Source organism: Heteronotia binoei, chromosome 5 (genome assembly GCF_032191835.1).
Source record: "Heteronotia binoei isolate CCM8104 ecotype False Entrance Well chromosome 5, APGP_CSIRO_Hbin_v1, whole genome shotgun sequence".
NCBI classification, from domain to species: Eukaryota; Metazoa; Chordata; class Lepidosauria; order Squamata; family Gekkonidae; genus Heteronotia; species Heteronotia binoei.
Genome location: NC_083227.1, coordinates 101429222 through 101501310, shown reverse-complemented (window position 1 = coordinate 101501310; position 72089 = coordinate 101429222).

Here is a 72089-nt window from a genome sequence, read left to right as displayed (position 1 = left end):
ACACAGGAATCCTGCTATGAAATTATGGCAACCTTGCTTGGTCTAGGTAATTAGGGGTTCAATAAATATAAAACGGGGTTGTATGCATAAAGCACAATTCCTGTCTCTAATTTCAAATAAATCATACTTCTAAACTAGACCCTTCTCCCCTTTTGTTTTTAAAAATGCTTCTTTCACAGCAACTGTGATGCTCTCGCAGGAGGGCTGTGCTATAATGCCAGGTAGCGAAGATCTGCATAAAGCTTCTGTCCTCCCTGGGATGCTTCTTCTGCTGGCATATATCCGTTCATTTGCTGAGTTGGTGAGATTTCTCCCCTTCAAGTGGGAAAAAGAGGGGATTGCTTCCATCTCCTTTTCAGTAGAAGCTGTATATACAGATATGTAAGGCTTTTCTTTCAGCTGTTATATCTTGTAATGTAGGAGAAACATGCAGCTGTATAAATCCAGTCTATGAATACTAAAGGACCTTTAAGTCAAATGCTAATGTGCTTAACGACTGTTCTGACAATACGGCTGGAGCATGAGAAACAAAGTGGAAATGGACATATAGTGTATAATAATTCTGTGTATACTGATTGCTAACTTCATTTGTTTATGTAGGTGTTGTTTAACTGGTATTTGAGTACTTAGCCATACCGGTGCTCTTTTTAATTAAAAGAGGAAAATGAAGGTTTTGTTCATGCCATTTAAAATGTATTTAAGAAAAGTGGACTGAAGTTAAGTAATTGGATTTAGTCATCAGCTCTGAAAGGTTGACTGCAAAGGGGAGTACAAAGCAGCAGGGATCCAACAAAGGTCAAATGAAGTCTCTTTCAATAATGCTTCTGGGAGACAGGGATCCAGCAAATAATTGGTGGTGGGAGAACTATCAGGGTTTGAGTCCATAGAAAGAAAATCAGCCGGAGGAAAAAGAATAGGAAACATGAGTTATGGGGGTGTGATTCTTCTGTGCGTGGCACAAACAGGCACATTTGGTCAGTAATCCACTTGAGCCAAAACATGTGGATCTGCCCAGTTCAGTTCTGCTGTCTAAACTAAGAACAAACCTGCCCACTTTTGAATTAACTGGGCTATTAATTGGCCTGATAGTCACTAACAACAACAAATAGAGTGCCAGATTCTGTCCCTTCTGATTATTATATACAGAGTGTAGACCACAGACACCATCAAATAGATGTCTTTCCCATCATGCTCACTAGAGTAACCTTTGACACTAGAAAGTAATAAGTATTATGTGTGGCACTTAGCATAGTGACTGACTGTCTATAGCAGGAACTCTAACACTGGCTCCCAGTTCCCTGCAACCATTACACATGCAAGCAGGGGCAATTGAAGGGGACTCTGGCATTGCACTAATGTGTTACATCACTTCCAGCAGAAAACTGGAAGTGATGTCATCAAACTGGCCAAAAACTTTAAGATTCATCCTAGGGCATTGCCCAACACAATTACACCACTTTCAGTTTTGCATCAGAAACAATGCCATGTATTGGAACAACACCAGCAAGCCTGTGCCCACCCTAAATTTCTCATGGTAGGTTGCCAGTTGTAGCTACCAACCCTACTAAACCCTTCTAAACCCATTGAGTTCTGTGGACCTAGAAGGGTGTAACTCTGTTTAGGATTGAATGTAAAAGACTCATTAAGCCTATAACACATACAGAACAAATGTGGTTACTTGGAGTCAAATACCACTTACATATTAGACTTGGAAACTGGAATTTGTTTCTTTTTATTAATTTCAAGGGACTGTTTTATTATCGGGTTGTCTCCTATATTTTTGTTTATTTTTGTTTCTTTCATTTTTCTTGTTTTATTTCCATAACTCTATTTTGTAATTATTTCCCATTGGTTTCCTATTGGAAGATCTTCACACTCTTCTTAGGTCTGTGCCTTCATGGTTTTTCATCCAAATTGGAGAAAACTATGGGGGATCTCAGTAGTCCCCCAGACGGATAGAATAAATGGGTGCCCCTTTTTGAGGCAATGAAAGGCATCCATGTTTAACATTAAAGTCTATACGTGAACTGATAGGGAAGGTTCCAAATACACGGTAACACAAATAGCAGTGTAATGAGGGAATTTGGCACTGTGGCTGCTAACTTGAAAGACAAGGAAAAGGCAAAAATGGACAAGCCAAGGTGCAACAAGGAGGGCAACGCATCTGGATAGCAGGCAGCAGCAGGAGAACCTTGAGGTAGAAAGGGATAAGGTTTGAAGAACAGTGGGCAAGCAGGGAACTACAAATTGCAAGGGGAAATTTGGCACAGTAAGGCAGTCCTGAGGAGCTGCCATTTGCTCTGCTGAGGACTTCTGTGTATTGAAGAGCTACATGTATTGATGGACTATATATAAGTTTCCCCCAAAGAGCATAAACCAACTCCTTGGGGGCTGTAGAAACATATTGCTTAGCCCTGTGTGTTAATGTTAGTTGTTTGTTGTTGTTTTCATAAGTATTTCATAAGTATTTACAAAACTATTTAAGGAAAACTGTAGAGCGCAGAAACAAATTACCAAAACCCTTGTCCAGTTTGCCCTTTTCAGGCCTAGCCTGTGGTGTCCCTCACAAAACCCTAAAGTAGTCTGTCTCTTTTTGACACTGTGGTGCAAAACTGTTGTCAAGGTGCCATAAAAGTACACTGCTGCCATAAAACATATTGCTGGGAAAAGTGGTAAGACGCAATAACAAATCTACTTGCAGTCTAAAGTGGTACAGGCCAGGCACCTTGGTGAAAATAAGGCCTCTATTATACTGCCTATATTTTGAATCCTCTTTTTTCCAGAAACATAGTAAGAGATGCTGTATAGATGATGAGAGTTTGTAATTGTTGTGGTTTCTCTTGTATTGCAAAATCCTCTGGATCAGCTTTATTCTACAGAACTCTCTGCCTTTCTTTCACTTTGTGTTTTCTGACTTTGTTTCTGTTTATTTATGCCAAATCCATCTTGTTGAGAGAGCTTAAGAGCTATGTACTGGACCACCAAGTTTTCAGTACATGGGGAGGATGGGACTGTCACCACTTCCTTCCTGCAGCAATTAGCTTCCCCCTCATACTTTTCCTGAGGTTTCTTTGTCTCTCAGGAACACCATTTTAGAGGGGATTTGGGATAGCAGCCTAAGGGGGAAGGATGAAGGAAAGGTCAGAGGTTTGGCACACCAGCCTTGGCCTGAATTTATCTATAGGCCTAGAAGACAGTCTTAAGACCCTGTGTACTTTGCTCTTATGCAAGAGTGCTGATGCTCTTAGAATGTTCTGTACCTTTCACCTCCTTCCTTGAATACACATTTGTGGTAGACCTAAGGTAAATATCTGTCTCCTTGTTCTGCATGCTTTTAGTAAATGATTTTGTAAAGAAAAGCATATAAAAATAAACGACTACTGTCAGACAGATAGACCGGTGCGTAGAACCTCAACCCTGTGTCGTGATTCCTTCAACTGGCGCCTGAACAGGGACCCCTCTCATCAACGCCTGGCATAGGCCGCTTGAGTGCATTCTGTCGTTCTCTACGACCCCTTCATTGGTGAGTATGGGAGGACAGCTCTTGCAAAACCAGTCCAAACAGAGACTGTCAGCGAATAAATTCCCCATCGACTGTGATGGACACTCCCAGTGCTACGACAGGTAGTGCTGGTATGGATTTAATCTTGCAGCAAGATGTAAAATTTGAGTTTCCAGGGGAGGTCCAAGTAGCCCCATTGCAAATGACTGGGCCTCTTCCTGATGGTCATGTGGGTTTAATTTTGCCCCGTTCTTCTAGTGGAAAGCGGAGTGTCTTTGTGATTCCAGGCGTAATAGATTCAGATTATATGGGCGTTCTTCAACTACAATTGTGGATAAATCTCCCTCAGGTGTTGCCTAAAGGCATAGCCCCTGCTCAGCTGATTCTCGTTCCCTATCTGTTACCCGCGGGGGGGCAGATTGGGAGCGTGGAACTGGCGGTTTTGGGTCTACTGAGCCTTCCAGTCCGGTGGTGGGCATCACCTCCACTATTACACGAAAGCAGCCAACTCAAAGCGTCATTATTCAGGGTAAGCGCTTTGAAGGGAATATTGAACTGGGGCGGACATTACTGTAATCAGCCACCTTCAATGGCCCCCTGAATGGTCGCTGGAAAACTGCCCTAGCGTATGGGGCGTGGGAGGAAAGCAGAGAGCTCACCAAAGTTCAGGATTTTTGTCCGCTTCATTACCAGATTCTCAATATCAGGTACAATTTCGGCCTTATGTATTAAATATTCATGTAAATCTTTGGGGCCGAGATCTTCTTGGTCAATTCGATACCACCTTGAGTATTGAAGAGCCATGTCTTTAACTGCATTGCCCTTGATTTGGCTAACTGACGAACCTGTGTGGGCCTATCAGTGGCTCTTGCCTTCTGAAAAGATTCAGGCATTGCACTCTTTGGTTCAAGAGCAACTTCATGCTGGTCATATTGAGCCGACAACCAGCCCTTGGAATACCCCTGTCTTTGTGATAAAAAAGAAAAGTGGAAAGTGGAGAATGTTACATGATCTCAGAGCTGTAAATGCTTGCATCCAGCCCATGGGTCCTCTTCAATGTGGTATTCCAAATCCAAATTTGGTGCCCCATGATTTCCAGATGTTTATTGTGGCTCTTAAGGATTGCTTTTTTACAATCCCTCTCAGTGAGGCCGACCATCCATGGTTTGCTTTTACAGTTCCTATAGTTAATCATCAAGCGCCCATACAACATCACCATTGGAAGGTTTTACCCCAAGGTATGCTTAATAGCCCAACTCTTTGCCAACATTTTGTGGATCAGGCTTTAAGTCCCTTTTGGAAACTGCACCCTAATGCCTTAATTTATCACTATATGGATGATATTCTTGTGACTGCTCCCCAAATTCCCCCAGAATGGCTTGGTGAGCTAATCCAGTCGCTCCAGCCTTTCAGTCTCAGGATGGCTCCCAAAAAGGTGCAGATGGCAGAACCTTACCTCTATTTGGGTCATCGAATGCTGCACTCCTTTGCAGCCCCGGTGGTCCCCCATTTGCAGTTTCCTTCTCCATTGACTCTAATCGCTCTACAACAACTGCTGGGAACCTTAAATTGGGTCTGACTTTATTTTTTGTTACCCACTAGCCTGTTGAGCCCATTATTTTCATTGTTAACCACCGTTCATCATCTGAGTGATGTGGTTGTGGTGCCTCCATCAGGGCATCAGGCCTTACAAGACATTAATCATGTCTTAGGGCAGCAGTGTGTGGATTGCTTGCCCTCTAACATCAAAGACTTGTCTCTTTTAATCCTTCCCACACCTCAGACCCCTACTTGTGTTTTGGCCGCCCTTGAAGGGCCTCAAGTGTTTTTGTTTGAATGGCTTTATCTCTCTCATGGGTCTCATCAAAATATCCTCCCATATCCACAATTGCAAACCTGTGTGCCCAAGCCCGAAAAAGATCTTTGGAATGAATTGGCAGTGATTTGCTGTCAATCACTATGCCTTTCCCAAAGGCAGAATTTGACCAGCTAATGCACATGTCCCTGCCCTTCCAAATTGCTTTGGCTGATTTTGTTGGAGAAATTCGGTATCATCTTCCAAAAGATTCTCGACTGTCTTTAATGCAGTCTGTTCCTATGTTTCCCAAGCCAATGCAGTCTTTGATCCCTCTGCGGTCTGCTGTCACAGTGTTTTCTGATGGCGGCCGCACTCGAGGAGCCATTGTTTATCAAAAGGATTCACAATGGGTTACTAAATACTCTGCTGCTCAAGCTTCTCCCCAACGTGCCGAGCTTGCCGCTGTTATTTTGGCCTTTCATACCTTTTCCACTAAACCCCTTAATATCATCTCTGATTCACATTATGTTTGTCGTTTAGTCCATAATTTGCCAGGTGCCTATCTTGCCCCTCATATTGATTCTAATCTGATGGCTTTATTCCTCACCCTGCAAACTTTGTTGGAACAATGTACGCATGAATTCTTTATTGCTCACATCTGCAACCATAACTTTCTGCCCGGAGCTCTGGCTGAGGGTAATCAATGTGCTGATCAGGCCATGCATTCCCTTTTTTTTCTGACCCAGTATCTAGTCATCAGTTTTTCCATCAGAATGCCAAAGGTCTAGCTAAAGCCTTTGACATTCCCCTTTCGCAAGCCCAAGCCATTGTTTCTGCTTGCCCACATTGTGCAGGGTTTTCCCACATCTCTGAAGGTGGGGTGAACCCTAGGGGTTTGGGGCCTAATGAACTGTGGCAAATGGATGTCACACATGTTCCCTCATTGGCCCCTTGGAAGTTTGTTCATGTGTCTGTAGACACCTATTCAGGTGTCTTATGGGCCACTCCTCAAAGAGGGGAGTCTGCTACTCATGTTATTGCTCATTTAATTGCCGCCATCACTGTCCTGGGCAAACCTCAAAAACTCAACACAAACAATGGCCCTGCCTACTGTTCTGCTGGTTTCCAAGAATTTTGTATACAATGGGGCATCAGTCTTAGTCATGGTATTCCTTATAATTCTACAGGTCAAGCAGTTGTGGAGTGAGCCAAATGCTCTTTTAAAACGCTTTTGGAAAAATAATTAAAACGGGATGGAAAAATAATTAAAACAGTGCCCGAGATGGAAAAGGTCAGCCTGGAGAAAGCTCAGCGACCATTCCACCCCCTTCTGAGGGGACCCAGGGCTCTGCTGGTGACATGGAGGGCTGTGAAACGGACCACCAGCAAAGCACAACAGGTGCTACGGGCCAACAAGCAGCCGGAAACGCCCGAGAACCTGTGTGCTGCCATCTTTGCGGTTATCACTGCCCCTAATTTGGCCTCCATAACACAACAAGTCCATAAAGTTTTATTTATTTTTAATCAATTAAATTTTTCTTCAATCCCAGGCTTGGGAACTTCTTCTCTTTCAGGTTTGGCGTCACCCTATGATTGACATTTCTGTGCTCGACCATTACTCCCCCAGCCGTTGGTGTTTTATCAAGCCCTGCCTGATCGCACTTGGCTGGGACCCGTGCCTCTTATCACCTGGGGACGTGGTTTTGCTTCTGTTCTTACCCCTACAGGTCCTTTGTGGGTGCCGGCTAAGTGTGTTCGTCCTGCTCATGGTGTGGTATTAGACAGCTCCCAATCCGGTGCCCGAGATGGAAAAGGTTAGCATGGAGAAAGCTCAGCGACCATTCCACCCCCTTCTGAGGGGACCCAGGGCTCTGCTGGTGACATGGAGGGCTGTGAAATGGACCACCAGCAAAGCACAACAGGTGCTACAGGCCAACAACCAGCTGGAAACGCCCAAGAACCTGTGTGCTGCCATCTTTGTGGTTATCACTGCCAATTCACTTCTCATTCTTTGTGTGCTGTGTTGCTTCTTGATTCAGGGGGAAGCAGCCCTGGTAGGGGTGGCCCCCCTTGAATCTCAGTTGTAGTATAATCTGTGGGAACGTTTGGTTGAGCAAGCAAATGCTTCCTCTTTCTGTTTAAAGGAGTCCACTGATATGCATATGCTATTAGCTATTTGTTTAATTCCTGTCTGCACACCTCCCCTGCTCATAAAAAATAACACATTGTTCAGTAATTTCAATGAAATCATGGTTTACCAACAGTCTCCTAATTGGAGAAGCACCAGTTATCAACTTCCTCTGAATCCAGTTTCCTTTTTTGCCCCTTTTGTTGCTGCGGGGAATAACATGGCATGTGCCAATGTTGTCAATTGTAGTAGTCATCCCTCCAAGCCCTATTGTGTGCCTACTGGCCCAACCAATTTCAATTGTTCGTCTATATACAATATAACCTTTAATTATGGTCATGTCTTCCTACCGCCAGGATGGTTTTTTACCTGTGGCTCTTGTACATTTAATTATATTCCTGCCAACCTGTCAGAAACCACTTGTTGCCTGAGCCATTTAACCATTGTCCTCCCCACAAAGGAGGAGGTGGCTGGAGAGCCTGCCTCTCGGGGGAGACGGGACTCCTCTGCCATGTTGGACTCGTCTTGGGATTCCAGTGTTCAGCTCCTCAGCCAAGCTGAATATGTGTCCCTTGCTGCTTCACTCGTCGGGGTGCCACCTTAGCTGTTATTAATCACAGAACATTAAGTAAAATTGCTTGCAGCTTAGCAAAAACTATTAATTCTACCTCCATCGCCTTGGCCACTTTGAATGAAGAACAGATGGAGTTGCGGCATGCTGTTTTAGACAACCGCACAGCCATAGACTATCTGCTCCTCCTCATCAAGGATGCAAATCATTGAAAAATATGTGCTGTTTCAATATCACCGACAAGTCTCAAAAAATAAACCATCAGCTTGATAACCTATGGCAGTTGGCTGTTTCCATTCATAAGGACATTCTACCATCCTGGTGGGAAGCACTATGGTCCTGGCTACCTACAGGGTGGTTGGGCACTTTGTGTCAGTGGGGCTTGGGAATGGTAGGATTAGCTGTAGCGGTGTATTGCTTTGTACAATGCTTGCCTTTCTATGTGTCTTGTTTACAAGATGTAAACCGTCAAGAGAAGAATATACTTTGCAAGCCAATCATGCATATGTATTAGCGAAGCAATTGGAACAGTATACCCCTTTAATACAATCGATTCCAGAGGGTGATGGTGAGGGGTCAGGATGTTTTAACAAATTTGCTGATGCGCTTTAAAAAACAGAAAAGAGTGGGATGAAGGAAAGGTCAGAGGTTTGGCACACCAGCCTTGGCCTGAATTCATCTATAGACTTAGAAGGCAGTCTTAAGATCTGTGTACTTTGCCCTTATGCAAGAGTGCTGATGCTCTTAGAATGTTCTGTACCTTTCACCTCCTTCCTTGAATACACATTTGTGGTAGAGCTAAGGTAAACATTTGTCTCCTTGTTCTGCATGCTTTTAGTAAATGATTGTGTAAAGAAAAGTGTATAAAAATAAACGACCACTGTTAGACAGAAAGACTGGTGCGTAGAACCTCAACCCTGTGTCGTGATTCCTTCAGAAGGAGATGGACAGAAACCTGTAGTAAATTTCAAAGGCATTCAAGCCACACCACTTTGTTGCTGCCACTATTACCATCAGAGAGGGCTAATTCTCTGAGAATATGGGGAAGTACCAGGGAGGGAGGAGTTTAAGGAGGAAAGGGAACTTATTGGAGATAAGATGCCATATTCCACCTTCCAAACCAGCCATTTTCTCGAGGGTAACTGATCTCTGTATTCTGGAGGTCAATTTTAATGCTGGGAGATCTCCAGGTCCCACTTAAAGACTTGTAATTCTGTCATGTCTGATTTCAGCTTCAACATGTGCCTTTAGTTGAGCCACACTCTCTCAACTCCCCACCCCCGCTTTATAGTAGTGGGATAATAATATTGAGCTATACATTACAATTACAATTTATTTTTTTGTTTAAGAATTATTTATAGTCTGCCTTTCTCACTGAGGCTCTGTCTCTCAAAATCTGCTGAGACAAGATTCCAGAATAGGATATTTGATAACGCATTTTAAGTATGCATTAAATATGCATTGGATAACCATGTAGTAATTAGAAGTTGGGATTCTGATTTCCTACAGCCTCATAATAAATATTCTTGGCACTTTGAAGATATTTGTTGCATGACAGACACAGTAGCATTGCTATCCAAAATAAATAGCCTTGAACTTCTATTGTCTTTCAGTCACATGATAAAGATCAGAGACCCTATTCTAATCCCTCTCCCATGAGGAGAAGGCAGGAAAGTGTACTGGTGGAATTTGAGCAATACATCTGAGTGAGTAAACCCATTCCGGAATTATGTGGTTTTCTTGTATGCTTTATGACCTGAGTTCTTGCATATTGGACGTCATTCTACATCTCTGATATCACTTACAAGAGAACCCGAAGTCACTAAATGAAAAAAAGAATCCTAAATGATGATATAAAATACGCTGGGTTTTCTTTTGATAGGAAGGTACATACCATCAAACAAACTTTAAAAAATATACAGCAGCAGGCATGCTGATGTGTATCAGTTCCTCTCATCACAGAATTTTTTTTAAAAATGACAGTAATCCTATAAGAACCAAATAAATTGTATGTATTAAATTGTATGTAGTATAGGTAATCTTTGGATCTGAAAGAGAGAAGGAATAGTGCTGATACAGAAATTAATAGGTGGATCAAATGCAAATTACGAGGAGAACAGAAGTGAATGAGTGTTATCATTCAAAATACTCACTGTTTTAAGATGAAACATTTAATTCCATTCTCCTAGCTGTGTAATATAAAAGATTTGAAAAATCACTTTCATTCTGTGGAAACCAGAAGAAGAGATAGATAAAAATTTAAAATTGTGGGTGAGATTTGCAAAAGTCACCAAAGGTAAAGAAATAGACAGAAATTTAAGACTGTGGGTAACATTTGCAATAGCCCCCAAAGGTAAGCCAACTAAACAAGTAAAATTGGATGGCTAGAATTACTACCTTCCTGGGCAAGTCTCTTCTTGGTTGTTTCTTGTACAAAATATCTGGAATTTAGTAGTGTGCTGGAATGGTAGACACAGAGTGGATTCAACATGGTGGGGGCATCAAAAATAAACAGGGTCCCACTTCCTTATGTGCCCTGATCTAGACTTGCATATGGTAGAGGAAAATATTTCTGTATGTGTGCATGTACACAAGGATGGGGAGGGTAGCAACCATCTTAAGTATGACTCCAACATATCATTTTCTTGTTGAGCACACCCATACATTAATTGGGGAAAGAGATATAGACTAAGGATGGGGTTGCCAGCTTCCAGGTGGGGCCTGGAGATCTGCTTTTACAACTGATCTCCAGCTGGCAGAGATCAGCTCCCCTGGAGAAAATAGTTGCTTTGAGGGGGGGGGGCTCTATGGCATGGTACCATGCTGAGGCCCCTCCCCTCCCCAAAGCCTGCCCTCTCCTTGATCCACCCCCAATGTCTCCAGGTATTTTTCCAAGACAGACCTGGCAACACTAACTAAGATACTAACATTATCTGGGTTGTCGTGGTAATAGGGTGAAAATGGAGCTTAGCAGTGCTGATTTCAGATCAAAGAGTAATTATTCCTTAATACCCACTGTGACGGAACCAGCCCGATTCTGCCTTCAGACCCGGGCCCGTCAACTCCCTTTTGAGTTGCCAACTCCTGAAGGGAGTTAATCTTCTTCCCACCCATTACGGCATGCTGCCACCACCTGCTCAATTTAGGGGTTCTTGACTGAGAGGAACAGGACTCCCAATCCCCCTTGCCAGTTCTGAGGCCTGGCCTCAAGGTCCTCTGCCAACCCAGCACCTGGTTATGACAGAGACCAAAGTCCTTCTTTGGGAGACCCCTGGAGGATTGGCACCCTTGCCAACTGCATGCCTTCCCTCTTCCAGTAGTGTGGTCTAAGGCAGTTGGGGAAGCTATGTGGTACAGAGGGACTACCTTTTTAAATAGACAAAATATTTATTTAAAACATACAGCTATATACAGGCATTTAAAAATAGTTAACAGAAGAAATAAATCAAAGTAGGGAAAAACACGCCTTCTTTCCCTAATATAATACTTGCCCATACCATCCAGCACAGACAGACTCACCAACCCAACTGACTGAACTCAAAGTCCAACTCAAACTAAAGGCTTCTCGCCAAAAGTCACTAATATAAAACCCAGTTCCCTCCCAGGGAACAGGAAAGTCTGTGCTTTTCTGGAATTAAATCAATTTAACTTTTAATTAATTTTTGAATTTTTCTGGAATTCAAAGATAAGCTGATATATCAGAGGTAAGAGCAAATTCAGCATAAAGTGTGAGCATATATTCTGGGACAGTGTAGAAATGGAAAAGAAAACTATGTGGAAGTTTTTAAAGAAAGGAGGGGAATGCCCACCAGTTATTTTAAGAGAACAAGTGCCCTGTCTATTAGACAAAAACAGATTTTTTAGAAAGTCCTTTTTTCCATAACATCCTATTCATTTTGTTGAATCTCTTTCATGTTTTATTCATGACTTTCCGGGTTCTTTGACAGAATTACAATGCTTAACTAAATTGGCACAGTGCTAACAGACCTCTTTAAAAATCTTCATGAACTCTTTTATAGGGAGGGATAATGCAAAATGATATTGAAAAATAGCTTTTTTTACAAACTTGAGAGAAGCTATTTAATAACTGCAATAACACACTCAACTGTAATAACACACTCCAGTGATTTGATTATCACCAGATAAACACACCGTTTGGCTGGCTGAATGCATCAGGTATAATGCACACAGTTGCAATGAACATAGTTATTTTAGGGCAAAGTATCTGCCTGCTTTGTGACAACATTGCTCTGAGTATCAAAGGCTATAAGAGAACAAGCCTATTTGTTTAGAAATTACCGGTGTGTGCAATGCCTCCCCGCACACCTACAATAAAAGATTTGAAACATGAGAATCTCCTCAGTAAATATTTTCCTCAAAATCTCTTTCCATAAATTGTCCTTAGCTTCATTTTGTTATAGGCAATTATTTAAATTTTAACAAAATCAGTAGCATGTACGACCAGAGCCTCAAAATGGATAGTAAAATCTATACCAACTATTGTATCTTGGCAAAATAGACTGTAGGAACATTTTATAATGTATAAAATTACATCTAATGTAACAACATCCATCTCAAAAACTCAGGAATCTAAGTTAATTGCAATTTGGTATCTAATAGCTGAATATCTCACAGATAAAGAGGTCATACCAGAAAATCAGTTGTATCAAAGAATGATGTATTTTTGAACACCTGAGCATTCTAGTTTTATATCATAATGGAATGATTGTTTAATCTTCAGAACTGTCTTTCTTTTGAATTAACTAAATTCTATTGTATTTTGTTATGATTTGTTTTTGAATTTATCTTTGTGTAATATTTTCTTTAAATGTAATAAAAAATTGAAAAGTAACATTAATCTGCAGTTTCAAGCATTTCCCTAAAACACAACTAAAATTAAGATTTTCTCAACATGGAAATGTAATGATGAGGGAAAGTTTCAGCTACTGAAGTTGGTTGCTCATGTCCTCCCACAATGGTGATAGTACTAGGCCTGCTTTGGTCCCTCGCACCACACACACACAAAAAAAACTAATTTGCCTGTCATGGCTTATATGATTTAATGAATCAGAGCTACAGATAACTGAAAAGGCTAAGAGGAATAATCAAAATTAAAAACAATGTAATTTCCAGAATGTTTTTTAAATGTGTTTAAAATAAATATTCTATTGTGGAAACAAAGTTACAGCTCAATTGAACTGGGTACCCATATGGCCAAAGAAAAGTAAATATCACCAGCTGCTTGTTAGCTTGATCCACATGCCAAACCAACCAAGCTGGTAATGAGGCTTAATTAGAGCCAAGTCTTGATAACCACAAATATTGCTGTTGAGCTGGAAACATTGTTGTGTGTGCTAAATTGCCACCATCAAGGTAAGATTGGAATTTCTGTAGTTACATGACTGTTGGACACACAACTCATATGCTGCAATAGCTGAAAGAGGTACAGTTTACGCAAACCATTTTGTCATTGTTGGAAATCCTCCCTTCTTTTTGGATTACCTTTTGGGGACAGAAGCAAAAGAGGATGGGTTTTCTGGGAACAATTCCCCTCCCTATCACTAAGGTCAGAACTGTCATCCTGAAAACTGATCCAGGAAAACATTTAGTGTTGTATTAACTGCAACAAGTGCTAGGGCCTTGGAGCAGATTAAAAATACATGGCTTTGGTGTACAATAAATGAATTAATCACATCTATGTATTTCAGCCTGAGTTTTTGTATATATTTTAGCTCGGGGTGGCCAAACTGAGGCTTGGGAGCCACAAGTGGCTCTTTCACACATATTGTGCGGCTCTTGAAGCACCCCCACCCCATTGGCCAGCTTGGAAAAGGCATTCTCTCTTTAAATCACTTCTACAAGCCAAGCAAGCCAGCAGCTTGGAGAATGCATTTAACTTAAAGTTGGTTTCTTTCCACCTCTCCCTCTCCCATCGGACATTTATTCTATGTGGCTTTTATGTTAAGCAAGTTTGGCCACCCCTGCTTTAGCTTCTTAACCTAAGCAAAAAATTATCAGTGACTAAGAGCACAATCCAAAGGGGGGGGGGGACGAAAGTGCTCTGGAAGTGAACTAACAACTATGTGGGCGTAAATGTCAGTTGCACCATTCTAAGTCCCTGCACACCTGCGGAAATGGGAGATACGCCCACGTTTGGCTGACACAGCATTTGGCCCACGTTGGCCAGCACCTCAACGAGCATAGACGACCATGTCAGCGTATGAGGAGGCATCCATGGGGGCATGGCCAGAGTTAGTCTGTTTTCTAAGACCTTTCAGCCTGGAAACGCCCCCCACACACAAGAGGCCTAAAGTTACAACAAGGAAATACCTGGCAAATCCCATAGACACCCATGGATCCTGAAAACAGAGTTTGCTGCCGCTCATGGCTAAGCCTCGGAACCCCTCAGGGAGCTGACTAAACATCGCACTAATCCCCTCATGCCCTGGACTGGCTGAGCCCCCTCTCCAGCATCCAATCACAGCCCCCCCCCCCACTACAAAGGCTTCTGCTCCGGCTGCACACAACTCTTTAGGCAGGGCACGTGGCACAGGACTCTGCCTCGGAACTCACTGCCATGTGGAATTAGAGTGAATGCTGGGGCACCTTGGTAGTGGGAGATGCACAGCGAGGGCACTTAGGCAGTACAGAGCAAGCTCTTTGACTTGCAAGGAGGAGAACAAAGTCTGTACTCTGTGGCTAACCTCTCCCGTTTTCAAGTCCCAGTAGGTACCCAACCTCCAGGGGCTCAGCACACAAGGGTGGTTGCACATGGACAGGTAAGTGTGAGTGCACACCCCAAAATTGCCCCCCTCCCTTGCTCGAGGCTGGGCAACCTGACAGCACATGAACCTGGCAGGCATGGGGCAGTTGCCATGGCCCTTATATGCTGCTGGAAGGCCCTCCAGTGTCTCCTTTGCCTCGGTCCCACCCCTGCCGGGGCACTGTGTGGGTGGGGTCTGGCAGCTGCTCCGATGCCTGTGGGAAGCTAAGTCAGAGACTGTCCCTTTAACAGAATTCCTGGCCAAAATACAGCCTCACGCTGCAACTGCTGTGGCTGATGAATCACTCCAGGAACCCCCCCCCCCAAGTGCTCTGGGTCTCTTTCTCTGTTTTGCAGGTGGGGATTCAACAGAGAGGCTTCTGTTTGTGGTGAGTCAACCCCCCCCTGCTTTACTCAGTCAGCTTTTCCCTCCCTCCTCTCTGAGTGGAGCCTCACACCCTGTAAGACTGTCCAAGTTCCCCCTGGGATGCTGTGCGCTTGGTTCCAGCACAATAAAGTCTTAAGATGTGCCCTGCTTTGTCTCTCTTGCTTGATGTTTGCAGCACGTTCCCTGTGCCCCTCCCCACCCCCTCTGCTACTCTGTCAGTGGGCTCCCCAAGGAAATATCTTGGAGGGTGGGCTCACTTGCTTCTCAGGGGGGAGCCGGGGGGAACTATGAGCCACCTTGGTGCATGGCTGGACAGGGGAGCCTGGGGGTCTTTCCCTCACTCATACCATGGGAGGGAGGGTGGCCTTGGGTCAGGTGCCTTACCTCAGCCTGGCTGGCCAATAGCTTGCCCAACCTCATGTGGCTGTTGTGATCATGGCACAACCTTCAGCGTGTGTGTATGTGCTAATGGAGTGGGACTATGGTTGGTGCCTCACACTCTGTGTTCTGCAGCTACTGGGGGAAGTGTTCCGCGCACACAGTAGTGGTGCGTCACAGTGATATGGAAGGTCTCAGAGGCTGTGTGCGGAGAGCCCTGGCAAGGGGCAGCTTGTATTATTTACCAGGAGAATGCCCATGTCCCATGCTGGCATGCAGGGAAAGCAGATGACTTTGACCATATGCCTGTAACTGGCAAAGTTCCCTGTCAGGGGGCGGGTTGGGACAGGCAATCAGCTTTTCTGGGGCTGCTTCTCCCCACCCGACTGTCATGTGCAATGGCACTTGTGCTGGGCCTGGCCAATCCAATGAGCCTCGAATGCCCCCTCCTGCTGCCTCAGCCAAGCGGGAGGAGTCTGCACTCCAGCAGAGTTGCCATGGCGATGGTCACACATGCTACGCTCCCCCCCCCAGGTGCAACTTAGCCCTTAGGGAGTGAGTGAGCGGAGCCTCAATTGCACCTATGTTGGAACAGCCAGCTGCCACATAAGTTTGAATTGGCCTGCCCCTTACTTAATCTGGGCTACAGTTCTAAGCACATTTACTTGCAAATTAATTCAAATGGAATTATTTGGGTCTTGCTTTTGCCATGGATTATGTCATGTACAAAAACAGATTAGTACTATACTACACTAAACTACTTCTCTGAGAAACTAAAATTTGTACCTAGTGTATACAATATGAGCAATGAAAGTTCAAGATTTTCCTCAAATGCAATTTATTCAGAATAATAGGGTGCTGTTTTTTAAACCTGCCAAACTTTTGCAGCATCTATATCTGGAAACTTCTATCAGTAGAGATAATAGCCAATTCTTCATATTCTTTTGCTTCATAACATTTTCCCAATAGTCCTTCACACAATAATGTGATCAGAAAGTGAGACCCATAGCAGAGCTATGCACAAGGATTTTGCATAGTGGGACTAATTCAGTTCTTAGTGATTCCCGTTGAGTAAACATGAGTCAAACTTAAGAGGGATTGGAACCTGTTTTGTATTTTACTAGGGTTGCCACGTGCCTGCTGGACATCCCAGCAGCTGGTGGGAGGAATAATTTTTTAAAATTGCAGTTACAGCATGATTTCATTTCTGGGTTTTCCTGGAAGTGATGTCATGCTGTTACTGTAGGCCGCCCACCTATGTTCCCCACCCCACCAGGTGTTCTATTTGTTGCCCAGCCTGGCAACTCCACTCTAGATTCTGGAATCCCTGGATGAGAAATTCGTGTTACCCCCAGTTCTTCATTAAGCTTTTCTTACCTATTTTCTTGACATTTCTTCATCAGTATGATAGTTTTTCCTTGCTTCTTTAAAAACAGCTGATCATCTAGGCCCAGTTTTCACAGATGACAAGAGATTTTAAGAATTGCTTCAAACTGCAGGAGGGCGATAAAATGATTTAACACACTTCTAACATCTTCTACATCAGGGATCTCCCACCTTTTTACTCCTGTGGGCACCTTTGGAATTCTGACACAGAGTAGTGGGTGCAACCCCAAATTGGCTGCTACAGGAGGCAGAACCAAATACAGAATGTCAGGGAGTGAGGTTACTCTCAAAATAAATCTTAACATTTCAGGCAGAAGTGTTAACAAGATGAGCATATTATTAAATATATATTCTTCCATACAAACACAGTAAGACACTGAAGAACCTTGTGCTGTTCTGGCAGCTGTTGCTGAAGCAACTATTTAAAAATCTGCACAGTGAATCTGATCTGCAGTGGCCAATCAGAAGCCCTATTGGGGGAAAAGCCCCAACTGGCCCTGCCACCTTCTAAAGACACTTGACAAGTAGGGATGGGCACAAACTGCATTTTTGTGGTTTGGTTCATGGCTGAACTACAAACTGAACAAGCGGTCCATTTAAATTCCTGTTTTCTGTTTGCTGCACTGTGGAGCAGAAAACAGGGGTTTAAATGGTTCTCAGCCGTTTCAGCCCTACTTTCTGCTCACACTGGTGAGCAGAAAGTGAACTGGCTCAGAGCCATTTAAACCCCTGCTTTCTGCTCCCTGTGGCTTTTCATAGAAAGCAGACACCAGGGGGTGAAATGGCTTGGAACCATTTAACCCCTCCACCCAATCTCTGCTCCTCACAGCTTTTCATGGGGAGCAGTAAGTAGTGGTTTAAATAGATCCAGTCATTTAACCCCTGCTTTCTGCTCCCTGCAAAAAGCCACAAGGAGCAGAATGCAATAGTTTAAATGGCTCTCAGCCATTTAAACCAAACAGCTGAGCAGTGGGGAGCTCCCTACTGTTCAACTGTTTATCTTGAAGAGCCAGGAACTGCATAAAATCAGTGAAAGTTCATGGCAGTTCTTCAGTTTGTGAACAGTGATTCATAAATCATAAAATGGCCAACATTCATGACAAATTTTAGTTCATCAGCCAATTTGTGTCCATCCCTATTGGCGGGTGCCATGAATGAAATTAGTGAGCATGATGGTACCTGTAGGCACCAAATTGAGAGCCCCTGATCTACACATTCAGTTGATTATTTAGGTATTTGTACCCTGTTTTCTTTCCCCCAATAGGATCTGTAAGTGGCTTAGAACATTTTTCTCCCTTCCTCCATTTTATCCTCACAACAATCACCCTATAACAAGGTTAAATTGTGATAGAATGATTGACCCAAGGTAATCTAGCAGGTTTCCATAAGAGAATGGAGATTCAAACATTACAAAATAGAACAACATTAAGGAAAATATCAAGTTAATTTTTTTTCCATCTTGACACATTAGTTTTCTATGTATGAGCTTTTTTAAAAAATTAAAAAAGCTCATACATAGAAAATCAGCACTTAATAGTCTGAAGCAGAGAAGGCAAGATAGATTTGCCATATCATCTGCTGTTTCTAAGAGCTATATCTGAGAGATGGAACAATTATATGATGCAGTTCAGTTGAATACAATGTGACTACTCTGTTAGGACTTCAGCAGCAGCTTCCTTTTATTCACACTGCCCTCTCTCTTTCAAGATTTTTGCTCAGTTCTTGGTATTTAAAATAGACACCATCTAGTGACTTCAGCCAACATCCATTGTTCACACATGATGGATTGACCTGCAAGTAGCTAGAGAACAGTAGATAAGCAACAGTGACAAAGTCCAGAATCAGCCTCTCAGGCAGAACATACAAGCTGTAATTGTTTGGTGAAGTTGAAGTCAAGGTGACTACCAGCTGGTTGCCACTTTTTATTCTCCAGAGTGCTCATATGCTTATGTGCCTTTCAACTGTACAGCAGGCAGTTATTTAAAAGGTGGCAACCCTGGCTAGAAGCCTACCAGTTTTAACACTGCTTACTTGCATTCTTTCTAGAATACAGAAGCACTTCACATCACTGCCTGTCAATACAGCAAAAGGCTACATTGGGTTAATTTCTATCATACAGCTATTCAAGACAGAGCAGCTCTGCCAGAAAAAAAGAAATGGCCACCCTGGGTAATTTGATGGCCTTGAATGATTGTCTACAACTTCATCCATAAGGCCCTGAAAGATGCAGTCACAAATTCCAGTGAAGTGAATATTAGCTTGTAGCAACAAAACCAAAAAGAGTCTTGTGACTTTAGAGATTAATGGATTTAATGCCTCGTAAATTTATGTTGAATACAAATGGGCTTTAGCCTACAAGCATGCACTGTATAGATTTGTTGATGCCACAAGGCATTTTTGGTTTAAAATGTAGAAAATATATTTCTGACCACATGGGGGCACTTTCACAAGGGAATGATACAGGAAAATGAAAGGAAAATCTCAGTTATATTTCATCGTCAGCTTTAAAGCTTTAACACAAAGCCTATCTTTTTTTTAAAAAGCTGAAAGATACCTTGGATGGATAATGAGTGCTTTTGACTCTAATCTTAGACATGCTTACTCAGAAGTAAGTATGTTCTACAAAAAAGCCCAGCAGGAACTCATTTGCATGTTAGGCTGCACCCCCTGATGCCAAGCCAGCAGAACTGCGTTCCTGTGTGTTCCTGCTCAAAGAAGCCCCGAGTATGTTGATCTCAATGAGGTTTATGTCCTAGCGAACGTGTTGAAATTGGGCTGCAACTGTAAGGTTGACAACTGGATGGTGGGGTAGGGGTGGCAATGTCTTGTCCCTTTAATAAATAGGAATAGGAAGCTGAAGTGCTTCATGGACTCACTTGTTAATTGTTTGCAGATCAAACAGATACTAAAGGGAGAGGTAGAGGGAAAGACCAATTTAAAAGGTGGCAACCCTGGCTATAAGCCTCCCAGTTTTAACACTGCTTACATGCATTCTTTCTAGAATACAGAGGGGAATTGGCTAACTGTTAAAGTTGTGTGAATCAACATATTTCATTTCAGTATACATTATTCATTATTTTGCAGATCTCCTTGAATGGTAGTCATGTTTTTCATAAACACAGAAATGTCAACATCTGTGATGCAAACTATTATTTATTTACAAGATTGGTAATGATTATCAGGGATTCTAACACAATTTTCATACAGTAATTTATTTTGTCATCTCTAGTTTAAGTGGTGGCTGGCCTCAACTACACTCTATCTCAGGGGTGGGGAACATTTGACCCAAGGGCCATTTATGGCCCTTGAGATCACTTGGTCTGGCCCTTGGGAATTGGCCCTTTGGACCAAGCCGAGCCATGTAGTGGCCTCCCTGGAGCCCGGCTGGCCAGCAAAGATGGTGGGACCCAGCTGTACTGTGCAGCAGCTTCCTGGTGGCCCAGCTGGGATTGTGGGGCCCAGCCACACTGCATGGTGGCCTCCCTGGGACCTGGCTGGCTGGCCAAGATTGCTGCAGGGACTGGAAGAGTCACTGTCACAGTTCAGGTAAGTTTCCCCCTCATTTCTTTATTTCCCTTTCTTTCTATTTCTTCCCCCCGTTTCTTTGTTTCCCTTAATTCCCCTTTCTTCCCCCTTTATTTCCCTTTCTTTCTATTTCTTCCCCCATTTCTTTATTTCCCTTTATTCCCTTTTCTTCCCCTTTCTGTTTTCCTTTATTACTCTTTCTTCCCCCATTTCTTTCTTTCTTTCTTTCTTTCTTTCTTTCTTTCTTTCTTTCTTTCTTTCTTTCTTTCTTTCTTTCTTTCTTTCTTTCTTTCTTTCTTTCTTTCTTTCTTTCTTTCTTTCTTTCTTTCTTTCTTTCTTTCTTTCTTTCTTTCCTTCTTTCCCTTTATTCCTCTCATTTTTTCATTTTGCTTTCTTTCCATTTCTTCTCCCCTTTATTTCCCTTTCTGTCTATTTCTTTTCCCCTCATTTCTTTATTTCCATTTATTTTCATTTCTTCTCCCATTTCTTTATTTTCCTTTATTACCCTTTCTTCTCTCCATTTCATTTTCCTTTCTTCCCCATTCCTCCCTCCCTCTCTTTCTCTCTGTGAAGCCTGAGTGCTGGGCATTGTGAAGGACTGCTGCTGGGGTATGTGAGTGCCTTTAAAGGTCTGTTGGGTGCAGCTGCAATTTCCGCATGAAGAGAGGGAGGGGTGCCAGGGGTGGGGAGTGGGAGCCAGCTACTACCAGTTCAATTTACACTTGATTATCCCAGATGGTAATATGATAATGAGTATATGACCTAATATGCTAATATTAAGGGATGTGGTCTAATATGCTAATGAGTCGCCGCTGGGCTTTTTCTAGGCCTAAGGTGGTGGACCAGGTTTGTGTGTGTGTGCATGCCAAATTAGGCTCTTCCCACATGACTTCAAATAGAAAAACAATTATTTGCACTAATTTTGCCAGTCTAAATTGTTCCTCTCAGTGGAGCACTGTTTTTTTAAGTTGATAATTTTGTACGGCTCATGAATGATGTTGTAAATATCCAAATGGCCCTTGGCAGAAAAAAGGTTCCCCACCCCTGCTCTAGCTGCTGTGTGCCATTTGCGTCCCTTTTCTGTATCATTTGGGCTGTACTCTTCTGCAGTTCTCTATCCTCATGTTTGGAGGAACTGATGTTCTTAGTGGACCTGATCCAGCCGCAGTCATAGGCAAGTACTCATGTATAATAACTGGTAGTCATGAATGCCCTGATTGGGATGGCTCAGGCTAGCCTGATCTCATCAGATCTCAGACGCTAAGCAGAGTCAAACCCTGGTTAGTACTGGGATGGGAGACCATCAAGGATGTCCAGGGTTGCTATGCAGAGGCAGGTTTATACCATTTATATCATAGGACAAATCCATTACGACACAGGCAAAAGCTCATTTTAAAATGTTTTCCACAGCAGTGATGGAAGCAAAGAAACCATACTTTCCCACTAATACTACCATACTTTTCTACTACCATTGTATCTGCACAGAGTAGCTAATGGTGGTCTTCTGGGCCTGTTGGGATCTGGCCTGCAGGAGGAGGCAGATTGCTCAATGGCCTGTTGTGACCTTTTTGCTCAGCACTTTGCAGATAAAAGCTCTCACCTCCATTCTGACTTGGACTCTATGTTAGTAGTAATTAGGTCAGAAGGTGCCAGGGTGCTGACTTGTCCAATAGTCTGAGATACTTTTTGGTTAGTCCAGTCTGAGGATGTGGACAGAATCCTTGAAAGTTTGAGGCCTACCACCTGCTTGTATGACCGTTGTCCTTCCTGGTTACTTAAATCTTCGGGGAGAGGGATGCTGACTGACAGTCTGAAAGGTAGCTTATGCTTCCTTAAGAGAGGGGAGGGTCATCCCAGCCTTGAAACAGGCTGTGGTGCATCAATTTATAGAGAAGCCTACCCTAGACCCAGGAAATCTCAATGATTATCAGTAAGTCTCAAATGTTCCGTTCTTGAGCAAGGTGAGAGAATGGGTGGTGGCTGGACAAACCTTCCTGGAGGAGGCGAATTGCTTCGATCCCTTCCAATCATCAATTGTGATATCCTTCTAGACAGCTTATTCTGACTGGAATTGGGAGGCAGCATTCTTCAGTGGTTCTGGTCCTACCTAGAGGCAGGTTTCAGAATGTGGTGCTGGGGGAGTGGTGCTCTGTCCCTTAGTCTTTGGCCTATAGAGTCCTGAACATTCAATTTTGTCTCCTATGCTCTTTAACATCTACATGAAACCACTGGGTGAGGTCATCCAGAGATTTCAGCTGTCACCAATATGTGGATGGCACTCACCTCTATCTTGCACTTCCAGTCAGGGCCATAACCAGTGTGGGGACAGCACAGGTGGTGCCCCCTATCAATCTGGCAGCACCCCCACCCATATCTCCCCATTTAAGTACAAATTTTCACTGCCCCCACCTCTGTCCCATGCCTCAAAAGGCAAGCTTGCAATGAGTAAGCTGAGCCCAGGTGTGCTGGCAGGGCAGTGAACAAGCTGAGGATCATGTCACATGACTCCTCACAACCTGAATCTACCTGCTCCTCACTCACCCATTTTGGTTGGTCGCTGACCTGCCGATGCCCTTAGATGAGCTGGCCTTTGGGGTGGAGAAGCGAGGGAGCAGGGGTGGGGGTGATGAAGAACCCACTGGATTTTTTTAGCAGTGAGTGTGCATTTTATTTTTGTGATGTCAGTGACATCATGCCCCCTTGGTGCCATCCGTACCAAATAATTCCTGGTTACAGGCCTGCTTCTAGCTGATCCCAGGGAGGCTATAGAAATGCTAAATCAGTGCCTGGAGAAAGTTTTGGAGTGGATACAGACTAATAAACAACCTTAATCCTGACAAGATGGAAATGTTACTGGTGGGTGGAATGTCTGACTCTGACTTAAGGTGTCACCCATTTTGGATAGTTTCACTCCTCTTGAAGAAATGGGTCTGTAGTCTTAGGGTGTTTGTGGCCTCAGGTCTACTGCTAGATAGGCAGATGGCAGCTGTAGCCAAGAGTGCCTTTTCCCAGCTTGCATTGGATAACTAGCTGTGGGTTTTCCTGGGCAGAAAAGATATGGCTACTGAGGTGCATGCCCTGGTTACATCTAGATTAGATTACTGCAGTGTGCTCTAGATGGTGCTGCTCTTGAGAACTGTCTGGCAACTTTAGTTGGTACAGAATGCTGCTGTCAGGATGTTGACTTGAATGGGTCATAAAGGACCATATCATTCCTATCTTGGCCCATCTCCCAGTTCTTTTCCGGGTGCAAGTCAAGGTGCTGGTCTTGACTTCCAAAGCTTTGTACAGTTTGGGACCAATAAATGTGAAGGATCACCTGTTCCCTTATGAACCTACTCCAACCACTATGGTCACCTTTGGAGCCCTTCTTTGGGTGCTCCCACCTTCTGAGATTAGTTGAGTGGGCACCTGGGAGAGGGCCTTCTTGGTCATGGCATCAAACTCTGGAACTCTCTTCCCAGGGAAAGTTATCTCTCCTCTTCTGTTGCTGTCTTCTGTCAGTGGGTGAAAACCCTTTTGTTTCATTCAGCATTCCCTCAGTGATCCCCCCATCCTACTCAATTGCTGTTTCTATGTTTTCTGTGTATTTTAACTCTGTTTTTAAATTGTTTAAATGATTTAAATGGTTTAAAATATGATTTTTATCACATTTGTGATGAAATGCTTTCTCTCTCTCTCTCTCTCTCTCACACACACACATTTAAAACTGATGCTTGTTGGGGTTTATTATACTTTTTTTTACATTATCATTTATATACTGTGAGTGACATCTGCCCCCCCATCTGTGTATATCTAAATTTGTGGATCAGGGCCCACCAATGCTAAGCAGATCTTTCTTCAAACTTGGGGGACTCCCCAAATTTGCAAACAAAATATTCTAAAATTTAAAAAGTAGGAAAATTTAAATCCCCCCCCCCCCCCCAAATAGAACTGCATTTTCTGTGCATGAACAAACAACACAGTTAGGGAGCCACTCAGTGCTGGCAGCTGCTCTGGACCTGATGGTGCCAGACACTGGCAGCTACTGAGGGCCTGGGTACAGACAAGGAGGATGCCGGCAGCTGCTGCAATCCCAGCTGCAGCACAGAAAGACACCAATCCCTACTCTGGGCCTGGAATGGCGGCCAGCAGCTTTCTCTGCTGTGACTGGGGCTGCAGCAGTTGATGGCTGTTGTCAGCAGCCGCTGCAGAGAAGGACAACAGCTGACACTCTGGTCCAGCAGCAGTGGTTGCTAGCAGCTACTGCAGACCCAGCTACAGCAGAGGAGGATGCTGGCCACTGCCCTGGGGATGGGCACACCAGCAGTGATGAAAGTTAGGCTAAGTGATAGAGGGATATGACTGAGAATCCCCCTCCTCTCTGTCTTGCAGGCCCTCACTTGTGGCTGGCCTGACCTGCCTGTGTTGGTGAGGGACAGGAGGGGTGATGATGATGATGATGATGATATTGGATTTATATCCCGCCCTCCACTCCGAAGAGTCTCAGAGCGGCTCACAATCTCCTTTACCTTCCTCCCCCACAACAGACACCCTGTGAGGTGGGTGGGGCTGGAGAGAGCTCTCACAGCAGCTGCCCTTTCAAGGACAACCTCTGCCAGAGCTATGGCTGACCCAAGGCCATGCTAGCAGGTGCAAGTGGAGGAGTGGGGAATCAAACCCGGTTCTCCCAGATAAGAGTCCGCACACTTAACCACTACACCAAACTGGGTGGCTGGGAGCTGTCATGTACCCAGTTATAGTAGTGGAGATGGAGGGTAGGGTGGAGCTGCAACACATCTGGTGACAAGGCTGGGAAATATGCCTGACCCAGCTTCATTGATGGCGATGGAGGGGGTGGGGATGGGCAGCATCATGGTTGATGATGATGGGGTGGCCAGGAGCCACAGCAGGCCCAGCAGGCATGATAATCAAGGCAGTACTACTATTGTGTATATGTGTGTGGGATGGCAGCCATAGCGAGCAGCTACAGAGATGGGGATGATAAGGAGCCTCCTCTCCCACTTGCAGTCCTACAAAGCTGCCAGTTCTATTGCCCTTTTAAAACTTTTCCATCATCTTCTAAAGCAGCCAGACTGCAGGGATTGGTGCTGGAGGCGAGGGAGGGAAAGGATTCCCCTCATGTAGCTGCCTCACCTAAAGTGACTATGATTTCCATGCAGACTCCTCTTTGAAGACAATTGCAGTCAGCTGACTGAGTATGTGCAAGAAAATCAAGGCTAGAAGCTTCTCTTCCCAGTGTTCCCAGATAATGAAACAAGCAGGGGAAAACAAAAGGGAAAGGTGGCCTCCAACTGTCACTCCATTCCCTTTACACAAGGCTCTCACACAGCTGCATCCTTCCTCAAGAGGGCACTGTTTAGAACAATTAGAAGAATCTCTGACTTTTTTTGCCAGAAACAATACCTCATCTGTACCATACAAAATGATACTATAAACGGTTATTACAATGCCAAAAGTAGCTCCAAAAGAGGACATCTTGCCCAAATAAGAAAATCCCAAAAGCTAACAAATTGGTTGCTGCAAGAAAGTCATTTAAACAGTAACCAAATATACTATGAAAAAGACATATTTTTTTTTAAAAAATGCAGAAAAATGTGTTTATACACAGCAAATAGAACTACAGAAAATATGGATATTGGCATTTTGGCACACCACATCAACAGTGCAACTGGAGTACACAACATACCTTTATCTGGAAGAAACAAAAGCACTTCAAAATGCAGAACACAATATTTCTTATGATACAGGAGATCTGACACACATCTGTCAGTACTGCTCTACAAAGCATTTCATTACTGAAAAAAATCAGGCAATCACTATGAAAGTTGCTGTTACAATGAAAAAAATAACAGTTCTGCCAGTACAGGCCCAACATTATTTAAAACACTCTTAACTGGGCAGGATCCTCTTTCACAGCATTTCTTAGAAAATATTTGCCAATACAACAGTGCACTTTCATTTGTATCAGCACATGTAATATCTCTCGGCTTGGCTTCGCGAACGAAGATTTAAGAAGGGTGCAATAGTCCACGTTTGCTGCAGGCTCGCTGGTGGCTGACAAGACCAATGTGGGACAGGCAGGTCCGGCCACAGCGGCTGCAGGGAAAAGTCTGATTTAGGGTTGGTCCTGTAGCAGTGCGATTCTTCCTCAATCTCCTTTTGTCCTCAAGACCAGCTATGCGTGTGTTCTCAAAGGAAGAGACAGCCTGGTGGATGGTGTGCCTCCATGCTTTGCGATCTGAGGCTAGGTCAGACCACTGGTGATGGTTGATGTGACAGGTGCTAAGGGATTTCTTCAAGGAGTCCTTGTACCTCTTCTTTGGTGCCCCTCTATTTCGATGGCCGGTGGAGAGTTCGCCATACAGGGCAATCTTGGGAAGGCGGTGGTTTTCCATCCTAGAAATATGCCCTGCCCAGCGCAGCTGCGTCTTCAACAGCAGTGCCTCGATGCTGGTAACCTCTGCCCGCTTGAGGACTTCAGTGTTGGTCACAAAGTCACTCCAGTGGATGTTGAGGATGGTGCGAAGGCAGCGCTGATGAAAGCGCTCAAGGAGTCGCAGGTGATGACGGTATAAAACCCACGATTCGGAGCCATAGATGAGGGTTGTCATCACAACTGCTTTGTAAACATTGATCTTTGTGCCTTTTTTCAGATGCTTGTTGCTCCACACTCTTTTGTGCAGTCGGCCAAATGCACGGTTTGCCTTTGCCAGCCTGTTGTCAATCTCCTTGTCGATCTTGGCATCTGAGGAGATGATGCACCCCAGGTAGCTGAACTGCTGGACTGTCTTCAGAACTGATTCACCCACAGTGATGCAGGGAGGGTGATAATCTTCCTGGGGTGCAGGCTGGTGGAGAACTTCTGTCTTCTTCAGACTAACTTCTAGGCCGAATAGCTTGGCAGCCTCTGCAAAGCAGGACGTCATATGCTGCAGAGCTGATACCGAGTGGGAGACGAGTGCAGCATCATCAGCAAACAGTAGCTCTCGGATGAGTTTTTCCATTGTCTTGGAGTGGGCCTTTAGTCGCCTCAGGTTGAACAGGCTGCCATCGGTGCGATAGCGGATGTAGACACCATCGTCCTCATCTAGATCTACTGCGGCTCTTTGAAGCATCATGCTAAAGAAGATCGTAAAGAGAGTTGGCGCGAGAACGCAGCCTTGCTTTACACCTGTGCCTATTGGGAAGGGCTCCGAGAGGTCGTTGCAGTGTCTGACTTGGCCTCGCTGGTCTTCGTGTAGCTGGATGATCATGCTGAGGAACCTTGGGGGACATCCTAAACGTTCCAAGATTTGCCACAGGCCTTTCCTGCTAACGGTATCGAAAGCTTTGGTAAGGTCGACAAAAGTCACATACAGACCCTTGTTCTGTTCCCTGCATTTCTCTTGGAGCTGCCTGAGAACAAATACCATGTCGGTGGTGCTCCTGTTAGCTCTGAAGCCGCACTGGCTCTCTGGGAGGAGTTCTTCTGCAATGGTGGGCACCAGTCTGTTCAGGAGTATTCTGGCAAGGATTTTGCCTGCGATGGAGAGCAGGGTTATCCCCCGGTAGTTGGAGCAGTCTGACTTTTCCCCTTTGTTCTTGTATAGGGTGATGATGATTGCATCGCGAAAGTCCTGTGGTAATTTGCCTTGTTCCCAGCAGGTGACAAGTACTTTGTGAAGTGAGCTATGTAGTACTGTGCCCCCATGCTTCCAGATCTCTGGTGGAATTCCATCAACTCCTGCTGCCTTGCCACTTTTCAGTTGCTTGATGGCTTTAACAGTCTCTTCTAGGGTGGGGATCTCATCCAACTCTGTTTTCACCGGTTGAAGTGGGGTGAGGTGGATTGCTGAATCTTGAACTACGCGGTTGGCACTGAAGAGAACCTGAAAATACTCTGACCACCGGTTCAGTATGGATGCCTTGTCTGTGAGGAGCACTTGGCCGTCTGCACTATGCAAGGGACTCTGAGCCTGATATGATGGACCATATACTGCCTTCAGGGCTTCGTAGAACCCTCTTAAATCACCAGTGTCTGCACACAGCTGGGTTCTCTCTGCAAGCTTGGTCCACCACTCGTTCTGAATGTCTCGAAGCTTGCGCTGGAGGTTGCTACATGCAGCGCGAAAGGTTGCTTTTTTCCCAGGACAGGAGGGCTGAGCAAGATGTGCTTGGTAGGCAGATCTCTTTTTTGCCAGTAATTCTTGGATCTCTTGATTGTTCTCATCAAACCAGTCCTTGTTCTTCCTTGTGGAGAACCCGAGGACTTCTTCAGAGATCTGCAGGACGGTAGTTTTTAGGTGTTCCCAGAGTGCTTCTGGAGAAGGGTCTGTGGGGCAACTGAGGTCCTCAATTCTTGACTGGAGTTTTGCCTGGAAGGCAGCTTTAACTTCGGCTGACTGGAGGCTGCCAACCTGAAACTTCCTCCGAGGGATACCTCCTCTCCTGGGTGTGGGTTTAAAGTGAAGACGGAGATTGCAGCGTACAAGACGATGATCCGTATGACATTCTGCGCTGGGCATTACTCGGGTGTGTAAGACATCTCGAAGGTCTCTCTGGCGCACCAGAATGTAGTCGATAAGGTGCCAATGCTTGGACCGTGGGTGCATCCAGGTTGTCTTCAGACTGTTCTTCTGCTGGAAGATAGTGTTGGTGATGGTGAGCTGGTGCTCCATGCAGAATTCTAGCAGGAGGCGCCCGTTGTCATTGCAGTTGCCAATGCCGTGTTTGCCAAGTACTCCTTTCCAGGCTTCCGAGTCTTTACCTACTCTGGCATTGAAGTCGCCAAGGATGATCACCTTGTCCTCTGTAGGGGTTTTCCGTATGAGGTTGCGTAGATCAGCATAGAACTTGTTCTTTTCTGCAGGATCTGCTTGAAGGGTTGGGGCATACACACTGAAGAGTGTTGCATGCTGCTTGTTTTGAAGTGGGAGGCGCATGGACATGATGCGATCTGAGTGACCTGTTGGAAGGTTTTCGAGTTTGGAGGCAATGGAGGTCCTGACCATGAAGCCAACGCCAGAAAGGCGGCTCTCAGCCTTTGACTTACCCGACCAGTAGAGGGTATAGCCAGCACCGTGTTCTTGAAGACTACCTTCCTCAGGGAAACGGACCTCACTGAGAGCTGCTATGTCGATATTCAACCTGAGAAGTTCGTGGGCAACTAGAGCAGAGCGTCGTTCAGGGCGACCACTACCTACTGTGTCAAGCATGGTTCTGATGTTCCAACACGCAAGCTTTAGTTTTTGCACACTTTGTGAGGCAGGTGCATGCCTTTTCTTTGTTGTTATTTTTCGACCGCAAGTAAGGATGCCCGTTGACCGCGGCTAGCCAACTGGGGTGGGGGAGACGAGCTTTGTTTAGGCCACCTTTTCTAGGCCCCTCTCCGTGTGGAGCAAGCAGTGCTGTCCCTAGATAAGGCTGCTTGGTCGTTCAGGGTGCTGCCGAAAGATGCTTTCGTCTCCGGGTTAGCATCAGGCGACCAATATCCTGAACCGCCTACATGCAGGATCGGGACTGCGGCTTCCAGTGGCACCTTCCACCTGCCGTTTCGCCCCTTGCCTATCACTGCAGGACTTGATGCGTTGTGAGTTGTGTGTGTGGATATGCCCTTCAGGCCTGCGCAGAGGAATTTTTTAGGTGAAGCGCAGTGTGCGCGGTACTGGCTCCACCCTTTCACCTGGGGGTCATCTGCCATGGCCCAGTAAGCCGGGACGCCGGCAGTGAGTCCTCCAGGTGGTAGGTGTTACATTAACGAGCTCTATCTGCCCGGGTTTGATGTTAGAGTTTTCCTTCTCTTAGGCTGACGAGGTTGGTGGGCCCAGCCTGCCCATCCGGTTATACCGCCGGACACTTCGGTCGCACCATGACGTAGCAAACTCTGTGAAAACGGGGGGGACCAGCGAGAAGGTGTTGCTACGGATGCAGTAATGCAGGAGAGGCCATTGCAGTGACCATCTGCCAGGCATAGCCAGACAGTGACCACGCGGCGTTCACTACACCGGGAGAGGAGAGGCTATGTATTGCGCATGCACTTTCCCTGGGGGGGTAGGATTCCCAGAGGGAGCCCACCCACCACCACCCCCACCCACTACAGAAAATATGGATATTGGCATTTTGGCACACCACATCAACAGTGCAACTGGAGTACACAACATACCTGTAATAATTACATACATGTAATATACCAGACCATAGAATCTACTACTTTGGTGTCTGTCTACCATAATATATAACAAACTTTTATCCAGAACATCAAACACTGCCAGAAAATGGCCAGCTATATACTATTGAAATTACTAAAGCAAATCAAATACAAATGCTAAAAACAGAAAATTCAGATCATGTAGAATTGATGCACACAATACAACAAAGAAACTCGTATTCAAAACATATATACACATGTAAAATTACATAAAGAAGAAGAAACAGCAAAACAAGGAAGTATGCCAGTGGAATATTCAATCTGTTTTTACTATGATCCTAATGAAGATACAAAATGCTGCAATCACTCACAGGTGGCAGAAATTGCAACGGTATTTGAAACCACTGATGGAGTATTACCAACAAGAAGAAGTAGTACCATGTTGTAATGGACTCAGACAAGTTAGTCGGGAAGCTGGAAACAGCCTTGCAACGATTGGCTGGGTTGCAGCTATGGAAACGAGAATGTAGCAAATTGAAGGGGCTTGCAGAAGGAAAAAACCGCCTCAGAGTTTTAGTCTGGAGTTGGAGCTTGTGTACTGAACAGTGCAGTAGAGACTGAGTACTGAAGCTGAAGAGTTGCTGTGTGAAGCAACTGGAAAGGAGCTGAGAACAGCCAGTGGGGCTGAGTTCCTTTGGGAGACAGAAGTGAATAAAAGCTTCTGTCAGCAAGAGAGTTCTTGGTCAGAAGGGGGTCACAGCCAGGCACCTTCTGTGAGGCAAAACTTTCTGTGAGTGGTTCTGTCAGCACAAGGCAGACTCCTAGTTAAACTCAGAGCTTTTTTGAGCAGGAACGCACAGGAATGCAGTTTTGACTAGCTTGGTGTCTGGGGTGTAGCCTAAAATGCAAATAATTTCTGCTGAGCTTTTTCTACAAAAAACCCTGTGGAAAACAATGGTGATGCCAGGGGGCGTAGCCTAGTATGCAAACGAGTTCCTGCTGGGCTTTTTCTACAAACAAAGCCCTGGTTAAACTTAGAACACTCAAAACACTCTGAAGGAAGGACTGGATTCTGGTGGCTAGAAAGGGATCCCAAGAGTCAGACTAGGAATCTAGCTGGGACTGAGACACATCAGGAGTTGAAGGGCTGGTTAGAGCACTCAAAAGGATGTGAGTCTGGTGAGCTAGTGTGTATGTCTGTGACGGAAAAGTTTTCTAGCACAAGTCAGGAGCAGTGTTCTCTCTAAGCTGAGTTAGTGTTAGCTAGCTCATATATTTTTAGCCCCCAGGTCACACATTTTTGTCTTAGCTCTGGAAGGATGACCCCAGAGCACACCAATGTATGCAGTAGCTCACAACTTTAATGCCAGTAGCTCACAAAGTAAAATTTTTGCTCACAAGACTCTACAGCTTAGAGGGAATATTGGTCAGGAGTCCTCAGTGTGTATGGCAAAGAGTGTATGATCATTTATTATTTTATGATTTAAAGAAGCCTGAGCATAGGGCTATTCCATCTCTGCCTAGTGTTCCTAGTGCCAAGTAGGCACTGCCTGCCTGTTCAAAGTTATATATATATATATATATATATATATATATATATATATATATATATATATATATATATATATATATATATATATATATATATATATATATATATATATATTTTATAAAGCCTGCCTGCATGTTAGTTCAATAGTACTTCAGCCTGACACATCTCTGGAGTTCAGACATTGTTTATTTTGAACAACTGATTTGCTTTAATAGTTGAACAACTGCCAACTGATTTGCTTTAATAATTAATATTATTTATTTTACCCCCTCCCTTGCCTTTTGTGAACCAATAAATATTCTTTTGGGTTTTGACTTTAATAAGTCTGCTGCCTAGTTTTCTTTAGTTCTAACAGGATTTCAGTGTATGTGCCTGAGGAACTGAGGGAAGGTGACAGGGGAAAATTTAGAATGGTCACCCTCCCAAGCTGACCCTGACTGGTTCCTCACACATGTATCCAAGACAAGGTCAACTAATACATTTGGATCCATACAGCCAACACTGTGATCAATTTTCATATGTGTTAGCCTTTCCAGATGCTGAAATAAGGTGGCACTGTAAATTAACACACAATTAAAAGTCAAAGGCAGCTGTCAGAAAGAAGATCACATAACTACAGTTCCTATCTCACCACTGGGCAGTAAGAGATCACTTCAATACTATACATAATGAGCAAAATAACTCAACAACCAATTACAGGTAACTACTGTCAAATAGAAGGTGAGAGATTAGCCCACATCAGGCATAATCAAGATAAGTTATGTGCAGAAAGTTATATAGGCCTCTCAGGTACCTTAAGCATGAAAGCTCAAGATGACTCTTTAAGAACAGGGAGAATGATTGTGCTCCCATCAACTTTCTTAGGAAGCCCAAGAATTATGTTACAGCTTTTTGAAGATGTTATGGCAATGGTGAGACACTTCAGAAAATAAGATTTATTCATTACATTCACTTGCAATCCAAAATGGAGAGAAATTAAAGAAAATATTAAAAGATACCAAATGCCACAACATAGACAGGAGTGTCTGTGAAAAGGTAAAATAAATTATTAAACTGTTAAAAAACTACATTTTTGATAAATAACAGACTACATCTATGTTTATAGAATTTCAGAAAATGGTAGGAGTGACCTTATGTACACAACTTTAACATTAGTTAACCAAGGTAAATTGTGAACATCAAATAGATTTTGCAATATGTGCAGGAATAACAAATCCCCCAAAGACCCAGCAGTATAAAGATTAATTGCTGAATACATGATACACATTCCATGTGGGCACATGATATGTCCATGAAGGATGGGGAAATCAGTAAATGTTTTCCAGACAACACCAAAACAAATGTCAGTGGGTATGTTCTCAGTGGACAAAGAGTAATTTTAAAAAGAGAAGATGTGTAGCCCCACCTCCTAGACAATAGATGTGGTTCCTTATAAATAATACTTCCAAGCTCACATTAATGCTTTCTATAAAATACTTTCTATAAAATACTCACACGAATATGCTTATAAAGGCCATGACTGCAAATCTGGCAATCACAGTAACTGATGGAGTCCAAAATTATGACGAAATCACAAATCATGTCCATGTGAGATACATTGGTCCAACTGAGGATATATGGAGAATATCTTAATACTTTGCACGAAAAATCACATATGAGGGAGGCACGGCTTTGATCAATAGTCAATCAGAAGCCATTATCTTCTGCTCCCTGACCTCTCGCTATTAAATTAATTCTAATTCACTATTCTAAAATAAACTAGACTTGAAAGACGCTTCCTAAGGCCTCTAAGGGTAATCAAAAACAAAAGAAAGCTGGGGGAGCTCCCACATTAATGGACTTTTTTGTCTTGGCTGAAGCAGCTAGCACCTCTTTGGCCCCTTTCGGGCCATGGAGATACAAACACTGCTGGCTTTCTCTTAATGACAACACTTCTACTAGAAGCATTGGGGAATCAATGTCAAGAGTTAAGACAAGATATGATGGATATGATAACCGCCTTAGTTCAACGTATAGATGAAGTGGAGATTCAACACAAGCAAACAGCTCAAAAAGCAGAAGCTATAATTATTGCCATATGTTACTAATAAAAATTGTTTGAAAACAAAAAGCAGAAACTATAAAGAAAGTTGCCTTCCTGGAAAAAAATGCTTGGAACTGCCTCTCAAGTTGGCTGGTCTAGAGAAAGAATTATGATCCTGAAGTCTCATTTAAGAGATAAAAACTAGAAATGTTGTGGTTTTTTACCAAATGCTGAAGTAACAACTGATCTTTCTATTTTTATGGCATCTTGGTTGGCCACTTTGTTAAAACTAGAGGAGGGAGTGATGCCTCTTATTCTAAGAGCTTATTGCATTGGTAAAATAACAAATGCTTCCAAGGTCGCCTTCTGTAGTAGAGATTCAGTGGTGGAGTCTGCTGATTATCAGACTCGGAGGAAAATTTTGATGGAAGCTCATCAGTGGAATGGCTTGTCTTGTCAAGGAAGCTTGAATTCTTGAATACTTGTGATCCCAGACCTCCCCTCAGAAATGCTCAAGATTTGAAAAGACCAAAACCCCACCAATTCTAAATTGCAGGCAACTGGTATAAAATACCGCTGGTTGCAGTCTGGCAAAATGTTTGTAGAACATCAGCAAGTTCAATATACTGCATTGGGGAGGGACAGTGGTTCAGTCCCCGGCATCTCCAAAAAAGGGTCCAGGCAAAAAGGTGAGAAAAACCTCAGTTTGAGACCTTGGAGAGCCACTGCCAGTCTGAGTAGACCATACTGATTTTGATGGACCAAGGGTCTGATTCAGTATAAGGCAGCTTCATATGTTCATATCTTCATATGACCATGCTTTTGGATCAGCTTTATTAACTTCATTGGGCTTGCCTTCTCTAGAACAAGCAGAAACAAGAGGAAGGGTAAAAATGAAGACTCAATCACTGCTAACTCCAGTTAAAAGCAATAAACTTTATGTTTGAAGAAGCAGAGGATGGTGAAATAGAATTAGATTTATTGTAATTTTTGAAGATGTCTTATTGTGAATAATAAGTTGTATATGTGTTAGTTTTGAAATATGTATAGCTTAAAGAGTTGGGAGGTGTGAGTTTCAGATAAGTATGTGCTCTCATATTGTAGGTCCACGGGCAGGGCAGAAGTTTCTTTTTCCAGCCCACAGTTCTGAGCTTCCCTAGATCTACTTAGTTTTCTAAGTTTCTTATGTATATTGTATCTGTAAATCAACTATATTATCAGATTAAAACAAGAAGACAGAAGACTTCAAGGTTTCAAGAACTTGGGAAACTAACTATTGTTGTTTGTTTTAAGCATAATAATAATCATTTTGAAAAGTAAAGAAAAAAAGTCGCTTAAATATAGGACCATATATAATATCTCGATTTTGAAGAACAGAATAGTTAACATTTAGTTCTCATTATAAGTAAAGAGATTTGGAAGCTTGCAGCCTGCAGCATAGCTGCTAGGCTGCTTCTGCGCTGTTTGCCTCCCTGGGAGGGGGAGTCAGAAGTCGCCCATTTGGGCACGCAATGTGAGGGGCAGGGCTAGCCGCTTTAACAGCTAGCTCCACATTCCCCTCAGTTCATTCCGTCGTTGTGGTCTAGAGAGGCCGGTCGCAGGGTTGAGTGGAGTCCCGTGTCTCCTTCAATTCTACGTGGCTTGATGAGTATCCTGCTACTTCTATTCTGAGGCTGGGTCGGTGGCGTTCATCGGCCTATAAGGCCTATGTGCGACCTTTTCTCGGGCCGTGAGTAACTTTGGTTGTTGGAATGTTATTGGTGCTGTTTGTGTTGACTGTTTTTTATCTTTAGATGCTGCTGTTCCTGGCCAGAGGAGCCGGAGCCGAGTTCTCATCTGCGGCCATAGACACGTGTTTTGGGCCGCTCGTCAGGCACGGAGAACTGCGGTTGGCTCTCAGCTGGGACTCAGTCAGCATGCCGTTATCGAATGGCAGGGGCCTTCAATGGGGCCTTCAATGGCTGGACTTGCTGCCATTATGGTTCAATTATAGAGTGGGTCCTCCTCCTCAGAACTTAATTGTTCACCTGGGAGGTAATGATCTGGGGTTGTTGAAGGGCTAGGCCTTGGTATGGCAAGCCCGTGATGATTTCCAGTACATTTGGGAGTGATGGCCGGGGACCATCATAGTGTGGTCAGCCAAGCTGCCCCGCCTGGTATGGCGTTGTGCTTTGGACCCCGCAGTTATAGAAAGGGCCAGGTATAAGGCTAACAAGGAAATTAAAAAGGTGCTGGAAGGGGGGTTGGGCCACTATTTGCCCCATCCGGATATTTTGGTAAAATGTCCTGGCCTCTACAGAGGGGATGGGGTCCATCTCTCGGAAAAGGGTAATATGCTTTTCCTGAGAGATTTGCAGCAAGGGTTGCGGGTGGCTTTGGGCATCCCGGTGGACGCTAAGCCCTAAGTAGAGACTTGACCTTAGTAGTGGCAGGTTTTTGGGGTTTAGGACACTATGCAGCTAGGGGAGGACTGTGAAGCATCCCCTTTTTGGGGAATTTGGGGTCTGGCATGAACAACCTGGGGTTTGGAGACCCGGGTTTGGAGATTGCAGACTGTCCAGGAGGCTCGGCTAGAGGGTGCCTTTCTTGCGAGACGTGCGTCTGGGTTTGGGGCCCTCTGGTGCGTGCCTCCCTGCTGGGCCTGCCTGGAGGGAGCTGAGTTGCTCAGCTCCGGCTGGGGGGCTGGGTCTCTCGCCCGTTAATGGCAGGGGAGCAGTCGCGGTGACCCCTAGCCCTGACCAGGCCGCTGGTGGGGTACCCTTGCTGTTTATGCTGTTAGTTAATAAAGTGGCCCAATTTTATTCCAATGCATTGTGTCTGACTCTTTATTCCGACCTTGGGGGGCAAATAAGTTATTTAGATAAGTTATTTAGATATTTTAGAGGAGTTGTAATAATTTACTTTAAATATTATTTGAAGTTATATATAATGTAGGCTGTTTCTTTTGGTTATATATGATAATTTAATCAGTTGTATGTGGTTCTTCAATAAAATTATATAAATTCAAAAATCACATACAATAGGACAGCTCCTGGTACATTTGCCATGCAACAACAAATACTTTTTACAGAGGGTAATGAACACTTAACTTTGGCACTAGCAAAAGACATCAAATACTATGTTAACAGCTTGGTTTAAAATGAATCAACAAATTTCAGTGCAAATGCAGGAAAAAGAAAATCTTCAGACACTTGACAATAATACCTACTATCTTTACCCAGATATCTCAAAACCTTACAAATGGGATGCAGCAAAAAAATCCCAAACAAACCAAAATAAAATAAAACAAAAAAAGGAAGAGGAGGAGGAAAAAATAAAAAAGCAAAAGCAGAATAACAGGGAAAGGATATATACCGTGTGTCCAAGAAATATATACTGTGTGTCCAAAATCGTCTTTCTAGTTAAGACTATCACTACTACATGTCCTAAATGCACTGTAGAAGGAACAATCTATGCAACATTTAAGGAAACAGAAATAAGAAGAGGACTTTTGGCAGAAGACACCAAGTGGAAAAACACTATTGAAGAAGCAGCAGCATTCAAAATGCCTTCACAAAAAAGTTGTGTTTGCATACATCTGTGCATTTGAACAACCATTCAACATTATCTACCTGTGTGTGTGTGTGTGGGGGGGGAATTCAAAAACGACCTCTGTGAAGATTTTACCAGGAAAAAAACTCTCAAAAAAGAGTTACAGCTTTGCACTTCAAGAAATAAATGATGTAAAAATCCATGAATTAACAAATGACCTATATGACCTATCCCAGAACATGCACCATTGCCGCAAGAAAAAGTGAATCAAGAACCACAATTATGCATTGGACTGCCAATGAAAGCACAGGCTACCAAGAACAACTAATTATAATTAAGAAAATAGTGAAAGAAACACAGTGTATACTCCAGACCCCAAAACATACTTTTTAGATGTCCTAGGAGGGTGTGGGAAAACATTTACATATCAAATGTTGATACATATCTTACTGGAGCAAGGGGAAAAGTACATTGCAGTAGCTTAGACAGCGATAGCAGCCATGTTACTTAAAGTAGGACAAACAGTCATAGTCATAGTTTAGTCATAGTTTAAATTACCACTCAAGCCAAGTTTGCCACATGCTAATCCAGGAATATTTTAAAAATGAAGGAACATTTACATCTAATGTGGTGTTCCGATAAATACTTTCATGAAAAACAACAATAACAAATGTTACAACAACAGAAGAAAACAGAAATGAAAACAACAGCCATCTTTACAATTAACATATACAGAAATACACAAAGCCAAAAATAAAGAAAAAATTAAAAGGGTTAATGCTTCAAATCACATATGCAGTTTAAAAAAACCCCCAAGTACAACTGAAAACAAACTAGAACACAACATGCAACTATTTGTTGCAAGTCCTCACTTTTGCAATAGGCAGTACAACAACAGTCTTCCCAACCATGCATTGGAATGAACAGAAGTGGGGAAAATACACATTCATACATTCCTGCATTAATATGGCTCAGATAAATATTGAGCAGAAGTGGGAAATGCCCATCAGCAGGTAAGGCTGTTTTAAGATTTCTCTGTGCTAGGTCAGGTGTGTGAAAAAATTTTTTGGTTAATTTTTATATTTTCAAAAATGTGCTCCCCACCATTTCCTTCAATCTCTGCTGAAATGTATCTGTTCGTATGACCTGTTACTAAATGGTTGTTAGCCATCTGAGCCCTTGAACTTGAGATTTGCAGAATTTTTTAAAAAACTATTCTGAGGGTATAACCTCTCTCTAAAGCAGGGATGGCTAAACTTGCTTTATGTAAGAACCACATAGAATAAACATCAGATAATTGAGAGCCACAAGACATGAGTGTCAGATGTTTGAGAGCAGGCAGGCAGGCAGGAAGGAAGGAAGGCAGGCAAATAGATGGAGAGGGAGAAAGAAAACAACTTTAACTTTAAACGCATTCTCATTGTTGACAAATTACTGTGCTATATGAATACTTTCCTCCTTTGTTAATTTTTGTTTTTAAAAAAGCATTCTCCAAGCCACTGGCTGGCTTGGCTTGGAGAAGTGATTTAAAGAGGCAAAGGCCTTCTCCAAGCCAGCTCATGGGGCAGTGGGGGCTTCATAAGCCGCACAATATGTGTGAAAGAACCACATGTGACTCCCAAGCCACAGTTTGGCCACCCCTGCTCTAAAGTTATAGAAAAGCTTTTCTTTAAAAAAATCTTTGGGATTCAGGCAGATGAAAATGTGGTAATAGTAACCATCAGTGTCAGGCAAGGAGGGGAAGCTAGAGCTAGTTTCAGCCTTTTCCCTCTGCCTGCCTACTTATCCCTCTCACTGAGGGAAGGAAACAAGTGGAATTGCAGCAAGTGAGAAGAAAGAAACCACAGGTGTAAATGTGGGGAACGCCAGTGGCAACAACAAAGAGAGGGCAAGGGGATTTTCCTTCTCCTGTGAGTCCTTGCAGATGTTCTTATGTATGTGTGTACATGCACACAGACATGCTTACATACAACAAATAGGCATATGCTGATAATCATCAGGAAATGAGATACATGAAATGACATGTCTAGTGAGCAGCTCAATAACTATCAGTGAAGCCTAGGAGTAATTCTAAAACAATAAGGCTATGTCCATCATTCTAGTGAATAATTCAAACAATTCTGAGTTAGTTCAAGATAAATCATTATATGGGTAATATTGTATAGTGGGTTCTACACATTGAGGAGTCTCAGGATCGATGATAACAAGCTCTTTGTTAGGAGTAGCATAGTATAAGGCTACACTACATGGCTGAGTGCTGGGGCCACAGGGCCAACTTATATAAGAACATAAGAGAAGCCATGTTGGATCAGGCCAATGGCCCATCCAGTCCAACACTCTGTGTCAAACGGTGGTCAACCCCCTCCCCCCAAGTGCCATCTAGAGGTCTACCAGTGGGGCTAGAAGCCCTTACACCGTGCCCCTCCCAAGCACCAGAATACAGAGCATCACTGCCCCAGACAGAGAGTTCCAACAATAAGCTGTGACTAATAGCCACTGACGGACCTCTGCTCCATATTTTTGTCTAACCCCTTCTTGAAGCTGGCTATGCTTGTAGACGCCACCACCTCCTATGGCAGTGAATTCCACATGTTAATCACCCTTTGGGTGAAGAAGTACTTCCTTTTATCCGTTCTAACCCAACTGCTCAGCAATTTCATTGAATGCCCACAAGTTCTTGTATTGTGAGAAAGAGAGAAAAGTACTTCTTTCTCTGCTTTCTCCGTCCCATGCATAATCTTGTAAATCTCTATCATGTCACCCAGCAGTCGATGTTTCTCCAAGCTGAAGAGCCCCAAGTGTTTTAACCTATCTTCATAGGGAAAGTGTTCCAAACCTTTAATCATTCTAGTTGTCCTTTTCTGGACTTTTTCCAATGCTATAATATCCTTTTTGAGGTGCGGTGACCAGAATTGTACACAGTATTCCAAATGAGACTGCACCATCGATTTATACAGGGGCATTATGATGCTAGCCGATTTGTTTTCAGTTCCCTTCCTAATAATTCCCAGCATGGCGTTGGCCTTATTATTGCAATCGCACACTGTCTTGACATTTTCAGTGAGTTATCTACCATGACCCCAAGATCTCTCTCTTGGTCAGTCTCTGCCAGTTCACAACCCATCAACTTGTATTTATAGCTAGGATTTTTGGCCCCAATGTGCATTACTTTGCACTTGGCCACATTGAACCTCATCTGCCATATTGACACCCACACACCCAGCCTCAACAGATCCCTTTGGAGTGCCTCACAATCCTCTCTGGTTCGTACCACCCTGAACAATTTAATGTCATCTGCAAACTTGGCCACTTCACTGCTTACTCCCAACTCAAATCATTAATGAACAAGTTAAAGAGCATGGGACCCAGTACTGAGCCCTGTGGCACCCCACTGCTTACCATCTTCCACTGCGAAAATTGTCCATTTATACTCACTCTCTTTCCTATTAATTAGCAAGTTTTTGACCCACAAGAGAACGTGTCCTTTTACTCCATGACTTTCCAATTTACTAAAGAGCCTTTGATGAGGAACTTTATCAAAAGCTTTCTGGAAGTCAAGGTAAACAACATCTATTGGGTCCCCTTTGTTCACATGTTTGTTCATCCCCTCAAAGAACTCTAACAGGTTAGTGAGACAAGATCTTTCCTTACAGAACCCATGCTGAGTCTTACTCAATAACTTGTGTTCATCAATGTGCCTACTCATTCTGTCTTTGATAATGGTTTCTACCAACTTTCCTGGTATTGAAGTCAGATTGACTGGCCTGTAATTTTCCGAATCTCCTCTGGAACCCTTTTTAAAGATGGGGGTGACATTTGCTACCTTCCAGTCCTCAGGAAGGGAGGCAGATTTCAATGAAAGATTACATATTTTTGTCAGGAGATCCACAAGTTCAACTTTGAGTTCTTTCAGAACTCTTGAATGTATGCCATCTGGGCCTGGTGACTTATTAGTTTTTAATTTGTCTATAGGTTGTAGGACCTCCTCTCTCATCACCTCAATCTGACTCAGGTCCTTCAACACCCCTTCCAAAATTAGAGGTTCTGGAGTGGGCAAACACTTCTCATCTTCCAAAGTGAAGATGGAGGCAAAAAATGCATTCAGCTTCTCAGCCATTTCCCTATCCTCCTTCAGTAATCCTTTTACCCCTTGGTCATCCAAGGGCCCCACTGCCTCCCTGGCTGGTTTCCTGCTTCTAATATATTTGAAGAAATTTTTATTGTTGGTATTTATGTTTTTTGCAATATGCTCCTTATAGTTCCTTTTTGTCTGCCTGATCATAGTCTTGCATTTGATTTGCAACAGCAAATCAAATATACATCTCTGGATTCCTGCACAAGCACGTAATTGGATCATTAAAACCTGTGGGGGCTTGTGATTGGTCCAGGGCTGCAGAGATTTGAATCCTGCAACCCATTGTTCCCAAGTCCCCAAGTTCAGTCCGTATGACTCCAAGAGCCAGGTAGGAACACCCTGTAGCACAGAACGAGTCAAACAGTCAGTCTTCAGGTCGCAGCATGAGCTGTCTTACTGGAGTCTGGTCCAGCCTTTTATTGAGTCATACAAGATAGTCACAAGACATTGTCTGAAGTGAAATAGCTGAGTTATACAAAACTCTTTGATCAGAGCATGGTACGTGCTCGAGAGCAGAGACCAGCTAATCATGTTTACTGAGATTAGCATTTTTCCATGAGCATACACAAAGTTCAGCTGTACCCTGCTTCTTATTAACCAGTCAGGTGTGCCCGGAAAGATCAAGGAGCAAGGTAGAGCCACTTCAACACTCAAAGTCTTCCCTGGAGTTCACATACATAACAGGCAAGATATAATGGACAGCAAATCCCCCTGAGCTTGTTCGCAGGGAGGGTGGGATACAAATAGAAATAAATAAATAAGTTACCTAACACACATTCATGATTAGCCAAATAAGTGTGGCATTTACATTAATTTTTTTATTGAGAATCAGACTTCCCCAGCGGGTTTGCAACAGTGAGGGAAAACTTGCCCTTTGATATCCTATATGGTTTAATTAATTCATCCTGTATACTAGGGAATTTCCTTAGGAAAAACTGTAGAGTGGTATGTGATCCTCATTTGTGGAGATTGTGCATGCCACTTCAACAGACTTGCACAGTTTGTGACATAGTCTGTGACAACTAGAAGCAGTAGCCTACCTGGATAGAGTTGGAGAAATCCTCAGAAACAGGAATTAAGGACAGTTCTACTCACTGCTGATCACTTGTTTGACTCTTTCCACTGTTTCACATAGGAAAACCTAGTTGTAAATGATCACTGTAGGGCATTGAAAGTGCATTACCTAACCCTGTGTGAAAGCACCCTTCATCTCACTAGCATCCTCCTGCTTCTGGCAGGCTACAAGAAACCAGAGATGCAGCAAATTTCTTAGCAATCAGGTTCAGCAGGTGAACATACCATTTTGGACAGCTACAGTCACTCATGAGCCAGGCTCTGTTCACCTTACTGACATATGAGTCAAACAGCTACCAACAAGCTTTGCAGCTATATAGTAGCTGTAACGGTGGAATTATATTTTATTTCCTTGACTCACAGGCACTTTTGCATCCACTCAATAAGCGCAGTTGTTGCTTCTTGTCCAGGATCATGTATGGTTAAGTCAGGTGATTAAATGACATGGGGTGTGGAGGGAATGAGGCTGTGCAAAAATGCACATGCACAAAATAGCCTCAGCAACCCAGTGTATAACAACTGTCTGATTTATTTGTTCACTATTAATGTATATGATAAGTCGCTGAATGGTGTGCTAGGTCTGTAGGATAGGGGGAAAACTAGAATTTACATTGTGCTGTGAGAGAGTGAAAACACTGCCAATTGCACTGCACTGTGCGAATAAATGAAAAGGCTCAAGTTGCTCATGAACAGCTGACCTAAGTAGAAAAACAAAACAAAAAAAGAAACAGGCTCCCTGCTCATAACCAGTGAACAGAACTTGAGTCAGCCTATCAGGCATTCAAGAATCCCTACAAGACACTAGATTGGAGAAGTCATGCAATTGGGGCAGACAGACAAAACCTTTTCACCCTGAAGAAAAATATCTAGTAGCTACTGATAGCTCTATCCTCTGTGAATCTTATAGCCTAATAGCAAAGTCGGCCAGATCTTTGTATAATTAAATCTGGTGACTGAAGCTGTAAACAGGCAAGACAGATCTTTCTACAAACCTGAAAAAAATCCCAGGTTTGGAGAAAAATGTGAAATCAAAACAAAAAGCTACACATGCACTGGGGGCTTGAAAGCCCGGAAATGATAAAAGGAGTGCTGTGCCTTTAAGTAATGGATTTCCTCAGTGACTGTTGCTAGGCAACCACAGTATTCCAAGCTGGGGTTCTGAGGGGGGAAAAGGCAGGGAGAGAGAGTAGGGACCTTTCCATGCTTATTTTGGCCTTTGAGGGAGGACTCACTGGGGCCAGGTCTAGGGTTGCCAGCTCTAGGTTGGGAAATTCCTGGATATTTTGTGGTGCATTCTGAGGAGGGCAGGGTTTGGAGAGGGGTAGGGTTGCCAAGTCTCCTGCAGCCTCCAGTGCTACCATAAAGTTTTCCCTCCCAAATTGCTAGAGCATCCGGGAAAACCATAGAGTTTCCCTGGAAGCTCCTAGAGCAACTGGCGCACAACATCACCAGTGTGATGATGTCACTGCAAGTGATGTCATCGTGCCAGCAGTGTTAGGGGAGGATCCCCCCGGTGGCCCAATCCGGGCCAGCAGGTTGGGAACCTCCCAGTGGGGGAACCTCCGTACAACCTGGGAACGTGGCAGCCCTAGAGAGGGGAGAGGCTTCAGCTAAATATAATGCCATAAAGTCCGCCCCACAAAACAGTCAATTTACCTAGAGGAACAGATCTCTGTTGTCTAGAGTTCAGATTTTAGGAGATCTCCAGATCTTGGCTGGGTAGCTCCTTTGCTTTCTTTGTTTTTCTTCCTGGCACAAGAGGACCTGTCCTTTTACTCCATGACTCTCGAGCTTACTAAGGAGTAAGCTCCATGACTCCCGAGCTTACTACCCCTTGGTCATCCAAGGGCCCCACTGCCTCCCTGGCTGGTTTCCTGCTTCTAATATATTAGAAGAAATTTTTATTGTTGTTCTTTATGTTTTTTGCAATATGCTCCTCATAGTCCCTTTTTGCCACTTGCCTTGAAACTTACTGGATGACCTTGGGCCATTAATTTGCTTTCAGATGAGCCTACGTCACAGAGTTTATGTGAGGATAAAATAGAATAGGATAGAATCATGTGCTTTGGTACACAAAAATATGTTTGCATAAACATTCCTTGGCAGAATCAACCACAATTTAGCTTTATCCCCCACCCCACCCCCACTCGTGTCAAATAATGAGCTGGTTAGTTCAATACAGGATCCCCATGACACACCTTTTAGGGTGGGAGATGCTGCAGCTTGCAGTATCAGTAAAGCCAGTTGTTGAATTCTAGTCCAAATGGCACCAGATAACACTTCCTCCCCCTTTGTGACCACCCACATAAATCCCTGCTCTGAACGGATACAAAATGAGACTCGTGTTCTGATGGAATCTGGGGCAGGTTCTCTTGATTTGATCACTGGTCAAGTAATGAGTAACTGACAGGGTGAACAGCAAAGAAGCAACACATTTCTGTGGTGTAAGAAACAGTTTTCAGAAGCTGAACTTGACATTTCTAAACATTACACTTCTGGGAACCTCAAGCACAAGATAAAAGCCAAAACATTTGAAAATTTCTAGTAGTATAAGAACAACAAGGAAAAAATAATGATGTGTGTTGCAACATGCTAGCTGAATAAAAAGAATGTGTCTTTATTGATTCAAGATTGCAGAAAATTCCCAGCAGACCTCTACAAATTTGGCTTAAATCTGCACATTTTGTCCTGAATTGTACATTAGGAAATGCTTAGATATAAATAAAAAAAGCAAATTTGCCAATTTTTTCAAGTTCACCTTGGCCAAATGAAATCTATTGTTGGTTGGCTTGAGTCACTTATTTGGCAGATGTGAAATTTCACACAATCGGTGCAATCCTATGCAAATTATTCCAACCTAAGCCTATTGAATATGGAAGTAATCACATAGGAATTAATATAATAAGTAATCACATAGGAATTAATATGATACAATTGTCTATGTATATACAGAACATTTCATGCTTATTTGTATTTTATTTTAGAATAATTCTATCCCACCTTTCTTATGAAAAGAAATACTTAAGGCAGCTACTGAAAATGTTTTAAAACAGCACATGAAACTCAATTTAAAACATAACTAACAGCAGTAGAATGTCAAACCTTTAAAACATCAGGAAAAACTATACTAAAATAAGACTTCCAGAATAAAAGAAAAATCAGCAGATGCATAAAGGACTCCAGTGAAGTGATCACTTCTGGTGCAGGGAGCATGTTTGAAAAGTCTGCCTGTAAAATATATATTAATTGAGATAAATCATAATTATTCTACTTGCAGACAAAAAGGCAATGGAGCAGTAATATGGGTGCAGCTACATAGTCACTCATAACCATCTTGACTTTGCTGAGTAGAGACTGACATGAACTGGGAGGTTAGTTCATGAAATGAACTGGTCCATAGAGGTTCATGGACCGCACTTTCTGCTCCCTGCCACTTTTTGTGGAGAGCAGAAAGCAGGGGTTTCCCCCAAGGAGCATCGGGGAGCAGAAAGCAGGGTTTTAAGTAGTGTGGAACCATGTTCACGAACCATGAATCAGCCAAAATTCATTATGAACTTATGTTTGTGAGACAGTTCATGCCCATCTCTATTGCTGAATTTTTACAGCTGAACTTTGTTGACTCTTAACAGACTTTAGTGTTTTCCATTTGTGTTGGGATCATTGCCTGGGCAGTTTTCAGCACAGTGACAGAAACAGCACAGCTCCTCACAATTCATGTTTCTGTGGGCTTCCCCCCCAACATTATATATTTTTCCAGAATTTATTACCTTTGTAGATATATGAAGCAGTGGTGAGTAGTGAACTCGGTTCATCCTCCGTATGGCTATGATTTCATTATGGGACTACCACATCACTTTCTCTATGACCTTCAGAGACAATTCATCTTTATTAGCCTAGTCAGTTTATGTATACTTACCACAGTGATATCTGCCATAATTGAGCTTCACATTGACTTCTAGAAGAGCAACAGTTCACTGACCACAAGAACAGCAAGAGAAAAACAAGCACAGTGATACCCAGGCCTAACAAACCTTCTTCTGGGTACATTCCAGTTCTTGTAAAGCCAGATGTGCTTTGTGAGTTTCATGTTTGAAGCTCCCAGAGACTTTTAAAAATCCTTTGGTGTTTGAATCCTGTTTTCAATACTCTCATCTCTTTTTATTTGTAGTTGTTGCTGTTGTAATTATGGTTCTGCAAAACTGGTTTTGTATTTGTGTTGGAACTATTTCATAAAAATTTCAAAAATAAAAAGTTATTTTAAAAATCCTTTGGTGTGTGAAGGCCTGATTTTTTTACCATATTGTGGAATCCTACATGGCTGTTTCTGGTCAGGAAATTGTGTGTGTGGTGGTGGTGGGGGGGAAGCTTAAATCCCCTATTTTCCTATACCACAATCCTGATCTAAATCATTCACCCATGAATTTTGAGAATTAAATTTCAGAAATCACCTGATGCTCTCAAGCCACAGTCTTTTGGTTTGACAGGAACTGGGGTAGACCCAGAAACAATATGACACGTGGTTGCCCATCAGTGTCTGTTGGCTGAGGGTGGCATGCAACACATTTAACCCATATGGTATGTTAAACAGCTATCTCAATACAATTGAAGTATCTGTGTGCCACCAAAAGCACAGCTGTTATCTGAAGCATGGTATGCACAATGCAGAGATTTCAGGATGTGCTATACCACAGCACATGGAAACAATAGTATTAGGACATTCTTAAACAACCACATTAAAGTAATTAAACAATGAACCACTAAATTCTGTATTTTTAAGGATACTAGGCAAACATATGGAAAGGGTCAGGCCAAGGAAGAATGAAAAAATATTTCTGACCACAATTCAAACACTGGCTTACAGAAAATATTTCAGAAAGGAAAGTTTTAAAGTTATTTCTCCAAAACTTTAGATAGCTTTCACTGTATTTCTCATTGTATATGTTGCCCCATTTCTCTACTTTTTTGTAATCCAGTTTTGTGGTATTGTTCCTGGCTGTTTTATGATATATATTATGCTATATTTCAAGGGTCCCCTAGTGTTCATGGAGCCCCCCTTCCAGGCACTCACCAAGTGTTTTTAAAAAGTGGAAAGGGCCAGGTAGGGCTGCTGCCTAGCAAGGCTTTTGATTAGCCTTCAGAGATTTGATTTGCTGTGCTGTTCACCACATCTGCTTACTGCAGGCGTTCTACGTCTGGTTAGTACAGCAATCGTGAAGAAGGCACCGTGCCTGCTGTTATGTATTTAATTTCAATATGTTTGTAAATTGCTAATGTTTTTAAACTGTTGTTAGTTGCCCTGGGCCTGTTGGGGGATGGTGGGATATAAATCTGATAAACAAACAAATAAATAAATAAATAAATGCATCAGTACCCTCCATATTTCAGACAGCACCTGCCTGGATTGTTTCCACCTTGACAGAGCAGCCACCCCGGCCTTGTATGAGGAGCTGGGGAAAGCTTTCCAGGGCCAAGCTCCTGTCGTCCAGAAGGCCCTGCTATCCCTGAGGTTCCTGGCCACTGGATCCTTCCTGGGGGTAGTGGCAGATGCACTCCAGACCTCAGCAAGCTGCTGCCTGCACAGCCTCCTGGATGCCATCCTCACCCACTTACAGGAACATGCACACTTATCCATGGAGGAAGCTGATGCCCATCAGGGCATTTGTGGGCTTCCTGAATACGGTGGGGGCTGTGGACTGCACCCACATTGACCTTATTGTCCCTTGAGAAGAGCCACAGGTCTACCAAAACCACCATCACTTCTACAGCCTGAATGCAGAGGCTCTTTCACAGACCTCATAGCCAAGATCTCTGCAGCATCTGGCCTCAACCACCTGTCGGCTGCCTGGCTCCTCAGTCAGTAGAGTGGGAAGGGGTTTCCAGAAAGCAAGGGGCCATCACCCCTGATTGGTCTCCTTCCATCCTCTGCAGGTGACTGTGGATGCCCCCTACTTCCATATTTGCTAACACTGTGTTTTAAAGATGATCCACAGGCCACACATCCTACAACCAAGCCCAGTGCAAACACACATGGCAATCAAGTAGGCTTTTGGCCAGATTAAGATATGGTTCTCGTGCCTCAACCATACAAGAGGGCAATGAGCTATGCATCCCCTGGCAGTGATCAAGCTATTTGCTGTCTGCATGATACCTCGCATACACCAATGGCTGCCACCACCCCTTGAAGGGAGTGTGTTCAAAGGTCCCTGGGTTGGGGAACAGAAAACTGAACAGTCAGGGGAAACGCTGGTGAGGTGGAACATGAGGGGGCACATAGAGAAGGAGTGGGTACAGGAACATATCTGGCACTGGAGACCTGCAGCCCTCTGGGCTTCCTGTTGGGGTGTTCCATCTCCTGGCAGCCTTAGGGAGAGAAGACCTGACCAATGTAGAACTAGCATGGCCCCATTGCTTTTACCCCGTTCATTGGGGATGCCCAGCACTCTCAAACACCAATTTTCAACCACCAAACCATACCTAGGGCTGTGTAACACACACCTCAATTGACTGAAGATGCCATCACCAGGATGGGCTGGTTTCTGGAGTCAAAGCCAGGCATTGTCCCAGCAGACTAGCACCCCCAACCTCTGGCCACAGGGCTCAGGAGGTATGGCGGCACGAACCTTTATATTGTCTGCCACAGCAGCAGGACCCTGTGCACCCCCATGTCCCACTGAGGCCATAGATACAGAAGTGCATTGCTTTGATCTGCTTGGACTCCTGTTGCTGCGGGGAAGGGTCGCCATTCTATTCCCCCCCCCCATTAAGATTGGATAGGTGACAGTAACTTCAGAGCTAGGAATTCTCACAATCACTGAGCAGCATGTTCTTCCCATCATCAGCACTGAGATTTCTTGCTGCTAGTAAAGGACGCCAGCAGAAATGTGATTCTAGCAGAGTGTTTGGCCATTATGTTTAAGGAATTGGGGGGGGGGGGGGGTCATAGAGGGAACACATCCATACAGATAGCTGATCCTTGCACAGTGCAATCCCTGGGCACCCACCTCATGAAGGGTGGGTGCTCCTAGCTCTGAGGGCCCTGGGCCCTAAGATGAATAGCAGGAGGTCGGGACTTGGCTCTGTAGCTGCAACAACTGTGTTTCTCATTATGGTTGCCATTGTTGGTGATGGCATCAGCTGGAAGTCTGAAGCACACAATGGCCACAGCACTGATCCTTTTTGCAAATGGCCCCCTACAGTGGTCTTTCTCTGTGGCCATTTCCTTGCTCTGACTCCTCATTAGCATGTCCAAATCAGCTCAAGACTGCTGGGATCCAGGTGCCCTTTTAAACCACAGTGGTAAAAGGCCACCTGAAATTGACCAACTTTGCTTGGAAGGGTAGCATACAGCCTTTCAAGGCAAACACTGGCGGCAACCCTTACAAAGCACTTTGCTGTTGCTGACCTGGACCCACAGAATCTAGTTGGCCCACCCTGGGCCCCCAAAACTCCTGGACACAATTTCTGGCTCCCCCCCCCCCCGCCCCAGCAATCAGTGTCTGGAGAACACTAATCCATCCTCACTGCTCCCTCTGCTGTCTAGTAACCCCCCTCCCCAACCCAGCCATTTTCACAAGATGTCAGGACACCTTGTCATCTCTACATGGGCTGTGTGAGGTGTTGTCTGGGGGAACAGGGGGCCACGTCATTACCTGATGTGTGTGTGTTTTCACATGCCCCCCTTGTCAGCAGGATTAAGCCTATTTCTTTGAATCAGCAGATAAGGGCATCTGTGTTGTGATTCAGCCTCTTCACCCTCCCTCTGACCACACCCTGATACAATCACACACAGCCACAGGTGTGGCCACTGACAGAACTTTATTGTCAGACTGCGGGGGCAACAGAGTGGTTAAACACGAATTCCACCTCTACAGAGTAGCAGGGTGATAGCTTCTTTTTCTTACAGAGGCTGCTTCCAAATGGAGCAGAGGCCAAACTCACCAGCAGGCTGGATATCCATGCAGCCTTCTGAGGGTAGGCTTTTGCTGTGGTGAGGGCACAGGGTGAGCTTGGGGCTCAGTGGCTGGAGTCCCAGCTCTCTCTGTTGGGTTGCCACCTGCAGAATTAATGAACACATGGAGGAGTATCCTCTATCAAGCTCCAATGGCTTCTTGGAGTTATGCTGGTATAAGGGTCAGTTAGCTCCATTAGCCAATTCTTGGGTTTCCGCTGAAAAGGAAATAAGTAAATAAATAAAATTAAATATTTCAACTGTGTGTTTTTCTAAATAGAGGCCTCTTGAAAAGTGGGATTAGTAATGCTTTATTTCTCTTCCTAAAAGTTAGCAGAAGAATTTTTGATCAAATGTTTTTCCCCCACTTTAGTCCCTAGTCCTTGCCTTTTTAAGCTTTGAAAACTCCTTTCAAAACAGAATAAGGAATGAACCTCTGGGAAGGCCAGATACATTCACGGCACATTCCAAATTTAGAATTTACTGCAGGTGTTGGTAGCTGCCTTTTGTATGATGCTGTTTGATGTTATATGGAAATTTGTGAAAGCTAGAGTTTTAACTTAATGTGCTTTTCTTTTAAAGGTTTCAAAAGCAGGTTTCTTACAGAGCAATCCTAAACAGAATTAGACCCTTCTAAACCCAGTGGTCTCAGGAGGGTGCAACTCGGCTTAGGACTGCACTGCTAGAAAAAGATATGCATGGGCAGTAGATGAAGAAAGTGAGCTATGAAAGATACACATGTTCTTGCAAATTTAACATTGAGTCAGGTTCCTCAGAAGAGGAGGCAAAGTGTTAGGCCATTTTTCTGTCAGTTTTGCTTTACTGGAAGCATCTGGAGAACTATGACTATACAAATGAACCAAGAGAAAAAGATCCCCATCCAAAAAAACAAAACCAAGCCTAATGAAAACTGGGTAGGTTCCAGGAAGCCTGGAATGTTGAAAGCACTTGAAAGATAATTAAGGGAAAACAGGGTGGGAGAGATCAGCCTCCTTGGGCTTCCAAGAGAATGGGTAAGGGGGGAAATTGTTCCTTTCCTGTGATTCCTCATAGGAACTCAGGTTGTTTAAACTACTGGCCATGACTGCACCTTGAGGCACTGAATTCATTGTGTGCTGTGTGAAGTATTCTGAAGCCATTGTATTGTGCAGTTGCCTGACTTTGATTTTGTCTCTGCAAGGATAGGAATTGGTGTGTCTGAAGATTGCCTTGTTTTGATTTACTGAAAGGAACTGAAGAAATATGACTTTACAATTTTTTATCAAATGAATGGTAATTTTTGTAAGGGTGTGTGATTTGGTGATTTGAATTGTACTTATTTCATCTTGAGCAAACCACTTTACATGTAGCCCTGTTCTCCCCCCCCCCCCCCCCCCAACAGCATTCAGCCAAATACTCCTGGCAGGGCAACAACCCAAGCATTGACTTGATGTGGCAAATCAGGAGTGAGTGCCACATGGGAGGAAAAAGCAGGCATGGAAGTGGCGTGGTGAAGGTCTGTAGTCTCTTCCTTCTGCTGCTGCTGCCACCAGCTCCAACAAGCAGGATGCAGAAAGTCTCTGCAGTAGAGCTGCCAAGCTTTGAAGCTGTTAGGGACAGCTAGAGAGTTGGCATGTATTCCTTCCCCACTTCCACCACTGCTGGCTGGCTCCAATGGGCTGAAGAACCTCTTTGTAGCTGGAACAGCATGGGAGGAGGTGCTCCCTCACTCATGCTGCTCCCAGACAGGCCACTTTCGCACAAGTCGACAGCATGAAGGGGAACACGGTCCTTCTGCCATACCACACTGCTGCCATTTGAAGTCGCAAAATGAATTGAGCCAGCCCTGGCTTCTGGAAGGCTTACAAGTTGGGCATGAGGGCCTTCTCATCCTTTGGCATCTGGCATTGTGAGGCCTGGTGCCTCTTCTAAACCTAGGTATCATTCATAGACTTCCAGCTTCATTTGGTTCTGGGAAACATGTAAAAATAAGGTAATAGGCACAGGGACAACAGCAGGGATGTTGCATTGACTAAGCAGATTGCTGCCTAATGTTGTTGCCAAGAAAATTCAATTTCACCCCTCCAACTAGTTTGTCTGTTGCTATAGCGGGGCAAAATAGATGTCATGGCAAGCAACAGATTAGTATGTCTGAACTGGGTACTACTGATTTCCTACAAAGCTAAGAAGCGGAAGACAGTTCAACGTGCAGCATGTATGGATGGGAGGAAGGTGTTGAACCTCGACCCTGCCAACCCCCCCAACTCCCCCCACCTTCTTCCATGAGGTCCCATCCCCCAGTTCTATCTGGTCTTGTAGCCTGATTTGGTGGTGGTGGGGCATCAGGATAGAGACAGTATGAGGAGGACAGTGTAGGCAGGAGAAGGGCCTATTGCCTTCTTGCGCTGCACTTTAACTTGCCCCATCCTTATTTTCTATGGAAAATGGGCAGTAATACAGCCCTGACAAATGGGTCTTATCAATTTAGTGCTTTTAAAATCCCATTTTCTTTTAGGGAGCTCCTTCACTGTATTCTGGTACCAGCCTTGTAAGATAGGTTAGAATGAGAGAGTGACTAGATATCCAGTGAATTTCATGACAATCGGACATTTGAACCGAGGACTCAGCAAGCCTAGTTCAACATTCTAAGCACTATACTACACTGGGTTGTACAGATGTAACATCTAATTGCCTCCCAGAGCATAAACTAAATTATCATAATGAGTTTGTCGAAGGCATCTTTTGGCTCTATTATATCACTACTATGACTATTAATTATCATCATACCTAACATTTACATAGCTTTTTAGAGAGTTCACAGCACTTTTGACAGCTGTAAAGTATCTGATTGGTACCTCCACCTGAGTCCCTGGAGAGCTGCTATCAGTCAAGTTATATCAAGTTATATCATTAAAAAGGTAAAGGTAGTCCCTTGTGCAAGCACCAGTCATTTTCAACTCTGGGGTGAGTTTGCTTTCCCAACGTTTTCACGGCAGACTTTTTGCGGGGTGGTTTGCCATTGCCTTCCCCAGTCATCTACACTTCCCCCCGCAGCAAGCTGGGTACTCATTTTACTGACCTTGGAAGGATGGAAGGCTGAATCAACCTGGAGCTGGCTACCTGAACCCAGCTTCCGCTGGAATAGAATTCAGGTTGTGAACAGAGGGCTCCGACTACAGTACTGCAGCTTTACCACTCTGTGCCATGGGGCTCTTTATCATACCAACCTCATAAGATCAACAGTTTGACTTAAGGCCAAATTACACATTACATCACCTATGTGATCAACACATGGGGCGTTTTCGCACTGACCTTTTACTGGCGCGACCACCCTCCTCACGCCGGCGGATCTGCAGGGATTTTGCACCAGAAGCGCTGGCGCAGCCAAAAGAGCCGGCAACTTCCGTCGCGAAACCAGCTCAAACGGAAACCGCCAAGAAGCAGGAAAACGTTTGAGCGGGCAGATCCGCCGGCATGAGGAGGGTGGTCGCGCCAGTAAAAGGTCAGTGCGAAAACGCCCATGGACTTGCAATAGGACACCAGCTCTCCATAGGAACTCAGTTCAGAAGCACCAGTTTGGATCAGGACAGTGACATGGCCGGTGTGTGGGAGTCAGCTAAGTAGGTGGCTGCCTGGGGCACCACTTCGCTATGCAGTGGCAGGAGCAACTTTTGGCCATTCTGGGGGGGGGGGGAGGCAGCCTCTGGGGCCCTGGCATCTGCCCCTCTTGAATGTGGCTCGGGCCCATCCCTTGCTGGGCAGTGGTAGGAGCAACTTTGGACCACTCTTGGGGGGGTGGCCTCTGGGACCCAGCCTCTGCCCCCCCCAAACGCGGCTCGGCCCATCCATTGCCCGTGCCTCTCCCTCTTCAGAGGGAGCCGGGAAGAGGCTGCTGTCTTCCCAGCTCCCTTTGAAGAGGGAGAGAGCTGAGGTCAGTGTTCATGCAAAGCACATGCGAGAATAACATGGGAGCACCGGCACAGGGTGTGGTGTGGGGCACCAGAATCCCTGCTGGGCTTTTTCTACAAAAAAAGCTCTGACCACCATGTATGTTAGGGTGGGAGTGCGTGACTGGTTTAGGGCTGCCAACTCTGGGTTGGAAAATTCCTGCAGATTTGAGAGTGGACCCTGGGGTGGGCAAGCTTTGGGGAGGGGAGGGACATCAACAAGCCTTAGAGACCACTATCCAAAGCAGCCATTTTTCCCAGAGGAACTGATCTGCATAGTATGGAGACCTCTAGATTTTGGGCAAAATCGCTATGGTTTTTAGCTACAAAACCATAGAGTTGTCCAAAAACCAGAGCATTGTCATGTGATGTTCCTAGTGTGAAGACATCACTTCTGAGTGACATCATCATATCAGGGACAGCACGTGATGATGTCCCTGTTAAGGGGTGAGGTTTCTGCACTGGCCAGGTTTAGGCCGGTAGACTGGAGCCCTACAGACCAGGGGATCCCATGGCTGGACCAGGGACCTAAACAATATAGGAGATTCATGGACAGGAGAAAAACATACTACACAATACTGTGATTAAACAAAACTGCCACTCTCTTACAAATTATTATATACTGTTTATAAAGCTTGAATCTACTCACATCGCACAATTTTTGTGACTAATTAAAAACCACACAATTCATAATGATATAAAGTGCCACAATTATTAAATATTCAGCATCCAAAAAATGATCTTAAAGTCCAAACTCGATACTTGAAAGACAAAAGGTGCTTGTTCGAAAGTGCTTGTAATATTCAAACATCCATTTTTTTACAGGGTAGAGAGACTCCTTGTGCCTCCTCCAATGGAGACGTCAGTTTCAGCAGACTCCATTTCCAAGAAGATCTTTTTCAAGGAGGGGTCTAGAAGAAACTTACAATTCCTACACAAAATGGTATGACATATGAATAACATCACATTCTACATAATTCATTATAACATTAAACATGACCAAAGTTCTTACAACTTTCCAATATGTCTTATATCATTCACTATTACAAGCATTCTTTGGAGATAACAATCTCAACAAAGAGAGAACATCATTCCCCATTTAAACATTGCACTCACCTCTAATCACAAACACCTGTAAAATACTTAAGTCATACATACCCCATGCTTATACAAAAAATATTTTCAAGCATTTAAATAGTTTAAACCATGTGCATACAGGATAAAGCAAATATGCCTCCAGTGCATTAATAATATTTTAAAGTCATTCATATATATATATACACTCCTAAACTTATTTAAAGTGATATACACCTGTTTTAGCATTTTGAGAAAAATCATTTGGTAGAAGAAATGTGGTTTGTGGTTATTTATAAATATTCTGGGTCTGTAAAGTTGTGCAGAAAGTTCTTTTGCGTGAAGAAACATATTGGATATTCAAATTAAATACTCTCACATCACATGGATTAATTATTTGTTATTTGTAATATATTTGGTTATTTGTTATTTGTAATATATTGTATATTGTAAAATATATTTGTAATATATTTATAATATATTTTATTTGATATTTGTAATATAATGCTTTATGTGGTAATATGATCAATCCAGAGACAATTAGCACATAATTCTCATTGCTTTCAGTGGAACACAGACATGCCTTTCTGCATTGCAATATATAGCTTTTTTCTTATTTTTGCATTTAACATTTTCACAGGTTTGTGCATCCTTGTCAAGTGTAGATAATGCAGCACCAGTCTGTTGCAACAAATGGAGATCTGCACCACAGATGGTGCTCTGCTCTTGTAGTAGTAAGGAGGATTATGAGAAGAAAAAAATAGCAATATATGAAAATACTTAAAATAGCAAAGTAAGAGCTTTTTTGCTCAAGACAAAAAGCAACAACACACCAAACAAACAAAAAGGAAAACACAGACACAGAAACAAAATCCAAGCCTGACCTGGAAGTGTTTATAGCCAGACAAACTCAAGAGAAGCCTATGGCATCTCTAAGGGATGCTATGCTGAGAAAACAATATAACTTCATGCTGTCTCATCGCCACTCTATAGCACTTAGGAAACATCCCTCCACATGGGACGTAAACATGCCTGCAAACTTGGAAGTCATCCATTAAAATCTTAGTCAGTCCTGACTGAAACCTGATAGGCTACTTTTCTAGCAGTGTTTTCTGAACACATCCAATTGCCATTATTTTGAATAATATGTTATCCATATGTGTGTGTGAAAGAGAAAGAACAAGATAGCCAGAAGAACTGTCCGAACAGTTGTAAAATATATATGAGAGAACATTCTAGAACTACAGTTTACAGTTATTGACACTATGTTCTTTGGAGATTTGCCTGACGGTTACATATCCCATTATTATGTTTGATAGCTGGTTAACTAAGTTGCTCGGTCTCTCTCTCTCTCTCTCTGTAGCGCAAGAATCCCAGTCCATATCAAGGGATTGGCTGTGGGATGATAGCAGTGACATTCACTGAGTGGGGTGACTGTTACTAGGATAGCTATGTTGTTCCGGTCCTTTTCTATTTCTCATGGCCAAGTCTACTCAGTAACTGATGGAGTTAAGCAGAATAGGAGTATATGCATGCTCCACTGTGTAGTAATTGAGCTGCAGAGTTCTGCATAACTGGAATCTCTCAGTTGACTTTGAGGGGAAACCTATGTAGAGAGCATTACAGTAGTCTAGCCTCAATGTTATTCTGGCATGGATCCAGGTGGGCAGATCAGCAAAATCAAGGGCTTCCATGCAAGACTGAGTTTTTCCCACCTACATTAATTTCCTTCTCTAAGTGGTAATATTGGATCCAATATAATCCCTGGGCTCTTAATTGGGTCAGCTGAAGTCTACTGGAAATGGGGAGCATGATTTTCCCACAATATGTGGTCACAGTTCTACTAATATTCATATTTCTCTCCAAGATGTTTATGTATGTGATTTTCAGCTGCAGATTTATATACTTAGATGCCATTATCCCTGGAGTATTTTCTTCACTTAGCAGTGTGAGCTGCTATATCAGCATCTCTCACCATTCCCTCAGTTTTTTGTTTTTTGTTTTCATTTGGTGAACAGGCATCGTTCATGATAAACAGCTAACTGGAAGTCCTAGGTCTAATGGTTCTCAGGACTCCAGTCCCTGCAGAAGTTCATTTGAAGTGGATATGACGCTTAACACTCTAGGTCAGGGGTGGAAAACCTTTTTTTCTGCCAAGGGCCATATGCATATTTATAACATCATTCGCGGGCCATAAAAATTATCAACTTAAAAAACAGTGCTCTGCAGAGGGAGAATGATTCAGGCTAGCAAAATTAATGCAAATAATTGTTTTTCTATTTGAAGTCATGTGGGGAGAACTTAATCTGGCACACACACAAACACACACACTAAGCCCGTTGACCTAGGCAAATGCATAGGTCCAGGACTTTTTTGTAGAAAAAGCCCAGCAGGAACTCAGTAGCATATTAGACCTAGTCTTGCCAATCCCCAGGTCCCAGTGGGGGTTCTTCCACTTTCCCAGGCTCCTTCCCACCCCCAGTCAGCTGGGCGACGGGGGGAAGCCCTGCCTCCAGAGGACCATGTGCCTTTCCCCCTCCGGAGGCTTCAGTCTCCAATTGAAAGGCTTCCTCTTGGGATGGGGTGTCTGTGTTACTTGGAAGAAGTTGGCGGCAACTCGTGAATAGAGAGGCCAATCCCTCGCTTCAGAGTCACCAGAAAGGGGAGGGGGGAGGGAAACGTCTGCTGAGCACTTCATTATTCCCTATGTGAAGATCGATTCTCATAGGGTGTAATGGAAATTGATCTGAAAGTTTTGGGAGCTCTTGGGGAGCTCCTTTTTGAGGCAGAGGCACCAAATTTTCAGTATAGTATCTAGTGCTTCTCCCCAAAGTACCTCCCAAGTTTCAAAATGATTGGACCAGGGGGTCCAATTCTATGAGCCCCAAAAGAAGGTGCCCCTATACTTCATTATTTCCTATGGAAGGAAGACATTTAAAAATGCTGTCCCTTTAAATGTGATGGCCAGAACTCGTTTGGAGTTCAATTATGCTTGTCACAGCCTTGTTCCTGGCTCCACCCCCAATGTCTCCTGGCTCCGCCCCCGAAGTCCCCAGATATTTCTTGAATTGAACTTGGCAACCCTAATTAGCATATTAGGTCACACACTCATTAGCATATTAGGCCACACCATCTGGGATAATCGAGTGCAAACTGAACTGTGACAGTGACTTTTCCAGGCCCTGCAGCAATTCTGGTCGGTCAGCCAGGCCCCAGGGAGGCTGCCACACAGAACATCTGGGCCCTGTGATCGCTGCCTGGCCCTGGGGAGGCTGCTGCACAGTGTGGCTGGGCCCCACAATCCTCGCTGGCCAGCCAGGCCCCAGGAAGGCTGCCACATGGCTCAGTTCGGCCCAGCAATCCCCAAAAGGGACACACAAAAGTCTCAGAACAGCTGAGACAAGACCAAGTCCTGACAGCTGACAGACAGAGAAAATTGTAAGCATATTAGCCCTTATTTTTAGTTCAGACTAAATCCTCTTCATTTTGCTTCCAGATAAATTGAAATCAGAAATCTATTAGGAGAAATAGCTCTACCAGTTGATGCTACACTACACTACACTACACTGTGCTATTTGCAACTGAAGCTAAGGAACTCTGTGGCATAACTCAGAAAATAATGCTACATATTTAAAAACTGGCCATCAACCACAGAATGGCAAAAATTAAGGGAACTGGAACATCTTCATGACAGATAATGTGTAATAAGAGAGCTTTTAAGCATCCTGCCATGTATCTCTAATGCCCACCATAGAAGGTTGCTGGGTGGCACACTCTCCACCAGACCTACTGCACAAGGCTATTGTGAGGATAAAATGGAGGACAAGAGACCAGTGCAGCTTTGGGTTCCCCACTGGGGAGAAAGACTGCATATGGTATTTTTTATAAATCTAATTTTAATGACATTTTAAAAATTGCAACATTTGTCATATTGCAAAGTAGCCTTTACAAAGGGCTATTAGGACTTCCACCAGCACCATAATGATTAACAACCCAGTGACTGAACTGGGAGCTGTAACTTCTGTTCCACATGTATAACCACTAAAACAGATTAATGTTCCATTACCATGCCTGTAAAGGGTGGAGGAGCGGGGAAGCATCCTTTTACAACTTTGTTAGATCATGGAGAAATATTAACTCTTCCCCCCTTCTGTTCATAATATCAACAAAGGTTTGCTACTATACTACTCTGTACATTCTGTCACCCAGCAGGCTAGGGATGAGAACATTCTAAAACCAAGAAGTGAAAATAAAGAGGGGAAGGGGCAGATGAAAACTTAGATGGAGGGAGATAGGAATGTGATGTTATCATGCTGGGCATGTTGCCAGAGGGATGCTCTATCACTTTTTGGGGGGGGGGGGGACTCTATGCTTATCATAGAGTTTTCCCCAAGTGATAGAACATCACCCCAGCAACATGCCCGGTGCAATAACATCACTTCTGGGTGATGTCATCACACTGGGCATGTTGCAGTGCACAAGGAGGATCCCCACCAATAACAACACAGATGAACCACCCCCCAAACAAGCCATTTCATTTTTATTTCATGCGCAGCACCATTTGCCAAACTTTCATAATGAACCACAAATTGGCCATTTTTAGCACGAATCACTGTTCATGCTTCAATTCAGGCCCATGCCTAGTGTGTACAGCATGAGGTGGGCTTCAAGAGCCTCCCAGCTGACCTGGATCCTCCTAATTTTGTCCCCTTAGTGCGCTTATGTTGGCTTCCAGAGTTCTGCAATCCAAATCCTATTTATTGGATATTCTATCCTGTTGATTGTATTGACTTGCTTTGTGTAATCCTCCTTGAGAATAGGGTTGCCAGCCCTCAGGTCCCATCAGGGGATCCCCCTGATTTCAGGGGCTCCTCTCCACCGTGGGCCAGCTGGCTGGTGGGTGAACCCCCACTCCTAAACAGGGACATTGCCACATGACTTCATCAATGCAATGATGTCACCCAGAAGTGATGTCATCGTGTCAGGGATGTCATGCAGGGATGCTCTGGTATTTAGGCAAACGCTATGGTTTTGAGGGCAAAAAGCCATAGAGTTTTGCCCAAATACCAGAGTGTTCCTGTGTGGCATCCCTGATGCGATAACATTACTTCAGAGTGACAACATTGTGTTGGGGACATCATGCAACATCCCAACCTACCCTTGGAATGCCCCCCTAATCCCCCCACCAGATGGGTGAGGGGACTTGAAAACCCTACTTGAAAACCAGTGAGAAAGGCAGAATATAAATCATGTAAATAAATAAATTATATTAGCCATAATTACATTATGACCCGGCCAAATTAAACTTTTAAAGTCTACTTTATTTCAGTGGAAAAGAAACTGAAGTCTCTCTCTCTCTTGTACATAAACCTTAGTTATGATCATACCGTTTCTAATGTCATTTTATGTCATGAGTGATGAAGTATTTCTGTCAAATACTAAATTTCTAGTATACCCTGAATATAAGGTATGTTGACTTTCCCCCCCTGTATATCTAACATGACAAAATCTAAGATCTCAATGAGATAGTTTATGGGGACAATTAAATACCAGAGGGGGAGAGGGGGAAATGCTCATCAGATCAAAGCTACTTGAAAGAAACATATTTATAACATGGGGAAAATGAAGTAATAAATGACATGGAATCATAAGTAGCAAGCCTCTGTTGCTGCATTTCCCTTTTATATTTTAGTTTTTAAATCATGATCACTGCACTTCTGAGATTGGCAATATGCCAAAAGTGTTGTGTCGACTTCATTACATGAAAGATCAAAAAGACACACCTCCTACAGTTAATTAACAGACTGGGGCTCTCCCTGCTTCATTTACAGCTGCAGGCTGATCACCTGCCATTGTGGTTCTTACTTGATAATGTTTTGTGCACAGAAGTTCCCTGGAACATATTTGAACAGAAAGCTAAAAAGCTATTAAAGCAAGACTGGTGGCTTCTGTATGTTGGATTTAGCACAGCATGTCACTCTGCTCTTCTGTGTTCAGTTTTCTCTAGAAAAACAGAAGATTAAAGAACTGGAAAATTATGCTGATAGTGGTGCTCTTTCTAGTCAAGCATTAATCTCAATATTATCTTCCTGTACAGTATAATCATAGCAGAGTGAAACAGGTAAAGGTGTATTTTCCTTTTTCATTAATTTTAGTTTTATACAAGCAAGGATCTGTAAGGGGGAGATCTCATCCTTTTTTACCCCCCCCCCCCTTACTGGGTCACAGACTTGTTCCCCTCTACAGATCTGCCATCTGCCTGGCAAACGCTTCTATGGCATTGGCTCTCCCTCTTTCCCCCAGCCACCCACAGGGCACTTTAAGTGGGAGTTGATCCCCATCAGCAGGCTAGCCTTTCACTGGCCAGTGTGCTCAGTTGCACCATCACTGTCATGTCTTCAATGTGCCTGGCTAGAGTTGCCTACTCTGGGTTGGGAAATACCTGGAGATTTGGAGGGGACCCCCTGCAGAAGGTTTGGTTTGGGGAGGGGAAGGACTCCAGTGGGGTATAGTGCCATAGTGTACAACTTGTAAAGTGGCCGTTTTCTCTAGGTGAACAAATCTCTGTCATTTGGAGATCAATTGTAATCTCAGGAGATCATCAGCCACCACTTGGGGATTGGCAACCCTATGCCTGGCTAACATGATTGGGGAGGCTGGTTTATAGAAAAATAACCCTTGTCTGGCACAATTCATCTATCAATCCAAAGGGGGAATGTTCAGAATTAGATATAAGATGAGGGACACAACCAACATCCCACTGAAATCAATTATTAATTCATTTTAATGGGAATGGCTTACACTCTGGGTTTAGAAGGGTATTTCTGTTTAGGACTACATGTAAAGCACAAGTATCAAACACTTATCAATTCAGCACTCTAGTTCTTCTATATTAGTGTACTAGAAAACTCACATTTTGTTAACAGTTGAACACAAATGTGAAAGTACTTTTGATTTCAGCGAACATAAATGTACTTGACTGTCTGATGAATGGGGGCCTCAGCGTATGGATCACCTCTTGTTATTTCTTGGTCATTTGAGAGCATTTCTCAAATTTATGTATGCACATGGGATAGCAAGCAGGATATTTAGTCTAGCCATTAATTTTACATTTGCATCACAGGCAAGACAATAGAAAACTGACTTCAGGCTTAAAAAAAAAGTTTATTGATACAATTGAAAATGAGTTCCCCTTCACTAAAACTTATAAAACATATCAGGCCACATAAACACATTTATAATTCAGAATATATGCAAAGATTACTTTATCAATGTACTGTTCTTAGAGAGTTAAAGAGCAGTAGAAAAATGATGATCAATAGCATTGTCTCAATAATAAATAGTCCAAATTCTAACAAATGAAGACCATTTATCACTAAGATCATTGGTATAACCTATCCCTTCATGGAGGTGTACCAAAGTTGTTCATTTTTACCATCTCTGCTACATCCAGAACCGTCTTTAGTTATTCAGTAACTGATGGGGGAGTTCTCAATTTACAGTGTCTTGCTAAAACAACTTTTGTAGCTACTGGCAAATTCTTCAAAGGGATTCATCCTTGAACGCAACCCCATTATTGAACAAAATTCTCAAGGCAGTCCAAACTTCAGCTTAAGCCTAGGGAATCAATTCCACATATCAGTGAATTCCAATCAGTAATGGTGCCCAAAACATTTACAGGTTCACAAGACATGAATAAAATTTGTATTTGATAGATGACATTTCCAAAAACTAAAGGTTTTAGATTTATGTATCTTGTTCAGCCTTTCATGAACTATATAGCATTTTGCATTGAGCTTCCCTGAAGTTTAAACACAGAGGTCAGTCTGTATTGAACAAAAAACTATTTTCCCTTTTGTTGAAGTACTAGTGAATCCTAAATCCTGTTCCCATTTAGCCTTATATTGATCCACCTCACAGAACAACTCTAACAAGATGTTATATACTTTAGATAGTAATCCTTTAGATTTATTAGCTCCTTCAATTAATTTTTCAGCCTCTGTCAAAGTCTCACAACAAAATCCACCCATTAAATCTCTTCAATAAAAAGAAGCAGATTTGAAAATCTGTTAATTAGGTGCTTGCCGGTCTTGTATTCTCCTCAGTCTTTCTTTCAATACTTTATAGACTTGTATATTAACTGTTTAAACTCATACACCTTATAATTTTCCTGCTAATCAAAACTTCTCAGTCTCATATAAAAATTAAATTAATACCACCAAAGCTAGAAGGGAAATATAAAGAGACAAGTGGGGGTTCCACAAGACTTGGGTGTGGGGGATTCCATCTCCCCCGCTCATCCACCAGACCAGCCTGTTACTAGCCAGCACACCCTCAGCACTTCTGCTGCTCCTCACTTCACTGGCCTCCCACCTGGTTTATATTGTGGAGGCTCCTGCTCTTCCTCATCTGCCTGCCAACCTTTAGAGGAAAGACAACAGTGGTGGTGATTGTGGTTGCAGTGGAGGGAATGCTCAGTGGCAGGCCCTACTTCTCACCTGTAGTGCTGCTGCCTCAGAGGCAGAGAGGGTGGGGCTCTGATTGTTCCTGCTATTCCTCTCCTGCCTTCAGTGCCACTGCCTCAACCATGTGGGCATGGCAATATAAGCTTCCATGCTCCCCCCACCCTCACTGCAGCACCACTGCCTCCTCTGGCTGAGGTAGCAGTAGCTCCCTTCTGGTCTATTCCATCTCTCATATATACCCACCATACCCTACTGTGGTGTCCTCTGTATGGGGAGAATTTAACCCCCTTTGTTATGTATGAAAATCCATGTTGTTCCAATGGTGTTCCTGCCTGGCTCATTGCAGCCTTGAAGGACTGAGCCTGGGGACTTAGGAACAATGGGCAGTAGGATCCAAATCCAAACCACCCTGCTCCAATCACAGGCCCCCTACTGCTTTGAATGACCCAATAACGTGCACGGGAACCCAGTGTTGTATATAGTTGGCCCAGTGAGCCCGTTCCTCATTCTTATTAGTGCGGCTTGTTTGAATGACACAATAACGTGCTAGCACGGGAACCCAGTGTTGGATATAGTTGGCCCAGCAGGCCCGTTCCTCATTCTTGTTTGTGCAGCCATCTACCATGCTGTACTCAATAAAGAGCTTGTTATCACTTCCACCTCGCTTCTTCAGTGTCTAAGAACCCACTATATTACAGTGGTGACAAGGATGGGATCCTGGTAGGCGATCCAGCAACTGGCACCACACTGTGCCTCACAGCAGCTGCTTCCAGCTCTGCGCGTTACACTGCCATCGCTAAGGAAGGTCGCCAAGCCAGGACCTGCGATGAGCAATGATCAAGCATCCAGCGCTTCCATGCCTCCAACCGCTGCACCTCCAACACCTGGCCCCAACATGGCCAGAGCACCAGGACCGCAGGGGTACCTCTGAGAGTTCAACCCCGAGCAACCAGAATGGTGGAACTACTTCATCCTCTACCACAAAATCACGGACGAGGAAAAGCAGAAGCATCTCCTCCTCAGCGCCTGTGGTGAGGACACGCTAGAGCTGGCAGAGAGTCTCCTCTTGCCGACAACACTGAACAAGGCCATCTACAAGGTCATTGTAAAGAAGCTGACTGACCACTTCTCACCCTGGCCAACCCGCATGGCCAGGCACATCGAATTCCACAAGAGGAACAAGAATGCTGGAGAAATGGTAGCTGCCTTCCTTGCAGAACTCTGCTGCCTTGCCCGTGAGTGAGCCTTTGCCAGTTTCAAAGAGGCCCTGCTCAACTGCTTTGTCATAGGCCTCTGGGATGAATGTATGCAGGCGAAGTTGGTGGTAAAAAAGACTCTCACCCTGGAAGATGCCTTGAATGAAGCTGCCACTTATGAGAAGTCACACAAGGAGCAGCATTCAACAGGAACACACCAGGTCACCAGCAGCTCCAACCCAGATGACTCCAAGGAGGATGATGCCCTCAAAATGCACCAGGCCAAGGAAAATGATGCCCTCAAAATGCACCGAAGCACCAACTGCCATGTGCAACCAAGACGACATCCAACTGAGGCTGTGCCAGCTGTGGAGACGCCCATGAATGATACTCCTGCAAATACCACAATGCAGTTTGCCACTTGTGCGGCAAGACCAGTCATCTGGCATGAGTTTGCCATTCGAAGTTGCCATGCCAGGGCCGGGGAAGCACTGTGCAGCAGAAAAATGGCTGCCACCACAAGGTCGCTTTCATGGAGGACATTCAGGCACTCACCACAGCAGGGGATCTGGTATGCCAACTTCCCATGCTTTCCCCTGATAAGTTTAAGGTGACCGTGTGCATAGAGGGTAAGCCCTGCAAAATGGAGGTAGACTCTGGGGCGGGCCAGATGGTCATCCCAGCATGCACTTTTTGCAAGTTGTGCCATGGGGGGGGGGGAAATCCCAGTTACATCTGTCCCCATTCGTAGTCAGTGACTTCCAGAAACGAGAGGTCACTGTACTGGGGGTTGGGGAGGTCCACGTGAAATATGGACAGTTCTCGGGCAAGCTCCCCTTAATAGTCATAGAAGGGGATTTGTGTAGCTTGCTGTGCTAGTCATGGTTCGAGGCCCTGGGGATCCGGGTAACAGAAATCCATCAGACTCCCTCATGGAGAAACTTCCATGAGGTCTGTGAGGAATTTCCTGCCATCTTCAATGGTATGCTGAGAACATATACCAGACCCCACCCTCCGTGCATTGGAACTGAACCCCAGTGAACAGCCCATAAGGCTGAAGGCATGGCGAGTACCCCTGGCTCTTAGAACCAAAACTGAGGAGGCGCTAGACCACCTTGCGGCCCAGGGGTACTGGAGCCAATAGCAAATGCAAAATGGGAGACCCCTATAGTCATTCCCATTAAGCCGAATGGTGTCTGCATATGTGCAGACTACAAATGCATGATTAACAAGGCGCTGCGAGGCCACATATGTCCGGTCCCCATGGTTAGTCATGTGCTAGCATCCCTCGCGGTGGCTCATTTTTTGTGGAAAACTGGAGTTGGCACAGACCTATCAGCAGCTCCCAGTTGACACCGCCACTGCGGAGGCCCAAACCATTGTAATGCATAGGGGGGCTTTCCTGGTCAAGCGCCTTCAGCTTGGCGTCTACATGGCCCCAGGGATCTTCCAGAATTTAATGGACTCTCTCCTTAAAGGTATCCCCAGGGTTCAGCCGTTCTTCGATGATGTGCTGATAACTGCAGCCACCGAAGAAAAATTCGTCTCCCGCCTCCAGGCCATGCTGCAGCATTTTGATGGGGCTGGGGGTTTTTTTTGGTTTTTTTTAACATTTAAAATTTTTATTCAACACCACAGAAAGACGAACAAAAAATAAAATTGTATACATATAAAATAGTCAAAAGAATCCTTCTTAAAAATATGTGTACATATATCCTCAGAAACCCCTAAACAAATTGTAACCAAATATTTTGAATTACAACCAAAAGGCCTGCCCAAAACTAACCATATTTACATTAGTAACAGAAGTTTATAACTCTCACATTGCAAGAGTGAATTTACATAGCAAGGATTGTTGTCTAACTTTTCAATTATCAGAAACCATTTTGCAATAAACTTTTCATGGGCCATGGGCCATGTAAGGATCTGTAGAATTAAGACCTGATGCAATTTTTTCCATGGCCATATGGTCCCAAATTTTAGAAAACCATTGATCAACACTTAAATAATTAGGGCTTTTCCATGTGGTAGCTATGACAGATTTCGCTGCTGTCAGCAGAGTTACCAACAATGAGCGATGCCTAGATGGAATTTTCGAATCTAACCAGTTATACAATAATATGAAATCTGGAGTATATGGAATGCAAACACCCGTAATTTCTGACACCTTTTGGATAATACATTTCCAGAAGCTTACGACTTTCTCACATTCCCACCAACAATGGAAAAAAGAAGCTTTCTGGCCACACCCTCTCCAACACAAAGGGGAACAGTCTGGTTAAATACGTGGTAAACGTATAGGAGTATAATACCACCTTAAAAGTATTTTATAATTTAACTGCAAAGTATTGAGTGAATTGGTGTTAAAAGCTTCTGATGACCATATAGAATCCCAGATGGGGCTGGGTTAAAGGTGAAATGCGAGAAATGTGAGCTGGGGGTTTCCACCATTAACTTTCTGAGTTACACAGTTATCGCGAGTAGAATCCACCCAGCTAAGGACAAAATTAGGGCTATCTGTGATGCGCCAGCCCTCATGAACAAGGCGGAGTTACAGGCGTTCCTTGGCCTCCTAAATTTCTACCATACCTTCCTCCCCACAAGGTGGTGGTAGTGGAGTCCTTGCATAGAGCCTTGGACAAGAGGGCACTGTGGGTTTGGGGTTGCTGGCAAGCTGCTGCCTTTCAGGCTGTAAAGGACATATTGACTTCTAACAGCTTGCTGGCACACTTCGATGAGTGGCTGCTAGTCATTTTGGCCTGTGACGCTTCCCCCTATGGGATGGGCAATGTGTTGGCCCACGTGCTACTGGATGGCCGCGAGGTCCCAGTGGCCTACTATTCTAGGATGCTGCAAAAACTTGAGTGCAATTATGTGCAAATTGACAAGGAGGGCCTGGCAATCGTGGCGGGGGTGACTGCCAAACACCGCAGATGCTTTCCCCGAGGGTTTTGTGGTGGTCTATCTTCCTCACAGGGTACCAGTACAACCTCCGGTACCACCCAGGGAAGGTGATGAGCCATGCCGATGCCCTAAGTCACCTGCCACTGCCCTCGATGGATCCCGATCCTGCTCCGGCATACCAGATCATGTCACTCCCGGGCTCCCCAGTACATGCAAAGGACACTGCCCATTGTTCCGTGAGGGACAAAATCCTCTCCCAGGTTTTGGACTGGGTGTGGAGGGGATGGCTCACGGGCCGAGTGGGGTTGGAATTCTTGGCTTCTGTGTCCTGCGGGGACAAACTGTCTGTTCATAAAGGTTGTCTGTTGTGGGGGAACAGGGTAGTGGTGGTGCCCCTGGTGCTGTGGCAGTGAGTCCTCACAGCGCTACACAAAACCCACCCATGAAGGCGCTGGCCTGCACTATGTATGGTGGTCGGGAATTGATGATGCTATTGAGTTCTGGGTTGCCCGATGCCAACCATGAAAGGAGACCCGTCTGGCTCTGCTCCGAGCTCCAGTCCAACAGTGGGAGTCCACACGCAACCCCTGGTCCCACCTGCACCTCAACTTTGCGGGACCCTTCCAGGGGCAAATATTTTCCTCATTGTGGATTCCTACTTAAAGTGGCTCGAGGTTATACCTGTAGCATCCACATCCTCCAGGGCTATGTTAGGGGCCCTTTGCAGGGTTTTCACCACCCACGGCCTGCCTGACATGCTAGTATTCAATAATGGAACAGCCTTCACATTGGCTGAGTTCCAGGATTTCTGAGGCCGAAATGTAATTAAACACATGAAGTTGGCCCCTTTTCCACCTAGTCACCAATGGCCAAGCAGAACGGATGGTGAGGGTGACAAAAAAAAAAAACACTCTGCTACATCATTTATTGGGACTGGGAAGCCTGCCTTGCAGAGTGCCTACTGGCACAACATTCTATTCCCAGCACAGTAACTGGCCATAGCCTGGCTGAGCTCCTCATGGGCCAGCGACTGACAACTTTGCTAGACCGCATGCACCTGGATCACGCCCCAGACCTACAAGAGGTCCTCGAGGTGGGCCAGGCTCCCTGAGGGTTTGACACAGGGGACTTGGTGTTTGGGGGGAGCAGCATGGAAACCCACCCAGGTTTCCAGGGTGCTGGGGCAGTCATGTATGAGGTCACCTCAGAGGACAGGTTTACATGGAGGCGGCACATAGACCAATTGTGGTCACATGAGGGGCCAGGGGGCAGAAGCGACCAACGCCAGCCCCAAACAACCTGGAGCCTACCGAAGCTGAGGCCACGGTCCCCACTTCCCCATCAGCATCCGAGGCCTCTGGGGAACCAGAGCTGCCATATACGCCTGAGACCTCCAAGGTCCTGGAATTGCCAGCCAAAGTTTCTGCATCACCAGACTTGCAGCCAGCCATGCTGGAAGCCATGACTGACCCACCGCCCACTCCAGTGCTCCAGAGGTCAACATGAGAGTGTTGCAAGCCGACTTCCAGTTTATGTCGCCTTGAGCTCAGTGGGGGTCCGCGGAGCTCGTCTCTAGCGGCCCTCCTGAATCAGGCAGTTGGAGAGGTCCCACAGACATGGCATCTCCAGGGAGACACTGATGGGGTTTCATTTCAGCATGGGACTTTGCAAGAAGTCAGGGGCATAGTGGCGGTTGTTCCTGTCCTTCTTGTATGCCCCGAAGCTCCGCCACCATGATCACTATTATGGCAGTAAGAGGTGAACACCCGACCGCTTGCTCTTTTTTTCTTAACAAGCTTCTGATGCATCGCTTTCCTACCTCAAGCATGGCAATTCTCCTCAGCAAGTAAGTTTACTTTCAATACCACCGGCTAATGGGTCGTTTTACATAACAACAAATGGGACAGTTCAAAGGAAGGGAAAGAGGTGGATTCCCCCCCACTTTCCCGTGAATGAGGCTTTGAAAAGATAAAGAACAACTTTGAGCATTGGCAACAATTTGAATTAGACTGAATATAGATACTCAAATAGATTATAATTGAATATGTGTTAATGAGACCATTATCTGGCTATAACATGGTCTGAACAAAAACAAGATATATTTTAGAGAGATTTGTCTTTGCCGTCTGAGTGCAACTGAAATGGCAACAATCAAAACACACAGCTGGAGGAGATTTGGAGAGGCAGAATAACTGGGTTTCAACTTGGATTAATAGACTGAGTTATTTGGTAGAGAAAAATGGCATTACCAAGCAAAATGTTTTATAAAAAAGATATAATGGTTACCATAACTTCTCTAAAGCAAGATCTTGGTTCATTAACAGAGTTGATTAAAAATAAAATGGGAGCTTTTATGTTGAAAGCTAGTGAAATCTCTAATCTACAGGAGCAGAGTGTCAAAGAGATCTCGGTGACGTCTGCGGAATTGGAAATGGAGACTGATCCGCTGGGAAACGAACAGAAGAAAACCAAAATGGAACCTTATTACGCAGTTAAAAAGAAGGACCAGAATTCGAGACTGATTGAAGTTTTTTCAAGAGGAACAAGTGGCGTGGGATCCTTACTATTCTTACCAAGAGGGATGACTGCATTAAGGAGAGAGAAGGTACATCTCAGCAAAAAAATTAAGACGTGGAAATCTTTCAGGAAGAAGGGTCTTTGAACTGTTTCTCTCTCTGTGGGTAATTGGATATGGAATTCTCAAGAAGAACTGACATGTGATTTTAAAAGGCCAAGTGAGATTTTTGGGTCATATTAAGTTGTTCCTCCTAGAGCAATATGGATATAAGAGTTAAAGGATTGAAAAGTTTTGAAAAGAATTTTATATAAATAAATAGTTTACTTGGGTCAATTTTTAAGAAGGCAGACAACACAATTATTCTGTAATCTGATAAATCTGCTCTTAATATGTTTGTTTGGAGAAATTATTTATACTGAGACAGATAAATTACTATGTTTTTTTCCTGCTTATTACTTTTTTCTCTCTCTACGTTTTATGATATTTTAAATCTGATTTTTTTCTCTTTTGTTTGAAATAAGTTAGAAGAATAAAGATATTTGTTTCTTATGCTCATTTTAATGACAACATTGTTAAAATAACAAGTTAGTCTGTATTTTTAATATGGTTAAGCTTAGCCAGTTAGTTCTGTGTTGAGACTTCTCTGACTTTTTTATACTTATATGTGCTGAAGAGGAATAGTTTAGACTTGTATTTTAAGTAATAGTTTAGTAAAAAGTCTATAATGAAAGATAAAGATGGTAAAATATAAGGGGAAAACTTAATACTTGCAGGTAGAAAGAATTGGGTATTTCATTTGAAGGTAAAAATGTAACTGATATATTCGCATTTTTCTTTGTTTCTGGTTTCCCATTTTGTATTCACCCTTCCCCTTTTTAATGCCTCTGTATTTATGCTTATGCTTTTCTTTTTATAGTTAAAATAAATAAAAATTATAAAATCCTGAGTGTTGCAAGCCTGCCTATCTACAGGACTATGATTGCTAAGGCTTGCAAACTGGGCGGGGGGGGGGAGGGATGTTATGTATGAGAATCCATGTTGTTACCAATGGTGTTCCTACCTGTCTCATTGGAGCCTGAAGGACTGAGCTTGGGGACTTAGGAACAATGTGCAGTAGGATCCAAATTCAAACTGCTCTGCTCCAATCACAGGCCCCCTGCTGGTTTGAATGACCC